This window comes from Podarcis tiliguerta, assembly GCF_965153285.1.
Source record: "Podarcis tiliguerta genome assembly, chromosome: 5".
NCBI classification, from domain to species: Eukaryota; Metazoa; Chordata; class Lepidosauria; order Squamata; family Lacertidae; genus Podarcis; species Podarcis tiliguerta.
The window spans coordinates 8717571-8777381 of record NC_139538.1 but is presented as its reverse complement, the minus strand read 5'-3'; the positions used below and the strand labels follow the sequence as shown (position 1 = coordinate 8777381).

The following is a 59811-nucleotide window of genomic DNA, read 5'->3' as shown; positions in this document are numbered from 1 at the left end:
TCGTGGCTGGACTTAACTGTTAGGGGTCCTTTATCTTTACCTTTAAAATACATAATCAGAGGAATAAAACACCATACAAGTTTAAAAGTTCAAGAGATTTAGCTAAGAACTGTAGCAGTTCGTGACGATTTATGTAGCTGTTCAATCTTTTGCTTTCTTTGACTTATGGCTATTGCACAAAATCTTGCTACATTTCTAGTAACATATGAATTCCAGTCAGACAAGAGGTATTTTAAATAGTATTCTTCCATCCTCACTGGCACTTTTCGTACCAGCGGAGTTATGAGGGAGGCTCTGGAATCTGAATGAAATCTACAATGAAAGAGAACACGGCCCACTGTTTCTGTTTGACTGCTCTGACATGGACAGCTCCGCTCACTGTGAGGAATTTTTCTGTATCTCCCATCCAATAGAGCAGATGGCATGACATTAAATTCGGCTTGCATAAAAATGCCTTTCTAAATTTGTGGATAGTCAAATTTGTTCAATATTTGGGAATTGCCGGCGCCAATCTGTTTGTCCTGTGCACGGGATATGAATCAGCTTGGGCTAAGTGGTTTTGTAATTCGATATCTCTGATTCTCTGTGTAATGTTCATTTTTGCTTTATCGTATCCTTGGGACGCGGGTGGCGCTGTGGGTAAAAGCCTCAGCGCCTAGGGCTTGCCGATCGAAAGGTCGGCGGTTCGAATCCCCGCAGCGGGGTGCGCTCCCGTTGTTCGGTCCCAGCGCCTGCCAACCTAGCAGTTTGAAAGCACTCCCGGGTGCAAGTAGATAAATAGGGACCGCTTACTAGCGGGAAGGTAAACGGCGTTTCCGTGTGCGGCTCTGGCTCGCCAGAGCAGCGATGTCACGCTGGCCACGTGACCCGGAAGTGTCTTCGGACAGCGCTGGCCCCCGGCCTCTTTGAGTGAGATGGGCGCACAACCCTAGAGTCTGTCAAGACTGGCCCGTACGGGCAGGGGTACCTTTACCTTTACCTTTTATCCTTGGGGTGGGATATCGCTGCTGGATGGTTTCCCCCACCCCACTTGGAGAAAAAAGAATCGGTCAATGTGAGGGGAGCCAGTCTCACAGGCATATGCATCACTTTCAACCAAAAGTGGAACCTATGCAACCACATTTGAGATTCTATTGAAATTAGGCCTACTTCCAGTCACATTATTGCAGGAACGTGCTTTAAATGTATGGAGGTCTGTTTTGTTTTGTTTGTTTGTTGTATTTCTGAATCGTCCTCCTGCCCCAAAGGAGCTGAATTCTCCACCGAGGGCTCGTCTACAATTCTGTTTTTCCTTTGCTTAGAAAGCACAGTTCAAGCAGTTTTCTGCTTGCTGTTTGCTCCAATTGAGTGCTAGGAGAAAGCGGCAGCACATGGGGACGTCTGGACAGCGACATAACTAGTTGCTCAGGTGCGCGGGAGGCGCACGTGCCCTGCAGCCAGGGGTGGAGGGAGCTGCCCATGGGGGCAGGGTGAGCCAAGGCAGGGTGCGCTTCCTGGAGCCCCTCCGCAGCCTCCCTCTCAGCTGTAGGGTGGTTGAGGCAGTGGGGAGACTCAAGCTCCACGCTACTCAAAAAAGCAGCTCGGAGCTTGCAGGCAGTCTGCCACCGCCTTCCCCTCAGGAGAGACACGTGGCTCAGGCACGCTGCAGCAGTGGCGTAGCGTGGGTTGTCAGCACCCGGGGCAAGGCAAGTAATCTGCGCCCCCTAACCCGGGGCAAGGCAAGTAATTTGCGCCCCCCCCCCCGCTGCACTGTCCCTCCCCCAGATAGTCCCTCGCTCTCTCTCCGCTCCGCACTGCACCGCAGCCTGGCACCCTCCCCTCTACAGTAGGCGGCGACCCGGCGGCTCGGATCGGATTCGCACAGCCAGCACTGCAGTGAGAGAGAGTGAGTGAGCCAGGTAGGGGCAGAGAGCTGCGAGTGCGAGCGCGCCCCCCCAGATGTTGCGCCTGGTGCGGCCGGCCCCCCTGCACCCCCCACGCTACGCCACTGCGCTGCAGGCCCCGCGGTGTAACACCCAGTGCCCCCCGCCTCACCTAGCTACGCCTCTGCCTTCATGGTCGCCTAAGTGTGGGTCTCCAAACTCTTTCCCCTCAATCCCCCAAGCCCTTACCTCATTGCTCTTGACCCTGCCATAGGAGCCAGCGGCCGAACTTTGGCTGGACGTATGCTGACGGTGGTGAGAGGAATGCAGCTCGCTTATTGAGAGTGGAAGAAATGGGGCCAGACTTTGGGTTTCTGGCTTATTGCAGAGATTCACTGCGAGAAGCCAAGTTACAGGGAACCAGGCAGAGGGCCTTCTCGGTAGTGGCACCTGCCCTGTGGAACACCCTCCCACCAGATGTCAAAGAGAACAACAACTACCAGACTTTTAGAAGACATCTGAAGGCAGCCCTGTTTAGGGAAGCTTTTAATGTTTGATGCATTACTGTATTTTAATATTTTGTTGGGAGCCAGAGTGGCTGGGGAAGCCCAGCCAGATGGGCGGGGTATAAATTATTATTATTATTATTATTATTATTATTATTATTATTTCAAAAGCTACTTTTTAGGGCAACAAGCCTCCCACCAAGGCGGCTCCCACCATGCAGTCATAAAACCCAGAGCAACCCAGACCCAGCAAAAAGTATTAACTCACTCCCACCTGTCCCCGACAAGACCAGAAAGGTAACCCTCATGGAAACCTGTCCCAAGCAGCCCATTTCAACCTAATCAAGTCTTGGAAACCTTCCAGGCAACTGATAGCTGGCAGGAAGATTCCCGCCGCCCCTCCTGGCCTCCAGGGGGGAGCCTCGCTCTCTGCCCGGCTGGCCATGCCAGGACTCTCCCGATTCCTGCAGAGGGAAACGGCTTTCCTCCACGGAGACTTACTATGCCAAAGCGAGCAGGCGAGGGAGACAGAGAGGAGGAGGCAGTTTAGATTCCTGGAGGAGAGGGCTGTCAAAGGCTACTAGCCATAAAGGCTGTGCTCTGCCTGCAAAGTTGGAGGCAGCAATGCTTCTGGTTTCTGGAAATCACTCAAGGGGAAAGTGCTCCTGCAGTGGTGTAGGAAGGGGCGTGCGGTGGGTGCGGGAGTTATTTTTTGTCACCCCCCCCCAGTGATGACACCCGGGACGACCTGCACCCCCTGCACCCCCCCTTCCTACACCACTATGTCTGGATAAGCCCTGCGTGCTGCAAGCGAGATACTAGCCGTCCGTTTTAGACGTGAAAATGCCTTGTATCTTCTCACTGATAATGGGAGCAACCTTGTTTGATAGGCCAAGCCAGCGTCACCTTTTGAGTAAGCTGAGGCGTGGTACGTCATTATCTGCACAAACCCCTTTCTGCAAACTGGCAGGGTCAACAGACAAGGAGATTCCGAGAACAAATTCAGAACGAGCTGCCCTCTAATGGCCAAAGGGAAGGAACAGCAACTTGTTAGAAGCAGCCAAAAGATGATAAAGTCTTGCGGGTGGTGTGGCAGTTAGAGGGTAACAACAATTTGAGATGGCTGCCTGCCTGTTTTCATTTTTGGCAGGGCAGGGATGATGCATGTGTCTCTCAGCCAGTGACCCATCCAAAGAACAGAGAAGGCTGCTGCATAAGATAAATGAAGAATATGACTATGCTGGAAAAATGCATAGCCTCTGAAGGTGGGGCTGGGAGGAAGAAGGCTAAATCAGAAAATGGTATGCGTTTCCGAGCACAATTCAAAGTGTTGGTGCTGACCTTTAAAGCCCTAAACGGCCTTGGTCCAGTATACCTGAAGGAGCATCTCCACCCCATCATTCTGCCCGGACACTGAGGTCCAGCGCTGAGGGCCTTCTGGCGGTTCCCTCCCTGTGAGAAGTGAAGCTACAGGGAACCAGGCAGAGGGCCTTCTTGGTAGTGGCACCTGCCCTGTGGAACACCCTCCCACTGGATGTCAAGGCAATAAACAACTATTTTACTTTTAAAGGACAACTGAAGGCATCCCTGTTTAGGGAAGTTTTTAATGTCTGATGCTGTATTGTTTTTAATTTTCAGTTGGAAGCCGCCCAGAGTGGCTGGGGAAACCCAGCCAGATGGGCGGGGTCTAAATAATAAATTATTATTATGCTAGAGAGAGAGGAATTTGTATTTCAGATCACAGTGAGGGCACAAGTGCCATCTATCAAATCTAGATTTTAAAAATCCCTCCATACAATATGCAGTGGTTCCTCTGGATGCGAACGGGATCCATTCTGGAGTCCCATTCGCTTCCAGAAGCAAGCGCAACCCGCGTCCGTGTATCTGCACGTGCTCAGGTTGCGATTTGCCGCTTCTGTGCATGCGCGTGACGTCATTTTGACCATCTGCGCATGCGCGAGTGGCGAAACCCGGAAGTAATGCGCTCCGTTACTTCTGGGTCGCTGCAGCGCACAACCCGAAAATACTTATCCCGAAGCTACTTCAACCCGAGGTATGACTGTAATCCAAAACAACTGCAAAAACACCCACCACTATCCAGTGTGGCATAATGGTTAGAGTATTGGACTATGACCTGTGAGACCAGAGTTCGAATCCCCACTCAGCCATGAAGCTTACTGGGTGACCTTGGGCCTGTCACCATCAATTAGCTTAATCTTCACCTCACAGGGTTGTGGTGAGGATGAAACGGGGAAGAGGAGAACCTTGAGCTCCTTGCAGTAAATAAATAAATATCCACCCACCCAGCATTCAAAACGTACAATATTTCCATCGCATCCAAGCCTATCCAGCACATTTCCCCCCCAGCAATTTATTCTTGCAGTCTGAATGTTGGGGAAAATGAGATGTTCCTGCAACAAACACTGGGGAACATTGGCTGGATTGCACACACAAGAATATTTAACACTATTTGTGCCTCGTGTGAAATTGAGAGCACAAAGTAGAATTACTGAAAATAAAAGGAGCTCTGTTGCTCAAATCTACCTGTGCTGACCTAGTTACTTACAAACAGGTTTCTGGCCTCCTCAAATGTAACACAGTACATTTTATTTTATTGCTGTGGCTAGTGGCTGATGCAAATAAAGATTAATATTCTCTCTCTCTCATGTAACACAGCATAGGTGGTCAGCTTCAGGTTTGACACCTTTTGAGGAGATAGCTGACACAGAAGATGGTTATCACTGGTATAAATCAGGGGTCAGCAAACTTTTTCAGCAGGGGGCTGGCCCACTGTCCCTCAGACCTTGTGGGGGGCCGGACTATATATTTTTTTTGGGGGGGGGGAATGAATGAATTCCTATGCCCCACAAATAGCCCAGAGATGCATTTTAAATAAAAGGACACATTCTACTCATGTAAAAACACGCTGATTCCCAGACCGAGCTGAATTTAGAAGGCGATTGGGCCGGATCCGGCCCCCAGGTCTTAGTTTTCCTACCCATGGTATAAATTCTCACTGGGATTTCTCAAACATCCTGCCAGACAAGGGCCTTTCTTGGACTTGTAGATTCAGGAGTTGGTGGGTGTATGTGCTGGCCTCCCTTTTGGAAAATTGAGGGGCAGGAGGCCAGGCTTTAAAAAAAATATTGCAGTGATATAAGTAATGTAAATAAATTAATAAATGTACACGTCTGGGTGATTTGCAGTTGATTGGCAAAGGGTTTCTGGCTCCCAAAAGGAAAAAAAGAGGGGGGGGGGAGTCTGCCATGGCTAGGAATGGAGGTGAAATTCGATTTTAGGGTGGAAAAGCTGCCTCCTACTCCACACATCTTGAATGAACGAATGAACTGAAACTTAGCCCTCCTAAATTTCCACTTCTCTGAATTTTGTGATGTGGTCCTCCAGCCAAACCATGTGCGTAAAATGTGTGTGTTTGAAATGTGTTTGTTAGGAGAAATTTGCACTGAGATGCTGATGAGCTTTCATTGGGATTTCATTGAGAGGCACAAATACAAGATGGGTGACACCTGGCTTGAGAGCAGTACATGTGAAAAGGATCTAGGAGTCTTGGTTGACCACAAACTTGACATGAGCCAACAGTGTGACGCGGCAGCTAAAAAAGCCAATGCAATGCTGGGCTGCATCAATAGGAGTATAGCATCTAGATCAAGGGAAGTAATAGTGCCACTGTATTCTGCTCTGGTCAGACCTCACCTGGAGTACTGTGTCCAGTTCTGGGCACCACAGTTCAAGAAGGACACTGAGAAACTGGAATGTGTCCAGAGGAGGGCAACCAAAATGGTCAAAGGCCTGGAAACGATGCCTTATGAGGAACGGCTAAGGGAGCTGGGCATGTCTAGCCTGGAGAAGTGGAGGTTAAGGGGTGATATGATAGCCATGTTCAAATATATAAAAGGATGTCACATAGAGGAGGGAGAAAGGTTGTTTTCTGCTGCTCCAGAGAAGCGGACACGGAGCAATGGATCCAAACTACAAGAAAGAAGATTCCACCTAAACATTAGGAAGAACTTCCTGACAGTAAGAGCTGTTCGACAGTGGAATTTGCTGCCAAGGAGTGTGGTGGAGTCTCCTTCTTTGGAGGTCTTTAAGCAGAGGCTTGACAACCATATGTCAGGAGTGCTCTGATGGTGTTTCCTGCTTGGCAGGGGGTTGGACTCGATGGCCCTTGTGGTCTCTTCCAACTCTATGATTCTAAAAACGAATCAATCGCAAATTGCTGCAGAAATGCGGAGAACTGAATTTAAGACTGCGAAAGAGAAACTGGAAACAACAGTTTTTGTCCATGCCTAGCTGTGGCTGGCTTTGTGCCAGTCTCTTATATCTTGGCTGCAGTGTTCCTCACCTACAAAATACAAGTATTAGTTTATTGCCTTTGACCAGGGACTCGGCTACATTGGCAAAGAAAAGGCGCTTTATATGTGTTGTTTATGCATTCTAACGCAGGGACACCAGATGGCGATGTGGAGTTCTGTTTTTGCCAACACGATTTCTCATACAAAGTTTGCAGGGCATTTAACTGAAAAGCGTCTTTGATGTGTCTAGATCCAGCCAAAGTCAAGCTTCAAATTCCTGCTCTGTAGCAATGGGGAACTCCAGCCCTAAAGGACAAATAAAGTCCTCCATGCCTCTCTATCAGGCCCTGAGACAATCCATGACCCTTACCTCTCCCTAGTCCAACCGAATTTCCTGCTTTCCTTGAGTTTTTTTGCCTGGCTGTGACATCATGATGAACCTTGCTTTCCTGAAAGGGGAGAGGTATGTGTATAAACCTCTGATATTGCAAAGGGTATGAGTCACACCTGTTGCCCCACCCTCTTGCCTCCAACCCCACCCACACCTGGCCTGCGGCCCCCAAAAGGTTATCCACTAGGGAATGTGGCCCTCAAACTAAAAAAAAAAAAAGTTCCTTAGCCCTGATGTATAGTGAAAGAAAGGGAAAGAAAGCAAAGTTTCAAACAGATACTGTTAGAATTCCTGCTCCATGATTGCAGTCATGGGATTGTTTTCTTTCACATGACAGTATATGTTTTGACTCCACAAAGTGGGAAGTGACAGAGACAGGATGTTTGTGTTACTGTGTTCCATGAAGTGGGACTATTGTCCTTTGTTCTCTTTCTCTTTGCTATCTGATGCTAGAGAGAGGGGGGCCCATGTTGCAGTGCTCTGTGTCTGTTTATATGTAAATAAAGTGGATTAGCCAAAATGCTGACGTCTGTTATGCATGATGTGCAAACTCTGCGGATCCCTAAGTGTGCTGGTGTCTGTTGGCATCGGTCACTGTGATGTTCGTGCAGACGAAAGCTTTTGAAGCTCCCGAACGATCGACCAGGAGGGAAGGAATATGCCAGTCGGGCATGTGTCTCTGCCAGGGTCCTACTCAAGTGTAGGCTGAACTCCTGACAGATACAACAGGTGACAGTATCCTATGATGCATTCTGGGCTTCACGGTGCCACATGACTATTGAGTTGTTTTTGTTTTGATTATGCATTCTGTGTTTTTATATTGTGATATTTTTTTCTTGTGAACCACCCTGAGACCTGCGAGTATAGGGCGGTATACAAATTTAATAAATAGTAGTAATAATTTATCATCAGTAGATGATGATGCATACATTGACTGGAATGAGAGTCGTCATGTTGGATTTCATAACCAACCTATTTTTGAAAAATTCAAGATTTCAGCTGCTGTGGTTCATGAAGTAGTGGGTGCCTAAATTTAGCGAGGTTTATCACTTTTTAAATTTTGCTTTAACTCTGAGTTTGAGGCCCAGAGGCATTTGGGAAAACTGAGTTTCTCTGGCCAAGCCTTCAAAGACCTTCCTGGTTCGTTGCCAACAAAGTATATTTAGTACTTGAGTGCTTTTTCAATGCTTGCTTTATTATTTGCAATAGCCAGGGAAGAGAGCGCAGCTCAATCACCAAATGTACTTTGCATTAGAGTAAGTAGGCTACATTGCTTTCATCCTTACTGTTTCAATGCTGGAACATTCTACTGATTTCAACTGAGTCGGGGCGGGAGTGGGAAGTAATCAGGTGCAATACGCTAGATCATACTTGGAATTCATTCAGAAAATTACTGGCTAACAAGGCTGCAGACAAACATAACACTATTGGTGTAGCGAGGTTGCTCGAAAAGCGCAATTAGGACATTCTGTTCAAACAAATGATTCTTTCCAGGGGTTGGTACAGAGGCAACTAGTTCTGGGAGTTTGTTATAGGAGCCATCTATACATTGCAGATTGGAAGGTTGCCTGTGATATACTGAACCTACCACCCCCACGTCCTTGGAACACTTTGGTAACTCTTAAATTTTGCTTTTTCGTCCCAGTGTAAGAAAAGGAGGAAGAGGACAAATGCTGAAATAAATAATTCGGGGGAAAAAAGCATGTGAGAGGCAAGGTTGCTGACTCAAGGTTTAAATTTCGGGGTTGCACACCTGCCAATTGTATTGCAAAAGGGCGAGGCCAGGTTTGCCGTGTGGGGAAACAATTTGCCGCAACTCCTGTTTCAGTGTTATGTTTGCACGCAGCCTTAAAATCCCAGTCACTTTCCCACTTCAACTGCTGTGGGATTTCACGACTTTCTGAAGAAATAATAAACTGGTTACAGAGCGTCTGCGAGATCAAAATCGAGGGAGATTGACGGGTTGGGAGCTGTTGTTGTTTCGATCGGTTCAGTGGTGTCCACAGAGGGAGGTAAAAGATCTTCGAGTGTGAAGTCACGACTAGGTTCCTGAAGGGCTATGATGGGTTTCCACGGTTTCCCTGGACACTTAGGAGCTGGTGGTTCTGGCAGATCCGGTAAAGGCTCAAACAAAGAAGGTGGAGGTCCATTGATGTCTTGTGATGTCTCAACTCCCTCTTGTTGAAGCACGTCTAAAGTAGGTAGCCGTTCTGGGATTTCAGCAGCTGGTGTAAGTGTAGTTTTGTCTTCATCAGATTCTTCAGAAGACTTGTTTTTCGGCTTGCTTTTGGGCTTTTTAAGGACATATTTGTGGCTGTGGCCATGTTTGTGGCTGTGGCCATGATTGCTGCCAAAGCCTAGGTTACAAGCCCCACTTGGTTCACCTCCGCTTGTTCCTGTGATGAGGGCTAGACCAGCGCTTCGGAATGGGGTGTAACCTGGAGGTCTCCTCATAAGCTGAAAAGCCACCACAATGGATTTAATTAGGTGCTTAAAACAGACCAACACATCCCGGAAGTCAAGATTGCGCAATAACAGACGAGAATTAGACTTAACTCTTAAAATATGGTGAAATGTAAATTGGAAACTCGGACCATGCTGAATCCAGGACCCCACCCCCCAAGCCCCAATAATGAACTTTCTGGAAGTTGTTCTGATCTTTGAGGGCATAGCTCCACTTCAGGCTTAAAACTGGTTTAAAAGTCATTCCCTCAGCCCAGACAGGGATCTACTGAGCTGCAGTTCTATGAGGGGAAGTTCAGGATTTCTAATAGAATCCTCACTAAACTGCAAATCCAAGTATTCTATGGGAGAAGTCATGATGACTATTAAAATTATGAGGTTGCAGCAACAGATGTGCCCAGAGTGATAAGACTCTAGGGGCGGCTCCAAAACTGCTAAAGCATAACACCCCCCCCCCCATTATTGTGTTGCCTTTACCTGCATCATGAGCGGTTTCTTCAAGGGCTGGCTTTCTTCTGTTTCCTACAATGGCACACAGAAAAGCAAGTCTCTCAGATACAGCGGTACCTCTGGTTACGTACTTAATTCGTTCCAGAGGTTCATTCTTAACCTGAAACTGTTCTTAACCTGAAGCACCACTTTAGCTAATGGGGCCTCCTGCTGTCGCTGCCACGCGATTTCTATTCTCATCCAGAAGCAAAGTTCTTAACCCGAGGTACTATTTCTGGGTTAGTGGAGTCTTGTAACCTGAAGCGTATGTAACATGAAGTGCCTGTAACCCGAGGTACCACTGTACATTGGGCTAAGAGCATTAAGTCTTATAGGCCAAATGCAATCAACATCTTGACTGGAAGAAGAAGAAGAAAACGAAGAAGAAGAAGAAGAAGAAGAAGAAGAAGAAGAAGAAGAAGAAGAAGAAGAGTTTGGATTTGATATCCCGCTTTATCACTACCTGAAGGAATCTCAAAGAGGCTAACATTCTCCTTTCCCTTCCTCTTCCCCCACAACAAACACTCTGTGAGGTGAGTGGGGCTGAGAGACTTCAGAGAAGTGTGACTGGCCCAAGGTCACCCAGCAGCTGCCTGTGGAGGAGCGGAGACGCGAACCCGGTTCACCAGATTACAAGTCCACCACTCTTAACCACTACACCACACTGGCTCTCACTGGAGCTCTAAAGACTAGAAGAACTAGCATGGGAAGTGGGTCCTTGTCTCTCTCCAGTCTGTACCAAACCACACCAAACCTTCAAGCCAGTTTTCTGCACTTTGATGTCCTTTGGATATTGTTGGACTCCCAACTCCCATCAGCAACATCAGTGGTCTGCAATGACGAGAGTTGTACTCCAACCAGATGCCTTCTAGATATCACTGGACAAGACTGTTCCAAGTTTATCTGGCTCGTTATTATTTCAATTTCGTACCTGCTCTTCCTCTAAGGAGAGGTTACAGCAATTTAAAATTCAATATTAAAAACAGCAGTGCCTCATCTTAAAACTCTTATCACCTGGGATAGAGGTATTCATATGACAAAATGGGTTGATGGCCCATCTAAGAGGAATCTTGGGCCTGGGCAGACAGAAGGCTGCCAGGATAACTAGATGTGAGGTGACAGGAAAAGAGAGTCTCTAGCAAAGTGTACTGGGAAGAAGGGGGAGAAGAAAGACTGGGATCCATCTTGGGCAGGCAGGCTGAAGGCTGGCTGGGACAGATGCCTTAGACTCCAAGGCTGCACTGCTATGGGGAACAAGCCCCTCTTGAAATGACCATGCAGCAAGATCTGGACTCCTTCCGTGCAAACAGAAGCTGTAAATAAGTGAATAAACCATATTTCTTAAAGCTATGACAGTCCCTGCTGTGTCTCAATTTTCCAAAGGAACACAGACCGTGGGTGAGTGTCTGGAACCCCCTGGACTTTTGCTACCGCTTGGCAGAGTGGGGGTGGTTTTGTAACAATATGGATTTTCATACCTCCTGAGGTTCCTCACCACATTTCAATTTGGGCTGGATTTCTGACGTCCAGGGTCTCTCGTAAATAGATGCATAGCAGTATAACAGTTTCTGCAGCCAAAACAAGACAGAGCAATGGCACATCCATAGTCAAAGGTTATCATGAAATACAAACCCTGGCAAATTATTATAGCTGGGAATGCTATTGTGAAAGCTTGTGGCATTTTCTTATCTGTATTTTTTTTTAAAAAAACCCCTTTTTGTTTATAAACAGTTGTGCTGGGTTTTTATGTGAAGAGGAATAAAATAAAATTTATTAAGGCCAAAACCAAACACAAATTAAGGCAACAAATCTTAACTGAATTAAATATTACCTAGCATTCAGGAAACTAAAGAAGTTTAAATCAAAGTGAATCAGGAATGGACTTCTCAAAAGGTAAGAATACAAATAACCACATGGATCTGCAATATTCCCACCCACATCCAAATTTAAGATTTATTTAGTGGATTGAAATAAAATATTCATCTTAGAACCTCTCCCAGTAACTTACACTGTCTTCTGTAGTCTGACAATCATCATTCAATTTCGGGACAATGTCCTTAGAGCAATTTGTCTCCTTAATTTGAAAGTGAACACGGTACATTATTCCAGCGACAACCTGAAATTTAAGGAGAAAGATGACCAGGAAAAGCACGAGTAAAGGGGAATGGATGTTGTAGAGAACACTGTGAATGCTTAGTATTGTTATGTTTAAAAACAGCGTGGATGTTGGCAGGATAGCGTTGAGATGGCACACAGCTCATGTTGGAAGTGAAGCCTTCATGCAGTTCAAGCGCAGCCTCCAAACCCAAGTCAGGGCTTTTGCACAGTAGGGGCATGTCTTGCATGAAAATTACTATCCCATCTGGCTTAATGCATATATTCTCATGTGGTCTAGCAGTTGGGAATCCTGATTTTTGTGGGATGTGAAACACAAGAGCATCAAGTACAACATCCCTAGAGTGTACATAAAAAGGGGTGTCTGGACCAGCCAGTCGGAACTTCCTGTTTCTCCGTGGCTGCGACATACTTCTTTTGTATGTGACTAGAGGTGGGTGTGACCTCACTTGGTCAGCCATCTCTCTCTCTCTCTGACCACATTTGTCGAAGAAGCAACATCTGCTTAGCCTAAGATGCTCTCTTGGCTTGCAGCTGAAGACTTGCAGCTGAAGGCTTGCAGCTTGCATGGAGCAGAAGATCTGGCCTCCAAGGAATGCATTTGCTGCTTGCAGCCAAGAGAGGACAAAGGAGATGTCTCCTTATGGGATAGTTTCCAGATGTATATTACTTTTCTAACTTAAGTCTGCCTTCTGGGATCCAATTGTGAACAGAATGTGTGAGTAAACTCTTTTTATACTTTTATAGAAGACTGCGCCGTGTCTATCTTTTTACGAGGGACTAAATGGGGAATTACCAAAAAGGAAAACGTATTTTAGAGGCTTTAGTGAGCCTGAGCAAACACATCCGCTGTGCAAGTTTAAAAAAGGGGAAAAGTTTCTCTGCTAAATTGTAGAACTTGTTAACACAAGTTGGAAAGGATATAATCAAACAATATATCCTCTCCTGCATCCCTGAACTTTCCCACAGTTTTCACCGAAGTGGCCCAGGTCTGACTCCCAGTATGGGAAAGTCTGAGTTTTGGGGAAGGGCTGCAGCTCAGTGTGATGGGTTGCCTGTTGCATGCAGAAGGTCCCAGTTTTCATCCCTGACATCTCCAGGTAGGACTCAGATTGTCACTTGCCTTAAACCCTGGGGAGCCACTGCCAGCCAGTGTGGACACCACTGAGCTGATGAATCGTAGGCCTGATTCAGTAAAAGGCAGCTTTCTGTGTTCCCATAAGGGACAGGTGGGGCTCATCAACCTGGGAAGGTAGCCCTTCTAGTAGGAAAACTCTGACTCTAAAGCTCCTCTGCCTTGCAGAATATATTTGGGAGAAGAAAACCAGGGGTCAGCAAACTTTTTCAGCAGGGGGCTGGTCCACTGTCCCTCAGACCTTGGGGGGGGGGGGCGCAGGACTATATTTTGGGGGGAAATGAACTAATTCCTATGCCCCACAAATAACCCAGAGATGCATCTTAAATAAAAGGACACATTCTACTCATGTAAAAACACACTGATTCCTGGACCGTCCGTGGACCAGATTTAGAAAGTGATTGGGCCAGATCTGGCCCCCGGGCCTTAGTTTGCCTACCCATGGAGTAAACCCTACACAAATCCAGAGTGGAGTCCCTAAGGTGTTTGGATGGTGTCTTGTATGCCTCCTTCTGGCAACTCCTGCAGCCAAGCTGGTGCCAAATGGATTGCTCTGCTTTCCTTTAGACCACACCAGCGAGGCTGAGAAGGGGGTATTGGGAATTGAGAGGTGGGGTCTTTGGGCAGCCTAGGGCCTCCATAGACACTGCCAATTTGGTGCTGATAACACAGCAGAAACAACACAGGGGGCAGTGGTTACGAGTGACCAGTCTCCGCAGCCGCAGCAGGCGCTGTGATTCCCCAGCAGTTTGACTTCACCCCCTGAGGCACCTCCCATTGTCTCTCGAGACAGACTGAACAGTTCATCCCAATTTGAGTCAATTTTCTTAAAACATTATATTGAAATATAACGGTAGCAACAGAGTTCAGACCTGGCTTGAAGCTTCTGTAATGTTTTCAATTTTGTAATAGAAATTGCCACCACATTGCGAGTTGTATTTCTCCAGGGTAACTGCCAGTGGCTCCTTCAGTTCTGGGCTGTCTGTTGGAATACGTTGAGGGCAACCAGGACAAACCGCGCCAGAAAACTTTTCCTTTTCTGTAAGTAAACGAACAAAACTAATTAAAACCACTTTAGATTTCATCAAAATCAAATAATTTTCAAAATGGAGACCTCGCTGCGGGCACCACGCATGCATTGTGACTGAGCACATGCCACGAGCACATTCTATTGGTTGCAACAGAATGCTTCTTTCAAGCCTAATTTCAGCGGGGTTTGCTGAGGAAGCCCAGAGGAAGCTATAGAAGGCCTATGTGGGTGTCAGGCGCAGGTGGTGGTTGCTCGCAAGTAACCAGTCAGGAATCAGAACTGTCTTTCACAGGTTTTATTTGGTGCAAACTATATACAGTGCAGAAACACAATGTTCATGTCCGTCCTAGTTGCTTGCAGATTCCGGGAGTGGCCCCTTCCAGTTTCTCCCCCAACATAAGAACTTAAACACCCCAAATCGCCGCCTCCCCTGCTTACGTTTCACCCGTCTGCGACGGAAACGGCGTGTCTGTCTGCTGGCCAGCCGGACTAGGTGAGGCGCTGGGGCTCTCAGTAGCATCTTCGAGCCCTCCCCTCGCCTGGCTATCCCCTTCGCCCTCCATTCTACTGGAGGTGTGGCTTTCCCCACCGCTTGACGAGTGGCTGCTCCTCAGAAGCGTCGGAGGCTCCCTGTATTCCCCTGTCTCCCTCTCCAGTCCCGATGGCAGTCCTCTGACAGTGGGCATGGGCGCTGCTGCCATAGCTACATCGAAGAGGCTACGCTTTGATCTCCCATCTCCGCATTGTCCTAAATAAGCGGAGCCTGCGCTCTGTCATCCGGTCTGTTCCTCACTTGTCTCTTTGGCCCATAGGAATTAATGCCAGGTCCCGTGTGACACAGCACTGTGGCCCAAACAGAGCCAAAAAGTGCCCTACCTTTTTTGCCCCCACGTAGAGATGATGAATACTAATTTCACCCCCCCCCCAAATTTTATAATACCGCCGTTACAAACCTCGAAGGATGCACTTCTGATCAGCATGCACAAGCTTCCCTTTCAAGTCCACAACGGCATCAACTACACAACTAGCTATGCGCTGGAGAGGGGGACAGAAAGCAAAAAGACGACAAGGTGGTCATTAAACCCCCAAAATAAAAGCAAATGCTGTATGTTGGCCGCTACATCTCGAGCTTTGCTCTTCTTTTTGATGTCCTGATGTGGTCCTCTTGGTTGAATTGGAAAAGGAGAAAGGGAATCCCCAGATGTTAAGGACATACCACACCTCCCTCCCCATTCCCATTCCTTTTTTAATATTCATAGGGCAGCAGGGATGGAAGAGAAATTCGATTCAGTTCACCCTCCCAAATTTGCAGTGTCTGAAACAGTAAAGGTAAAGGTAAAGAGACCCCTGACCATTAGGTCAAGTTGTGGCTGACTCTGGGGTTGTGGCGCTCATCTTGCTTTATTTGCCGAGGGAGCTGGCGTCCAACTTCCGGGTCATGTGGCCAGCATGACTAAGTCGCTTCTGGCGAACCAGAGCAGCACACGGAAACGCCGTTTACCTTCCCACCGGAGTGGTACCTATGTATCTACTTGCACTTTGACGTGCTTTCAAACTGCTAGGTTGGCAGGAGCAGGGACCGAGCAATGGGAGCTCACCCCGTTGCGGGGATTCGAACCGCCGACCTTTTGATCGGCAAGTCCTAGGCTCTGTGGTTTAACCCACAGCGCCACCCGCGTCCCTTGAGTTCTTGTAGTCAAATAGTAACCCATAGTTTAGAAGCTGAGCAGAGGCACCTCATTTCATTTTTCTGCCAAGGATGGGACTTTAAGATCTGCTCAGTGTATGTTCGACTCACACTGGAGGGATGGATTGCAATTAATATACCCTCTCCTACCCTCTCATGACCTTTTTTCTGTTTCAGGGCTCTTTTTGTGTCCATTGCTTCCCTTGAGGCTTAGGTTCAGCTGGGCGGTTCCTTAAGAAAGTTGGGTAGGCAATAGCCATAGCTGTTGGGGCGAGGGAGCGAGAACAGTACCATGCTTTCGTTATGATAGGGGTTAGGGTTACAATTAGCTCTCATGGCTAACAGCTCTTCCTATCCATTCCCCTTTCTCATCTACCCCAGCAGTGGGGAACCTGGGAACCTCCAGCAGTTGTCAGACTCCAGCTTCCATGAGCTGCAGCCATCCTGGCTGATGGACAGGGATGATGGGGGTTGTAGTCTGGTGAGCTGGAGTTCCCACGCCTCCTTTACAGGGTCTCCAAACAATGTTCCTGATCCACATTCCCCCGATCCCCTGTAATCTGGCCTGGACCACTGATGGGGGAAGTAGGAGGCAGAATCGCAGAGCAAGAACAAGCAAATCAGCTGGTCTTTCTAACTCTGAGACTTCTCTAACAATGCAGTAGCTAGTAAATTCCTGGCTGGAATATATATATATATATATATATATATATATATATATATATATATATATCCACTCGAAACATCCCTCCTCTGAACTGCATTGCAGATATATATATGCTTTAGAGGATCGTTTAACAACTTCCTTTTTATGGAAATATTTGCCTGGAGTTAAATTGGTTGCTGTCTTAATCTTTTTATTTCTTTTGGCAACTCTTCCAGCACAGCTCTCTTGGCCAAGAGGAGAAACAGAATGAATTAGACTGCTGTTTCCTGAAGTGCTTTTGGCTGCCCAGCCAAATATCCCCGGAGGAAGCTACCGTCTAGGAGCTAGACAGGACTTTAGTTCCCACTTTTGCTATGATGTTGTTGCAGCCCCGGGATCCCACCAGACTGGTGTTTTTGCAGGTGCGTTTTGCAGCATGTCATTGACACAATAATAATGCGTTAAAGGTGGATTTATACCGAAGCATCCACACATCATTCTGCTTTATTACTTGTTCAGAGATGCTAGCCTAACGTTAGTGCAATATTGCAGTTTGGAGGGGCAATATTTGCAGCATAGCACAACAAAACCGGAGGACGGGGGACGGGACCAGAACACTTGTGGTCTGAAAAGATACAGGACTTCAGCAAGAAGCTATGGGACATGTATGGATTAGAAACAAAACAGTATGTCCACCCTGAAACTTTTGCAGGTGGAAACAGTATTGAATTATTTTTTTAAAAAAATGTTTACATTCTCATGAAAATTTAAGAGCATCTTACTGCTAATTTCTTCCTGTGTGCACATTTTTGCAAAGAATGTCTCCTAATATACACATTTCTGCAAAGCAATTTCCCCATGTGTAATGTGCTTTTGTATGCTATTTTCACAAATACATCATACATACATTTATATCCCCTAGTATATGCATTTTTGCAGTGCTTTTTTCTGGGGAGGGGAGACGCAAGGGTACGCATACCCTGAAACATTTTGTGAATCTTTGTACTTTTCTCCATTTCCTGTATTGATTTTTCCCGATTTGAACTATAAAAGAATGATTTTCTCGAGTCAAAATGAGACTACCCCTAAACATTTTTTTTTTTAAAGGGAAAAAGCACTGCATTTTTTTTATATATCACTTGACTCTAGAATTGCTTTGCAAAATTCGGAGAAGTGTTAATTTCAGTATACGACTGTGCTTTGGTGCGTGTATTGCTTTGGAAAGTGCTAACTTGGTAAGTTCGCCTTTAAATGTTGTGAACTTCACAGAGATATACAGATAAAGAGCGGTATAAAAATAATAATAAATAAAACAATAAATTAATTAATAAAAGAAATACCAGCTGAATTGAGTTTTTCCTTCGTCCCTAGGTTTGGTTCAAGAAAAGAAAAAGAAACCCTTCCCTGAACTGGTCTGTCTGCTCTGGCTCCCTGGCGATTCTGTTCACAATCTCCATCATACATTATAAAGGTTGAGAGTGAGGTTAGGGATGTAGGGCCAGCCTCAGGTACATCAATTGCCATCACATTTCTATGCACTCTGTATTTTTTCTGCTGGTTACATACAATTCCATCTGTCTTTGTCCTCCTTCAGACTTATTTCCCAAATTCTGTGTAAATCAAATATGCACATTGTATGCAATTTTCAAAAATACTAATTTGTCCAATTTGTATGTTTCATTCATCCATTGGTTCATGTACATTTGGTGATTCTAACATTTTGCGGTGTTTTTTGCACAAAGTTCTGGAACCGTTCTTTATTCCAGAATAAACAGAGATGTTCACTTACGCCTTGAGGAAGAGCTTTGCATTCTGCAGTCAAATCTGTAAATTCAGCCTTGGAACAATTTGTCTCTCTGGCCAAATACTCAAAATTATACTTCCATCCAGCCACCACCTGGAAGAAATGTTTAGGAGAGGTTGTAAATGACTCAGATAAGTTCCCCTACAGCTCAAGGGAGATGGAGGTTCTGCTGAGCTTCTGGGCTGGAGTTCTCAAAGTCACAAGGGGCAATGAAACCTCTTCAGGCTGGGGAAGTGAACGTCTCTTCCCATGCTGGACCTTCTGACGCAGTGAGGACCATTGGGAGTGACTCTGTGGGCAACTCCCACTCCTCCCATTGTTTTTGCTCCAAGTCCACAGTCTTGCTGGAACAAACCTTGGGTTGGGGCAACTAGCTAAAATGTTTTAAAATGTTTTAATTTTGGCTCCTCTGTTTCATTTCTGTCGGGTTGGTGTTGGTTAAATGTTTACCGTATTTTTCGCTCCATAGGGCGCACCGGACCATAGGGCGCACCTAGTTTTTAGGGGGTGAATTAAAGAAAAAAACATTTAGTTCCCCCCCCCCCCAGCCCCAAAGAGCAAAAAAGCCAAGACAGCTAGCGGGATCCATCCCGCTGGCTGTCTTGGCTTCCTCTTTAGCCGCGTGCAACCTCTCCAGCTGGGAGAGGCTGCACGTGGCTTTGGCAGAAGCCAAGACAGCGAGCGGGATGGATCCCACTCGCTGTCATGGCTTCGTTTTTAGCCGCGGGGCTGGGGCGGGGGAAGCCCGAGCTTCCCCCGACCCCAGCCCCCAGAACAGGTCCGGAAACAGACTTGTTTCCGGGAGCTTGCGGGGCTGGGGCACGCTCCGAAGCCCGGGAGCGCAGCGGGAGTTGGTGCTGCACTCCCCAGGCTTCAGGCTGCCATCCACAAGCCTTCGGAGCGCGGTGGGAGTTCCCCCCGCGCTCCGAAGGCTTGTGGATAGCTGCCTGAAGCCCCCGAGCACAGCTCGAACTGCCGCTGCGCTCAGGGGTTTCAGGCAGCCTTGCCTCCGCTCCCGGAGCTTGCGGGGCTGGGGGGCGGGGAAAGCCCGAGCTTCCCCTTCCCCAGCCCCCAGAACAGGTCAGGGAGTGGCGGTCCCTTTTCCCTCCTGGGGAAAAGCCCACAAGAGCCACGCGAAGCTTGTGTGCGGCTCTTGGGGGCTTTTCCTGCCTGCCTCCCCCCTGCATTCGCTCCATAGGATGCACAGACTTTCCCCCTTAGTTTTTAAGAAGGAAAAAGTGCGTCCTATGGAGCGAACAATACGGTAGTTGAGGTTGGTGGTTACTTTAATTTGGCTATAACTGTAAACAGTCTACTATTATTATCACTATTGTTGTTATTATTGTAATTGGTTTCTATTGACTTATTGGACTGTTGCTTGTATAGGATATTGTGTGTTTAATGTTTGATGTTACGTCACACACACAGATATACACAAACACAGTCGTACCTTGGAAGTCAAACGCAATCCATTCTGGAAGTCTGTTCGACTTCCAAGACATTCGGAAACCAAAGCATGGCTTCTGATTGGCTGCAAGAAGCTCCTGCAGCCAATCAGAAGCTGTGGAAGCCCCGTCAGACGTTCGGCTTCCAAATGAACGTTCAAAAACCAGAACGGTCACTTCCGGTTTTGCGGCATTCGGGAGCCAAAACATTAGAGAACTAAGCTGTTCAAAAACCAAGGTACGACTGTATATGTTGTAAGCTGCCCACAGTGGCTGGTGAAACCCAGTCTGATGGGCAGGATATAAATTTAAAAATTTAAAATTTATTATTATTATTATTATCCCCTGAAGAGGGTGAGGCAGACCCTGAGGTCATGACACCAGTGTATGGAGACCCAGATGATGTCAAGGGGCGCATGACATTAGGTTCCCTCCACCCCAGACATATACAAACCTGACGCTGGGCTTTCACTATCTCTCCAGCTTCAAAAAGGTTTGGCATTCCACTCTGGTTGTTATGTAGCTGTATGGCGTGTCTCAAAATGGGCAGCAACTCCAAAATCTTGGTGGATATGGATTGCCAGCAGCCTAGGCATCCGGCATGCGTCCTGGTCACCTTGTCTGGGACTGAAGAACAAGCAAAACAAGAACAGCACTATGCCAGCTTCGCTAAGCTGGTACAAGGCAGAAAGAAAGAAATTTCCTGGGGGAAATAGTGGTTCCGGTAAGACATTCACAGTCGATGAAGAAACATTAAGAAAAATGTTCAACCCTCTTCCCTCAGTGCTGTGGTCCCAGTCTAATTGTGGCTGCTTTTACAGTAATCAAAATTTAAATAGAAGCAAGAGTCCAGTTCTCCAAAATGTAGGGCTCCTCCAAGCCTCCCTTTTATTGCACATTCATGATGATTTGTGCTCATGATGGGATCTCAGTGGTCATACGTCACCCCACTTTTGCACCTGCAAAGCCTTAGGGGTGGGCAAACTGCTTAACATCCAGTCGATGCTTAACTTGCAATTGGTGCACACCCTACGACGTCCTGCTGAAATCGTGTGACATTTCATATTGCAAACTTTCTGCCTTTGCCCTGCGTTTGTTGCGCTATTATAGTGCCTCCCGACAGTAGTAATGTGGTAGCTTTCAGGAAGCATAGCAGAAGAACTAACGATGCAGAATCAACCGACCATTAATGTATTATTATTATTTAGTCAGGAGTTGGAGATGGCGTTTATAAGTGGTACTACTACTACTAATAAATTTATTTATGCCCCACCTTTTTAGCTGACAGGGACCCAAGGCAGCTTACAGATAATAAAAAACACAGGAGGTGAAGGACCAGAGGACTGGAGTCGAAGGCAGAGTAGTTCTGAGCACTGTACACAAATAGTCTATCACTGGGCTTGAACATGGCAATTTTTAATATCATTAATGCTGCAGCATTAATGAAACTGGCAATCTCCCCTTCTCTTGGTCTCCATGGCCATGCGAATTCATCCAGCTATTGACAATAGGGGTGCCAACGTGAATAAAATATTGTGGGGGCCCGTGACACAATGTACCCCCGCTTTGAATGGAAATGTCCCAAAACTTGGGGAGGCGGCCCCCTCAAATATTTTATTGTGGGGGCTGAAGCCCCCACGGTTCCTAGGAATTGGCTCCTGTGATTGACAAGGCACCCTGAACGTAGAAAATCCTATTCAATAGATTTGGAGGGTACTTCTAGTTTTCACATTTCTTCAGATACAACGGGGAACTTCCCAGACTTTGGAATCAGAGCCGTATTTTCCGGCGGTGCACAGCGCATGTTAGATTTCAACTTTCACAAAGGGGCCAGAAAGTGTCCCTGCAGAACGCATACAGCTACCATTTAACAGTGACAACTAGGTGTCACCATTGCCTTATAAATGTGCTTGAGAATGAAGTTAGAAGACTTGCTGGTAGGTATAAATAAAGCCAAACAGCCATTCGCAGAACGTAGCTTAGCTAAGGTGCTTGCAAGCAGTTCAGGTTCTCAGCAATCGGGGATGCATTTGCACAGGCGCTACAACATAACTTGCCACAGCGCTGCCACACGAAGCTGGAGTTGCAGCTCCAAGTTCAGTGCTAAATGGCTTTAACAAACCGTATTGCAAATCCTCAGGCCTCGGACACATCCAATGGGCATCGATTCTTCAGATCTGGGCACTGCCCCCTCACATGTGTCCATCTGAGAATTTGGTAGGCTTCTGGTTCAGTCCTGCCAGCCTGGCCTTCAGTTCCTAGCCTTGTTTCTTAATTACCTCAACAAACCATAAATCTAAATGAAATATGTACATGTTGGGAAATATTAATGGGGGACTTAGCCAGGCTTCCTCTGCCTCAGGGTAAGTACTGGTAGCATATAGGTCTCAAATATATTCATAGACACACAAACCCCTTCAAATACACGGACCTATTGGCTGAATATCTCCATGTGGCCCATTTCTCAATTCCTATCTTGCTCCACACATACTAAAGTAACCCATCATGAAATGGGCTCCTTTTAATTTAAGTAAATAGCATCTTAAAAAGCAGAGACATCACCTTGCCGACAAAGGTCCGTATAGTTAAAGCTATGGTTTTCCCAGTAGTGATGTATGGAAGTGAGAGCTGGACCATGAAGAAGGCTGATGGCCGAAGAATTGATGCTTTTGAATTATGGTGCTGGAGGAGATGCTTGAGAGTCCAATGGACTGCAAGAAGATCAAACCTCTCCATTCTTAAGGAAATCAGCCCTGAGTGCTCACTGGAAGGACAGATCCTGAAGCTGAGACTCCAATACTTTGGCCACCTCATGAGAAGAGAAGACTCCCTGGAAAAGACCCTGATGTTGGGAAAGATGGAGGGCACAAGGAGAAGGGAACGACAGAGGACGAGATGGTTGGACACTGTTCTCGAAGCTACAAACATGAGTCTGACCAAACTGCGGGAGGCAGCGGAAGACAGGAGTGCCTGGCGTGCTCTGGTCCATGGGGTCATGACTAAACGACTTAACAACAACAACATAAAACCAAGCTCTTTTCCTGGGGAGCATTTCTTTGCATTTATCAACATGGACCATTCTTCTGCCCATTCCTGGTCACTGCTTTCCTATTCGGACAGTCTACTGTGTGCTAACTTAAAAATACCACCTACCAGTAATGTTAGTGCATTTCTGCAAAACGTTGGAATGTTCAGCGGAGTCATCAATGTGAACTTCAGCTTTACACTCGCCGGAATCCTACAAGGAGTGAGAAGGACAATGATTAATGTTTACCAGACATAAAATTCCTCTTCCCTGGTAGTTACGCTGTTAGTTACTGCTAGAACTGTGCTTCAAAATTTGAAGACTTGCAAAATTCTGAGAAATGCAGGCCTGGGATTCTTTGGGAAGAAGGGCAGGATAGAACGGGAAGCAGCCCCAACCAAAGAAGATTGGCAAACCAAGTTAATGGACTATGCTAAAATGGCGAAATTAACTGGAAAGCTCAGAAATCAAGACGACAAGAAATTTAAAAAAGAATGGGAAATGTTTATTATATATTTGCAAACGTATTGTAAACAGGTTAATGTATTGGCAGCATTTTAAGAACATTTGTAAGTATAGAGATAGTATAGGAAATTTGAGATAAAAAATAATTTGGAGTAGAAATGATATGCAGCTGAAAAGAAAAAATTAAGGAACCGTGTGTGTGTGTGTGTGTGTGTGTGTGTCACGGGATTCAGAGAATCCCATTTTATGGAATTGATATTGCTTTCGTGTATATTTTTCTTTCTTTGTTGTTGTATTCGTTATTGTTTTTTATTTTTGTTATTTTTGTTGAAAATTTAATTAAAAAATTGTTAAAAAGGAAAGAAACTTGATACATAAAGGAATACCTGAAGAAGAATTAAGGCTTTGCAAGGTCCCCTCAGTCTGGCACTTTGGCTCAGCACTGATCCAGGGCCAAACTGACTCAGATCAAGCTCTCAAATCAATTTGCAGGCCAACCTTAGTGCTAATCAGGGTTTAAAACTCTGATTAAACTTGTGGTCAGGAGTTGGGCAGGGGAAGAAGATGTGGCTTCACTTCCCCCACTCACAACTTTAATTACAATTTACACTGTGGTCTAAACCGCAGAGCCTAGGGCTTGCCGATCAGAAGGTCGGCGGTTCGAATCCCCGCGACGGGGTGAGCTCCCGTTGCTCAGTCCCTGCTCCTGCCAACCTAGCAGTTCAAAAGCACGTCAAAGTGCAAGTAGATAAATAGGTACCACTCCAGTGGGAAGGTAAACGGCATTTCTGTGTGCTGCTCTGGTTTCGCCAGAAGCGGCTTAGTCATGCTGGCCACATGATCCAGAAGCTGTTTACGGACAAAACGTCGGCTCCCTCGGCCAGTAAAGTGAGATGAGCGCCACAATCCTAGAGTCATTCGCGACTGGACTTAACTATCTCAGGTCCCTTTACCTTTACCTTTTAAACATGTGGTTGGGTAGGGTTGCCATATTTCAAAAATTATTGAGCTTCTTTGGGTAATTTTAAGTTTTTGGAGCTGTTTCTGCTTTTCCCACTGTGTTGCCATACACCTGGGTTTCCCCTGACATTTTGCTGATTCAGGAAAATTTCCCCTTGACGCCATTTTTACATCTAAAAACCAGGACATGTCAGGAATTTTCCTGACGTATGGCAAGCCTATGATTGGGAGCTGGGAGGGGAAGATGGAGACACTGTAGATCTCCTTCCTCGCTCCACTGCAGAGAGCAGGATCATACCTTCCAATCACCAGCTGGTGAATAGAGGGTTCAATCCTGCTGGGTGTTGCTTTGCCAGTGCCCTGCAGCAAACACTGCAGAGGTTGTTGGTCTCTCCTTCTCCCCTCCCACCCAACTGTCCTGCCTTTTGGCAACCCCAGGTGACTGATCGAAAGCCATCTCAACTGGATTCAGCTGGAGCCCAGATCAACCTGATCTGGTGTGGGATTAGGGCTTCAGCTCAATCAGGGGCAGAGCCCTAATAATTACGCTCCGATCTGTGCATTAGTTTGGGCTACTAGATGTGATGGCTATTCTCTGCCTCTACGGTTGGAGGCAGTAATGCATCTCAACAGCCATTGCTAGAAGCTGCAAGAAGGGAGAATCTTCTTATGCTTGGCTCCTCCTTGCATGTTTTCAATAGGTTGGCCACTGTAAAAACCGAATGTTGGACTAGATAGGCCACTGGCTTATCCAGCAGAGTCTTCTTCTATTCTTATGGCAGCTAGACTGGTGACTGGGAGCGGCCACTGAGACCATATAACACTGGTCCTGAAAGACCTCCATTAGCTCCCAGTACGTTTCTGAGCACAATCGAAATTGTTGGTGCTGACCTTTAAAACCCTAAACCAGGCTTCCTCAACCTCAGCCCTCCAGATGTTTTGAGACGACAATTTCCATCATCCCTGACCCCTGGTCCTGCTAGCTGGGGATCATGGGAGTTGTAGGCCAAAAATATCTGGAGGGCCGAGGTTGAGGAAGCCTGCCCCAAATGGCCTTGGCCCAGTATATCTGAAGGAGCGTCTCTATGCCCATCGTTCAGCCTGGACACTGAGGTCCAGCACTGAGGGCCTTCTGGCGGTTCCCTCCCTGAGAGAAGCAAAGTTACAGGGAGCCAGGCAGAGGGCCTTCTCGGTAGTGGCGCCTGACCTGTGGAACGCCCTCCCATAAGATGCCAAGGAAATAAAACAACTATCTGACTTTTACAAGACATCTGAAGGCAGCCCTATTTAGGGAAGTTTTTACTGTTTGATGTTTCATTGTGTTTTAATATTCTGTTGGGAGCCACCCAGAGTGTCTTGGGAGACCCACCCAGATGGGCAGGGTATAAATAATAAATTATTATTATTATTATTATTATTATTATTATTATTGTTGTTGTTGTTGTACAATTTAGGTCATTTTTGTTTTAAAAAGTGGACTGAATAAAAATCTTTCCCCATCTCTAGTTGCCGCTGACTTTTAACTAATGTTTCAAAATTATTCTATGGCCCTCTATTTTATTATTGTTTCAGGGTGTGTTCAAACATCGCCTCAGTTGCCTTCAGGCAGACTATGTGTAAATGGAAAACTAGGTGAATAATTTAGGGTTGATATTTGAAGCTGATTTAGCCAACTCCTTCTTTGGAAACTATCATTTGTTAATGTTCTCATCCAGAACTAATCCAAGCAGGCATTCTTTACCCAAAACGATATCCTGAGGTGATATCGTGTGATTTGTTTCCGAAAAGGATTAATCTCACATTGAAAGTCAGTTGAAAGCACGTGATAAAGGAAAATTGATCATATAATGGATCAGTGCTGCAAATGTGGGGTTTTTTTATCCATTGTGGGTGGTTTCATTTATTTATTTATTTATTTATTAAAAAGATTAATGTTTGCTGGATAACTGCTTAACCGTAATTCATGAATGAATGACAAAGTACTTTGAAGCAGGGATAATCTTGCTTAGTTATTTGAAAAAAAAACCCTGTGTGGATGTAGTCTGATGTAGTGCTAATGGCGAATATATTGATCCCTGTAAAGATGGAATTAGCATGGAAATGAATCTCTGGGTTTTTCAGCAGTAAATATATCAATAGTAGCACTACAATATAGCAGTTTGTAGGATTTTTTTTTCTTTGCTCTCGCAGATCAGCTTTCTGATGTACACAAGCCCTTATTCCACACTGAGATTCCCTTAGGCATCTGGTTGGCCAATGCAAGAGCCTCTGGTCGGATTCAGCAAGCGCTTCTCTTCCGTTTCCATCTTGGAAACTGCTGTTATGTCTATTGACATTAGGTATGTGTCCTTCAGACGCTGGTGAGTTGTACATACAAGCAAAGGGTCATACACACTGTAACTTGCATGCTTGGGCAACCAACACAATTTCATCATTGGAATCCCTGCTAAAGATGTCGGTGCGGTTAAAAAACCAGAAGCTCTCTTGTGAAATTATCTTGTGAAAAGATGTGAAATTAGTTTTGTATGCAGTAACAGCAGCCAGAATTTTGCTGGCACAGAAATGGAAACAGGAAGAGACGCCCACGAAAGAAGAATGGAGGGTGAAACTGATGGAATACGCAGAAATGGACAGATTGACGGGGAGAATTAGGAACCAACGTGACCAGAGATTCTCTGAGGACTGGAAGAAATTTACAGAGTATATCAAAAATTTCTGTGATGAGCAAATAACGTCCGTTGGCTTTCAAGAAGCTCTGTGAAATTACTGTTAGAAACATTGTTTTAAAAATATGATGTGATTAAGAGTATTTGAGTGCAATATAATATTGTGAAATGTGAGACGAGGATAAAAAAATAAACGGAAAATTATCAGACAAGCTGAGGGAAGTTCTGGAAAAAAGGGTTTAAGTTAAAAATGGATGTATAATTTTGAAAAAAAATTTTTTAATGGAAAATCTAATAAAAATATTTATTAAAAAAATTAATAAAGATGTCGGTGCGACCTGTACCCAGAGCACAGTTCTCCCATGTTCTGTGTAAAGCATTTCCGCATGGGCGCTCCTGCATGTTGGGATACTGCCAGGGAGACGGGGGCATCAGGCAGGCCCCAGCTGGCTCCGGACGATCACCGGACTCCCGTGGAACAGCATCAGTCAGTCAGCAACACGAGCCTCAGATACGTTCCGAGACCCGTGCACACTCTGTCAGCAGAGTGTATAAATCATCCACAATGGAAGAGGCAGGCAAAGAGAGCTGTGCCAGCATCATTTACAGCATTTATTCAGCATAGTCCAGGAACAAAGGAAAACATGACTGCTTGCCTTTGTATCCAGCAAAAACAGCCGCATAGCAAAAGCAACACGCAACGGAAGTTCCCAGCAGACAGTGCTGGCAGTAAACAGGCATGTGATACACAAATGTCATGCCTGTACCCTTTTAAGGGGGAATGGAACTACCGTATTTTTTGCTCTATAAGACTCACTTTTTCCCTCCTAAAAAGTAAGGGGAAATGTGTGTGCGTCTTATGGAGCGAATGCAGGCTGCGCAGCTATCACAGAAGCCAGAACAGCAAGAGGGATTGCTGTTTTCACTGCGCAGCGATCCCTCTTGCTGTTCTGGCTTCTGAGATTCAGAATATTCTTTTTCTTGTTTTCCTCCTCCAAAAACTAGGTGCGTCTTGTGGTCTGGTGCGTCTTATAGAGCGAAAAATATGGTATATCCTAACACTGAATATCCTCCAACTTCCCGCTGATCAAAATTGGGATGCTTGGTTTTTTGGTCTCCAGTTTTCATGGAAACCAGAGGATTCCCTCAAGAACATGAGACACCCAAAAAACGATAGCCCTTTGGCCCGGCACTCTGGCGCAGATCCGCTGACTTGCACCACAGCATGAGACCAATAAAATAAAATAAAATGGGTGTCTTTTGGTCTGATCCAATCAGAAATCGGGACTGTTTAGCGGTATGTGTCTGTTGCCCTCTCCTGTAGCACCTTCCCACCACGTTTGTGCTAAATCATACATACATTTTAGAGAGAAAATAGAGATACTTACTCCCTCCGATAATAGCATGAACTCGCAGTTTTGCCAGGGAGTCGCATCTCCAGCAACGCAAGAGGTTTTCTTTAGCTGATATGTCACAATGTAATTTTGCCCAGGGCCTGGCTGAAGAAAACATTTATGTAAGTGCTCATCATTTCCACAGCGAGCCAGGAAGATCGTTTTCAGAAGGATTTCTTAATGACTTATTAATATGTGCAGCATTTTAAATGAGGCCTATTCCCCAGGATCATAAATGACCAGGCTCTTCTCTGCTGGAAACCCATTTTCCTAAAAGTGTGCAAGAAATTTTGTTTGGTAGACAGTATATTCTTAGGGACGCGGGTGGCGCTGTGGGTTAAAGCCTCAGCACCTAGGGCTTGCCGATCAAGAGGTCGGCGGTTCGAATCCCTGCGGCGGGGTGCGCTCCCTTTGTTCGGTCCCAGCGCCTGCCAACCTAGCAGTTCGAAAGCACTCTCGGGTGCAAGTAGATAAATAGGGACCGCTTACTAGCGGGAAGGTAAACGGCATTTCTGTGTGCGGCTCTGGCTCGCCAGAGCAGCGATGTCACGCTGGCCACGTGACCCGGAAGTGTCTCAGGACAGCGCTGGCCCCCGGCTTCTTAAGTGAGATGGGCGCACAACCCTAGAGTCTGTCAAGACTGGCCCGTACGGGCAGGGGTACCTTTACCTTTACCTTATATTCTTAGCTTCTTCTTTTTTTAACATTTTAAATGCTTCTGTTCAGAATACTTCAGTGCTTTTGTTCGACCAGTGGTAGACAAATTGAAATCACTACACCTAAATGTCCCAAGAGGGAGTTGCATAGTAAAATGAATATTTAAATCAGCTTTCTACATAGGGCCCTTCAGATGTTTTCGACCACTGATCTCCTCATCCCTGACCATTGGCCATGCTAACTAGGGAAGATGGCCCTAGAGTCTAAAAAAACCACATGGCTTCAGTTTGGAGGAGGTTGATAAAGACTTTCCCAATCAAATATCAAAATAGAATTACCATATATCAAACACATACCCTGTGCCGCTACCCTTGGATCAATATTCATGAAAATTAAGTAAATACCCCAAATTCATCACTGTATTTAGTTTTGAACTGTTTTTGGTACAGTGGTACCTTGGTACTCGAACACCCTGGCTCCTGAACGCCGCAAACCCAGAATTAAGTCTTCCGGTTTTTCAGAAGCTGAACATCTAACGCAGCTTAGGTTATTGTATTTTAGTGTTTTGTTGGAAGCCGTCCAGAGTGGCTGGGGAAACCGAGTCAGATGGGAGGCGTATAAATAATAAATTATTATTATTATTAGCTTCCGCTTGAGTTCAGGAAGCTCCTGCAGCCAATCGGAAGCTGTGCCTTGGTTGCTGAACAGTTTCGGGAGTTGAACGGACTCCTAGAACGGATTAAGTTTGAGAACCAAGTTTAAATTGTTGTAGCCTGCATTGGGACCCTGATGGTGAAGGGTCTCACAAACCACCACCTTTTTCTCCTCCCCTCTATAGCTTCTTTGCAAACACCTGCCCACCATCTGCTCTAGAGGGTTGGGGAGATCCTCCAGAGCAGATTTTGGGTGTGCAAGAGGACTTGGAGGCGGAAGAAGTATCTAAAACCCTTTAATCATTGTTTTCCGCAAGCCTAATCCGGACATACGATTCAGTCACCTATGCTTGTTTTGAAGGTGCTGCCGATTGCATCTGTGTTTTAAGCTTGTGTCCAGCTCGGTTTTACTCAAAGAAAACCCAATGAAAATAATGTGCCCGAGTTGTGCGCCACAGTCAAAACCAGCAGGACATATAGACGATTTCTCTTAGTAAGCTTGAAGTAGAGACTTCCGGAGGCGGCGCGAAACCGTGATGGCGGACCTCTTCGAGCTCTGAAGAGGGGCACCGCAGAAAAGGGTTGTTTCGCTACGGCGCAGCGGCAACCCATCAAGAAAAACCACGGACAGAGAGAGTCCGTGGCCGTGGGACTCGGCGGGCACCTGGAGCGACCCCAAATTCGCGGAAGGGACCCCGTAAGGGGCTCCGGAGTGAAGGAGGGGGAGCGGTGCTGTGAGTTCATCGCTCTTTCTGCGGAGGCGAAGCCGCGCGGCTGTCACGGATGAGCGCTGACCTTTCTTCCAAAAAATACTACTCTGAAACAGCAAACCCGTGAGTAAGGACTTAAGATTTGTTACAATAACTTGAAGAAATTTGGCTGAAACCGGGAGACGAGAAAGAGGAAGTCCGTCTTCCGGCACTGCTTATAAGATCAAAGCAGACTGTTTAAAGAGCGGAAAGCGCTGTGAACAGGGAAGCTTTAAGGCTTTAAAGTGGGACTTTCGTGCACACTTGAAATTCTATTCTTAAAGGAAGAAAAAATACAGTTTAAATTGGACTTGGAGCGGTCCCCCATGGGGCGAGGGAAGACTCTAACCCCAAATCTTCGGGTGGCCGGGTGAAGTTGCTTGACTGCGGAACTGTTACAAACTTCCAGATACTTTTGTGACTGAAGTGCAACTTTTGGGCTTACTTAGTTTGAGTGGATACAATTGCAGGCACCTTGTTGGAACATTGTTAAACGTTTTAAAGTGCTCTGCAGGACTTTTTTCTTAGTGTTTTGGAACTAACTTGCTTTTAAAATTGTTTTTGAAAACGGAAACTTTAATGGCGGAAAAGTTACCTTCTTCTTACTAACTTTTGGTGGCACTCCCCCTAGAGGACATTGGATAACAAAGGCCTGGGAAAAGTTTTTTTGCTTACTTTCTTTCTCCAGACTGTTTATAAATTTGGACTTGTCTTTCCCATGGGATTACAACATCTGACCTTGAACATTGACTGATGAGTGGTACAGGAAAGACAAGAGCAGCCAAAGCTAAGGAAGCTAAGGAAAAAGAAAAAGCAAAAAAGCAGGCACAGCTTTTGCAAACAACTTTAACTCAGGGACGTAGACTATCAGTGCCTGCTGTGCTTGCAACACAAAAAGTAGAAAGTGAAAAGCCTGAAAAATCTGAAGAGGAAGATATGGCATCAGGAGGAGCAGAGGCAGCACTGAAACAAGTTTTGGAACAATTGTCAACATTAAATCAAAAAATTGATAACCAATCAACAAAAATTGACCAAGCTACATCCTCGATCCAGAAATTGACAGATCAGGTTTCCCAACACACCCAAGCAATTGAAAAATTGCAAGGAGCAACGGAAGAGAACCGTAAATTGGCAGGGGAAGCCGTTGAAATTGCAACATCAGCTAAAAAAGAGGTTGAGGAAGTTAAAGCAGAAGTCAAGCCTCTGCATAAACAGATAGGGGACCAACAAACCTATCTCTCTTTGGTGGAACTGAAAAACCGGGAGACTAATCTTAGGCTTAGGGCGGTCCCAGAAATCGAACAAGAAGATTTGATTGGATTTTTGACAATAGAATTTTCAAAGTTCTGGGGCTTAAAAGAAGAAAGTGATTTTAAAATAGTATCGGCTTTTCGACTGGGAAGATTGGTAAGAAAAGATAGATCTAGAGACTGTCTAATAGCTTTGAGATCAAGAGAGGAGAGAGACAAAATATTAGGCCTACACTTCAAAAACTCAATTGAGATACAAGAGAAAAGGGTGGAAATCTACCGAGATATTCCTAAACAGCTATTGGATCTGAGAGCCACCTATTCAGAATTGGCTAAGTTGTTGAGACTTAACTCAATCCCTTATAGGTGGGAGTTCCCACAAGGACTATCATTTACTTACAAACAGAAGAAGGTTAAAATAAGATTACCAGAGGATCTACAAAAGTTCCAGCACGACCACGGAGAAGATCTCCAAAAAGAAGCAGCAGCCCTTTGGCCTATACTTAAACCAGGACCCACTCTGCCAGCAGGCGGAGGGACGCCTAAACCCTCGGAATTAGAGGAAAAAGAAGATACACCGCTCTAGGTGTAACAGAATAGTTCAGGATGTCTCTGCAGCTACTCAGTTGGAATATAAATGGCGGAAATTCCCCGGAGAAAAGAAGGAAACTGTTTCATATATTGAAGAAAGAACAATTGGATATTATTTGTTTACAAGAAACCCATGTGACCAGGCTCCACAGGAAAGTTTTGGTCAACAAAAGACTAGGCCAAGAGTTTATTTCCTCAGACAAGGTAAAGAAAAGAGGAGTGGTGATTTATGCTAAGGAGAGCCTGATACCTAAATTTTTATTTAAAGATGAATATGGAAGAATTCTGGCAATTGAAATCCAGACCCAAGGAGAAAAAATATTGATACTAGGAATTTATGCTCCAAACGACGGGAAATCAGAATTTTTCAAGAAGCTGCATGAGACGCTGCTGGACTATATGGACTATGCTAACATCATAATGATGGGAGACATGAATGGAGTGGTGTCTACACATATGGATAAGTCTTATAACCAAAATCTAACATCAGACGGCAGACTGCCTAAAACTTTTTTTGAAATGACTGACAATCTGGATTTGATTGATATATGGAGGACAAAGAACCCCCTAGGTAAAGAAGGAACTTTCTTCTCTGAGGCCCACCTGTCCTGGTCAAGGATCGACCAAATCTGGACCTCCAGGGGGCTGGCACCTAAGACTAAAAAGGTGGAAATCTGCCCAAAAACATGCTCCGACCACAACGCTCTGAAATTAGATCTCAGACTTACTCAAACCGGTTCCTTCAGATGGAGAATGAATGACACTCTTTTAAGAGATCAAGAGATTGTGAAAAAGGCCCAAAAAACATTAAAGGACTATTTTGAGATAAATTTGAATACTACAGTAGAAAAAAGAACGATCTGGGACGCAAGCAAAGCTGTCATGAGGGGGTTTCTGATACAACAGAATACAATTAAGAAGAAGCTCTGGAATGGAAAGAAAGATAAAATACTGGAGAAAATACATCAAGGAGAGAAAAAATTGAGAACTAAACCAAAGTCAAAGGATCTGTTGAGAGAAATTAAATTCCATCAAGCAGAATATTCAAAATTGATTAATCAGGAGATTGAATGGAAAATAAAACAGATGAAGCAAAGATCCTTTGAATCAGCAAATAAATGTGGAAAGCTGCTAGCTTGGCAGCTGAAAAAAAGACAAAAGTTGAATACAGTTACAAATCTAGAGATTGAAGGAAGAACGGTGCAGAAACCAGAGGAAATTAGGAAGTGCTTCCACAGATATTTTAAAGAACTTTATGTACAGGGGCCTCAGAAAGAATCAGAGATAGATCATTTTTTAAAGACAAATGGACTATCAAAAATAACTCAAGATAAAAGATCAATCTTGAACTCTACAATAACCACCCAGGAAATTGAAAGTGCCATTCAGAACATGCAACTAGGCAAATCTCCAGGCCCGGATGGGCTTACCTCCAAATACTACAAGACTTTGAAAGACTATTTAACACAACCCTTGTTGGAGGTATGCAACCAGATCATGGATGGGAAGAGGGCACCAGAAACGTGGAAAGAAGCGTTCATCACATTGATACCTAAGATAGAATCTGAAAAGACTCAACTCAAGAACTACCGCCCCATCTCACTCCTGAATGTGGATTACAAAATATTTGCAGACATTTTGGCAAGTAGACTTAAAAAAGTTTTAATTGAAGTAATTCACAAAGACCAAGCAGGCTTTCTCCCTGGTAGACATTTATATGAGAATACCAGAAACATCATCGATATTTTGGAACTTTTACAAACTAACAGGAACACAAGGGCGGTGTTAATTTTTGTTGATGCGGAGAAAGCATTTGACAATATATCTTGGATGTTCATGAAGAAAAACTTGGAAGGGATGGGAGTGGGGCGGGGGTTTGAAAATGGGTTACGAGCAATTTATTCAGAGCAAAAGGCCAAATTAATAGTGAACAATGTGGTGACGGAGGAGTTCAAAATTGAAAAAGGGACACGACAAGGGTGCCCTCTATCCCCTCTTTTATTCATTTCAGTCCTGGAGGTGCTATTGAACATGATAAGGGAGGACCGGCTGGTACAAGGGATAGAGGTCGGAGTGAAACAATATAAACTTAAAGCTTTTGCAGATGACCTAGTTTTGACATTGCAGGAGCCAGAATCCAGTACAAAAAGAGTTCTTGAACTTATATCTGAGTTTGGTCAGGTGGCGGGGTTTAAGTTGAACAAACAAAAAACCAAGGTTTTGACCAAGAATTTGACACTTACAGAAACAGAGGGGTTTCAGAGAGAAACAGAATTAAATGTGGTAAAGAAAGTGAAATACCTAGGGATCTATTTGTCTTCCAAAAATTTGAATTTATTTAAGGACAATTATGAAAAATGCTGGTTGGAAGTAAAGAAGGATTTAGAAATTTGGTCAAGATTGAAACTTTCCTTGTTGGGAAGGATTGCAGCAATTAAAATGAATGTATTGCCGAAAATGTTATTCTTGTTTCAAACCCTACAGATCGTGGACAGAGAGGAATGTTTTGGAAAATGGCAGAAGGATATATCTAAGTTTGTCTGGCAGGGCAAAAAGCCCCGAATAAAGTATAAAATATTAACTGATTCAAAAGAAAGAGGGGGGTTTGCCCTGCCGGATTTGAGGTTGTACTATGAAGCTGCAGCCTTCTGCTGGCTGAAAGATTGGTTTTTGCTAGAAAACACCGACGTCCTAGATCTGGAAGGTTTTGATAATGCATTTGGTTGGCATGCATATCTATGGTATGACAAGGTTAAAGTTCACAAATTGTTTAAAAGCCATATTGTCAGAAAAGCGATTTTTGCAGTCTGGATGAAATATAAAGACTTATTAGAGAGTAAAACACCGAGGTGGCTATCACCGGTGGAGGCCAAAGCTCGAAAAAGACCCAATATGGAGGCCTATTGGCCGAAATATTGGGAATTAATTGAAAAAATTGGAGACGGTTGGAAGTTGCAGAGCCAGGACAAATTAAAAAACAAGGTGCGAGATTGGTTACATTATGCTCAAATTCAAGAGGTTTTTAAAATGGATAAAAAGGTTGGTTTCCAGGAGGGGAAATCGAAACTAGAGACAGAATTGTTAGAACCAAAGACCAAGATTTTATCTAGAATGTATAACTTGCTGCTTATGTGGAACACACAGGATGAGACAGTTAAATCTGCTATGATAAAATGGGCACAGGATGTTGGACATAATATTATGTTTGAAGACTGGGAAAGGTTATGGAACACCGGAATGAAATTCACGGCATCTAGTGCCTTGAAGGAAAACATTATGAAAATGATATACCGGTGGTACATGACCCCAGTCAGGCTAGCCAAGATGCATCACCTGTCTGACAACAAATGTTGGAAGTGTAAGGAAGCAGAGGGGACTTTCTTCCATCTCTGGTGGACCTGCCCAAAAGTGAAGGCCTTCTGGGAAATGATTTATAATGAATTGAAAAAGGTATTTAGGTATACCTTTCCTAAGAAACCAGAGGCCTTCCTGTTGGGCATGGTGGACCAGAAAATGTTAAAGAAAGATAGAACTTTGTTTATGTACGCTAGCACAGCAGCAAGAATACTCATTGCAAAGAGTTGGAAGACACAAGATTTGCCCACGCTGGAGGACTGGCAGACGCAGTTGATGGACTACATGGAGATAGCTGAACTGACCGGCAGAATCCGAGATTTGGATAAAGAAACAATTGAGGAGGACTGGGGAAAATTTAAAGATTATCTGAAAAAATATTATAAGCTGTATGAATCCTAAGAAAGTGCATGATTAGGAAACGTTAAGCTTCTGCGAATATGATTAAGTAAATGGTAAAATTAGTGACAAAAGAGAAAAGGAGACAATTTAAATTGAATATGTTATGTTTATTTTAAAGGTATTGAAATTGAGATATAATATATTGTATTTGGATACATAACATTCGAAAGTTACAACAAGGTATGAAATAAGGTAACAAAATGCTGACATTGTTAATGCAAAGAACGCAGAATCGGAAGGGGTGGGGAAGTCCAAGTTTTATTTTGTTTTTGTTGTTAAAAAAGAGAAAATTTGTTTCTTGTAACTACTTTATTTGTTTATAAACCTATAAAATTATGGAAAGAAACGCAATAAAAAAATTTATAAAAAAAAAAAAAAAGAAGTTGTCTGCGGTTAAGCAGGGTGGTGGTGGGAGCACCGATAGCAGCTGCCATTCTGTTCATAGAATCATAGAATGCAGCACTTCATCAAAATTCAAATTCAAAATGTACCCACTGGTCCAAAAAGGTTGGTGCCCCCTGCCGTAAGGCCTAGTTTTTTGAAAACGGCAAATGAAGTGATAAACCTGTGTTTAGGTAGCCCCATTGCATGTGGGGGAATCTCATACCCTGATGCTAAATCACTTTGGAATGCCTTATGGGAAGCAATTTGCAGATGAAATAAATAATATACACTTCTCTTTAAAGAAAAATAAAAAATCCTCTACACATAAGAAAGAAGATGACAGCACATGCCAAATCGTAGCATATATCAGATGTATTCAGATATCTCTTGAAGGTTTTATTGTTTTTCCTGGTAATTCCCTGGCACTTAAGATCAGAGCCCATAATTTCTGAATTCCTGTTTTTAGCTATATCTATCTATCTATCATCTATATCTATCTATCTATCTATCTAATCTATCATCTATCTATCATCTATCTATCTATCTATCTATCTATCTATCTATCATCTATCTCTCTATCTATCATCTTTATCTATCATCTATCTATCTATCTATCTATCTATCATCTATCATCTATCTATCTATATCTATCATCTATCTATCTATCATCTATCTATCTATCTATCTATCTATCTATCTATCTATCTATCATCTATCTATCTATCTATCATCTATCTATCTATCTATCATCTATCTATCTATCTATCTATCTATCATCTATCTATCTATCTGTCATCTATCATCTATCTATCTATCATCTATCTATCATCTATCTATCTATCATCTATCTATCTATCTATCTATCTATCTATCTATCTATCTATCTATCTATCTATCATCTATCATCTATCACCTATCTATCTATCTGATGTTGTTTTTATTATGTGTCATTTTTGTACACCGCTTACAGATTTTAAAAAAACATTAAGCACTTCAAATAAATGCTTCAAATAAATAAATATTTTTGCTTTCACAACAGGACTTTCCCTTCCTCTCCTCTCTCTGTGCCCTCTCCCCCAATCTGCTCCAGAGGGTCCCTCAATCCTCTGGAACAGATTTTGATTGTGCATGGGGGAAATTGTGTGGGAGAGGAATTGCACAAGCAGAAGTGTGTTGCACGTGTGAAACGGCAGAATCAGACACAACACCCAGACTCATTAACTCAACTGCAGTAATTTGTGCCGAGTTAACACAGAAGCAACAGAATGAAACTGGACCCAACACACTGCTGTGTTTCTCTGCTACATGCCGTGAAACAGCCCTTTCAGCTAAGCATTCTTTGAACTGTTGTCCGCAAGTTGCAAAGCAGAGCAAACATTTCATAAATGAAAGGTAACTGATGGGAATATTTAACCTCTGTAAACAAAGCTAGCTCTTCAGCCGACGTGTTGTGAACTTTCCAAGCAGAAGACTTGTTCCAAATTCTGCTGTGGTCGACGCACTGTGTGAGCTACAGCTGCAACATCAATATTTGGCTCCTTTGATAAAGCTACGTGCTGTTTTCTCCTACGATGGCGAGCCCTACCCACTGTGCTTGAAACCAGAGTGACACCAGTCTCTTGTACAAGCAAGCTTTTATGCTTAATTAGTCCATCAATAATAGATGGGTTTGAATGATCCATTTAAGAAATGCCAGCAGAGCAGCAATGCCTATATTCTAGAATAAATTAGGGATGGATGGACAGATAGACGATAGATAGACAATAGACGATAGATAGATAGATGATAGAAAGATGATAGATATAGATAGATAGATGATAGATAGATAGATAGATAGATAGATGATAGATAGATAAATAGATGATAGATATATAGATGATAGATAGATGATAGATAGATAGATAGATAGATAGATAGATAGATAGATAGATGATAGATAGGTAGATAGATGATAGATAGGTAATAGATAGATATGAGCCAAATCTCTCCTATGCTAGCATCAACTTCAGCTCAAAAAATCATATTAATTTCAGTACAGTGGCACCTCGGGTTAAGAACTTAATTCGTTCTGGAGGTCCGTTCTTAACCTGAAATTGTTCTTAACCTGAGGTACAACTTTACCTAATGGGGCCTCCCGCTGCTGCCGCGCGATTTCTGTTCTCATCCTGAAGCAAAGTTCTTAACCTGAGGTAATATTTCTGGGTTAGCGGAGTCTGTAACCTGAAGCATCTGTAACCCTAGGTACCACTGTATTACTGTAGAACCCCAAAGCATGTAATTTCATGGGAAGCAAAGTTCAGCTAGAAGCAGCCGCCTTGGTGTGTCATTCAGAAGTCTCACAAATGAGTGGGGGTTATTGGAGTCCCTTTCACAATACCAAAGAACTTGGGGTCATTCAGAGAAAGTGATCTGCAGCAATTTGGTCTTACAATAAGAAGCAATTCATCACACAGTGCTTGTGGAATTCCATCCCACAACGCTGCAGCGACTATTTCTAATACGGACTCAAATTCCTTACTTATTTACAATATTAATAGAAAGCCACCCAAAGACATGCTCCTTGGGGGCAGCTCCTGGCATGAAATGTCAGAATTCAATTAAAAACGCAGTGCAAAAATACCATAGCATTGCAGCATTGCGGTGCTGAGCAGAGAAAAACGTAAAAGGAGATCAATGCACAGCATGTGAAAACAGTACCTCACGATACTAAAATCACAGATTTGTTAAAATCTCAGGTTTTCTGTTGTTGTTTTTTAAGCTAGGGAATAATTTTGAAAAGTCTTCACCTAGCACCAAAATGACCATAAAGGGTAGTACCAAGCGAGCAAGCCTCTCGGGGAAGGACATTCTGATCTAAAACATATTTAAAGAAGAAGAAGAAGAAGAGTTTGGATTTGATATCCCGCCTTTCACTCCCTTTAAGGAGTCTCAAAGTGGCTAGCATTCTCCTTTTCCGTCCTGCCCCACAACAAACACTCCGTGAGGTGAGTGGGGCTGAGAGACTTCAGAGAAGTGTGACTAGCCCAAGGTCACCCAGCAGCTGCATGGGGAGGAGCCGGGAAGCCAACCCGGTTCCCCAGATTACGAGACTACCGCTCTTAACCACTACACCACACTGGCTCTAAGGTAAGTAAAGTCATTGGAACTTTTTGTCTTGAGAACACTCACTCACATAGGCCTAGAAACATTGATTTTATTCTGTGAGGACCCCCCCCTCGGTATCGGGCAGTATATAAATTCTCCCCCCCCCTTTTAAAACTTTATTGCAAAACAATTTACATATAACAACACAGACAAACCAAGACAACACCTCAATGACAACTAAACATTAATGAACAACATATCATCTAACATCACACACACTTTTGACTTCCGATTCACCTCATTGTGTTTTCTACATATTCTTAAACTTTACGCATTTCCTGTTATATCTGTTACATATCCAGAAATTTTTCTACATTTATAGTTTTCCTTAATATTCAAGATTCCGTCTAGACCTGTCAGGAGATTTGCATTTTCACAATATTGTTTTAGATATTCTTTAAATGTTATCCATTCTTTACACACCTTCTGGTTTGAGTTTCCTCTCATTCTCCCAGTCATCTTTGCAAGTTCCAAGGATTCTGTCATCTTCACCTGCCAGTCAAGCTTTGTAGGAATTGAGCCACATCTCCAGTTTTTTGCTACTAAAATTCTAGTCCCCATAGTTGCATACATAAAGATGGTTCTAATGTTTTTTTGGATTTCAGTGGACATAATGCCTTACAAAAAGGCTTCTGGGTTTTTTTGGAAGGAGAATTTAAAGATCTTTTTACGTTCATTGTATATTATATCCAAAAAATTCTTGTATCCTCACACAGTCCCACCACATGTGCATGAAGGTACCATCCCCATTTTTAAATCTCCAACAAACATTTGAGATTTTTTTATACATTTTGGCCAGTTTGCCAATATAACTTCAATTAATAATAATAATACAGTGGTACCTCCGGTCGCAAATGGGATCCGTTCTGGAGGTCCGGTCAGATCCCGAGTTTTCTGTAATCTGAGGACCGCTTCTGAGCATGCGCATGCGGCGAAACCCGGTCAAATACTTCCGGGTTTACTGCTTTCGCATCCTGAAGTTTACGTAACCAGAGGGTTACGTAACCGGAGGTACTACTGTAATAATAGCAATGTAATCTGGGCCTAGAGCAGAGACAGTAGTGGATGCTGATGCTCACCTGGCCTTTAACTGGTCACACTGGTGCCTTAGAGGAGGAGAGGCAGCAATGAGATTGTCACTGGAGCCAATCTGGCTCTTCTTGCCATTATATGTGGACTATGCCACCCTCCCTGCTACCTTGACCTCCACCCCCCCTCTTGCCACCCTAGGCTCCTTCAGGAGGAAAGATGGAATATAATGCTAAAACTTAAGTACTACCTCCCAGTAAACAGCAACCATGCAACTTAAGGGGGGTTCTTTGAGCACTGCCATCCCACCCCACAATCATCAGCTACCAAGTGGAGGTATTAATCAAATTGTGAGAGGTACTTAAAAAAAGGACTAAAGGTTTAGAAAAAGACAAAACTGGGTAAGCAGCACTCCACCTTGCCAGGGAGCAGGGTTCCCGGGATTTCTGGCTTTACGCATTTTTGTGCACTTGCATGGACCCACGGAACCGGACCCTCACGTACGTTGCAAGTTACCCGCGTAAAACTCTGCGGGTAAACACTTTCTGAAGCTCTATGAGCTCTATGCAGAGATAATTATTAATACAATTGAAATATTCACTAAACGGAGTCATAATTGGTGCTCATTTAATTTTATACTAGTTAGAGTGCTTCAATATTAAGGAGAGAGAGAGAACTATATGAGAGCAACGACGATAGGAGAGAGAAAATTAGCACTCCTGACTCATGAGTAATGTCCCCCTCCTGCAACCGATCCCATTGATTTGTAGGAAATGTCTTCTTGTAGAACAAATTAATAGTCCTTGCATGAGAAGATTAATAATCAGAGATGATTTTTCTGTTGTTCCAGAGTTTACTTACTGTTTTGCTGGCATCCAGGACTACACTGAGTGCATATTTGTTGCCACTAGCTATGCCTCGATTCAGTTCCTTCAGGGCTAGATCCACCGCGTTAAAGACCCCAGGATCATCGCAGTCTACCTTCTGGCCTTGGAGAGGGCTGGCATGGCAGCAGCAGAAGGCGAAGGCTAACAGAATGAAGAGTGCCATGTCCAGGCGAGGAAGAAGGTCCTGAAACCTGGGGAGAGGGAAAGGGAGAAAAAAGACTCTCCAAAAGCCTGACGGGGAAATGCCTTGCCGTGGAAGACTGGAACAGCCTTCTTTTGATTTAAGGTAATCAAGCAAAAGCAGAAAGAGGGCAGGAGGGCTTGATGGACTCTTGTCGCTTCCTGTGTACAGTGCAAACAACCTTTTGGGTTTATCCAAACATCGGTTGTTTTCTTTTTAAAGAGGCAGCCCTGCACTGTGATGACACCCCGTTTGTTCACCTGCCGCTCTGGTTAGAGGGCGAACCTCAGGATGTCAGGGTCAGAACAAAGATTACCAGTTCTAGGTCACGTTTTGTACGCCCTAGAACATTCTGCAGCCTTATGGTGAATATGCCGATTTCAAAACTTAGATGGATACAGAGAAAGCTGAGGTGGAACCTCCGGAAAACAAACCAAGAGGCCCTGTTCCAGCCCCCAAAGGGGACCTTCCCCCCCTCTGTAACACCATCCTTCAGAGAATGCAAGTTTGCCAAGGAGGTGAGAACCAAGAAAATGACTTAGGGGAGAGATGCAGGTCCCTGGCTGCATAGGCAGTCGTTGTGGGATGCTTTCCCTTAGATACGCACCTGGTACCTGTTTACCTTGGCATTTGCTTGTTTATTTCGCTAAAATTTGAAGGCCGCTTGATTGCAACAAAATTCTGAGTGGCTTATAATATTACAATGGTCAATAAAACCAGTTTGTTTAAAATGATTAAAAAGCAAACACCTCTCCACGTAGGCTGACAATGTTTCAAGCAGGTGCCAAAAAGAGTGAAGGGGAAGGAACCTGCCTGTTTTCAATCGGCAGGCAGTTCCAAAGTGTAGATGCAGCTGCAGTAAAGTAAGTAAAGGTAAAGGTACCCCTGCCCGTACGGGCCAGTCTTGACAGACTCTAGGGTTGTGCGCCCATCTCACTCAAAGAGGCCGGGGGCCAGCGCTGTCCGGAGACACTTCCGGGTCACGTGGCCAGCGTGACGTCACTGCTCTGGCGAGCCAGAGCCGCACATGGAAACGCCATTTACCTTCCCGCTAGTAAGCGGTCCCTATTTATCTACTTGCACTTTGACGTGCTTTCGAACTGCTAGGTTGGCAGGCGCCGGGACCGAACAACGGGAGCGCACCCCGCCACGGGGATTCGAACCGCCAACCTTTCGATCAGCAAGCCCTAGGCGCTGAGGCTTTTACCCACAGCGCCACCCGCGTCCCCATGTCCCCCACCCGTGTACTTTGCAGTAAAGTACGGATTACTTAAAACTGCAGAATGAATATTTGCACCTGTAACAGTGCCAATTCTTCAGATCAAAGCAGTTGAACGGGCCTATATGGGTAAGGCAATCTCACAAGTAAACTGATCTCCAAATGTGAAGGGCTGTATATACGAAGAAGCAATAGTAGCAACTTGCTGCAGAAGACAGAATTGGAATTCAAGATAAGCTTAACAGATTGGAGAACTGGGCCCAAACTAACAGAATGAATTTCAATAGGGACAAGTGTAAGGTTCTGCACTTAGGCAAGATAAAACCACCTGCACAAATACAAGAAGGGAGACACCTGGCTTGCCAGCAGTACATGTGAAAAGGATCTAGGGATCTTAGTAGAACACAAACTTAACATGAGTCAACAGTGTGATGCAACGGCAAAAAAAGAGAAAAAAACCTCAGGCTATTCTAGACTGCATCAACAGAAGTATAGTGTCCCAATCAAGGGAAGTCATAGTAATGCTCTTTTCTGCCTTGGTCAGACCCCACCTAGAATACTGTGTCCAGTTGTGGGCACCACAATTTAAGAAGGATATTGATAAGCTGGAATGGGCGCAAAGGAGGGCAACCAAGATGATAAAAGGTCTGGAAACCAAGGCTTATGAGGAACAGTTGAAGTTGCTGGGTATGCTTGGCCTGGATAAGAGGAGACTGAGAGGAGATATGATAGCCATCTTCAAATATCTAAAGGGTTGTCACATGGAAGATGGAGCAAGCCGTCCCGGATTCTGCGCTCATCATCTGCCCCCCTTCTTCATGCCCCTCCTCCACATGAGGTTCAGAGGGTGGCAACACGAGAAAGGGCCTTCTCTGTAGTGGCTCCCCATCTATGGAATGCTCTCCCCAGGGAGGTTCGCCTGGTGCCTTCATTATATATTTTTAGGTGCCAGACGAAAATGTTCCTCTTCAGCCAGACTTTTGGCTGATTAAATGTGTCTGTGGGAAGAGTGTGTGTGTTATTGTTGTGCTGTTTCGTTTTATTTATTCTCACGTTTTCATCCTGTATTTTATTCTGTGAACTGCCCTGAGATCTTATGATGAAGGCTGATATATAAATCAAATAAAACCAACAAACCAAACATAGGTTTTCTGCTTGAGACATACCTCTTTCCATAAATGCTCATTCTCTCTCAGAATAAAAGAAACTGTTTTGTGTATAGAGATGTTTTATTTTTCACTATTGAAGGCCATGGAGCTATGTAGTTACGGAAACACTTCGGCTTAATGGGAATGTGTTTCATTGCGGATACAAAGACAAAAAGCTCGGCCGATCATACTTGGGCTTCCCTGGGCATGATTTCGACTCTGAATCAGCTTCTGGGAATGGCTGCAGTGCTGGTTTCTGGCGAAGGCCTTTTCCGCACCAAGGCGGCCCCCTGTGGCCTCCCTGCTGACTGTCTGGGCTGCCAAAGAAGTCTGCCCCAGGAACTTGGAGGACATTGTCTGGACTCGCAACTGGGATGTAGTAGACCGAGCCGGCTTTGCTGCCGTGGAAAGGGTGGTGGTCTTCAAAGGAACTGTGCTCTTCAGAGGATCCTCCTCCTCTTCTCCCAGATGACCTCATACGACACCTGGGGCCGTGACAGCGCTTGTGGTGGTTGCTATTCCTGCGAACCCGCTGATTTGGGGGAGACGTGGGACGATCGTTGGGGACATCAGGAGGGGGAGGAGGCCCATGGCAAAGAGGCCCATGTGGTGGCCCTGGAGGAGGTGGGGGACCGTTAACAGGTGGGAAATGGTGTGGTCCGCCAGGGGGTGGAGGAGGGTAGCAAGGTCCTGGAGGAGGGGGAAAGTCAGGATATTCTTCAGAGCAATTGTGGTCACCTCTGGGCCCTGCATGCCTGGGATGCCCACGCCCATGATGCCCATGCCTGTGATGCCCATGATGTTTGTGATGCCCATGGTGAGGTCCGCAGCTGTGATGGTGACAAGGACCATGGTGGTGGTGGTCATGGTTGTGATGGTGCCCATGCGGCGAGTGCCTGCTTGTGTGCCCGCACACATGGCAACCTTTTCCTGTATCCTGGAGCGCAGCCACCAGGTGTGCATGCAGCACACATGAGAACGGGAAGCAAAAGGAGAAAAGAAAGAAAGAAAGAAAGAAAGAAAGAAAGAAAGAAAGAAAGAAAGAAAGAAAGAAAGAAAAGGAGTTAGCTTACGAACCTTTCACAATTTTCATTGCACCAGCGAATGCACCCAACTCCTTTGTTTTTTGCCTTGGATGTAGATTGTCAGTCCTTGGACTTTGGGCTGCTATCACGCTCACCATGAAACAGCACCCTACCATTTGTCCTCTCCATGCCTGTAAGCCTGTAAGCTGTGCTCTTTATAAACCTGTGATGGCCTGGGACTCGGGCTCAGACTCGGACTCTGAACCAGAGGAGTCTCAATCTGCACCGGATCCTTTGCCTCAGACATCATCTGAATCAGGTCTAGGGTCTGATCCTGAAGAGTCCCAGTCTGCACAGGTTCCCCTGCAACAAGCACTAGCTGGGCCGAGTCAGGGGCCTGAGCCCACCCTGGCTCCAGATGTGGGAATTACCTCGTTGCCTTCAGCTGGGCCATCACTTACAGCTGCTCCACTGCTGGTTTGGTCAGGGGAGGCTGAGGCGGCCCCTGGGTCTAGTAACCCACCAACGTCTCCCAAGTTGCAGAGACTGAGGTCTGAGAGAAAGAGAGACCTGAGTACTCGCAGGAGGAGTGCTTGCCTTTGGGCGAAACAGGGAGGTGAGTTGCCGGGGGATCAGGACCGGCCGCTACCCCGACAAAGATAAAAGGCTGTTGGACCCCACCCCAGGTTGTGGGAGCAACATTGCTGTATGTTAGATCCTGCCTGAGATTCTGTATCTGTCCTTGTCTGGTTTCCTGCCTTGTGTCCTGCCTTGGCCCTGTCGGACTGACTCCTGCCAGAACCTCCGGATTCTGGTCCGCTCCAGGACTGCATTTCACGGGTTACCCCCGGGCCCAGCACAAAACCCAACCATCTCTGGATGTTGGCCGTGTTGACTAGGGCTGATGGGAGTCCAACAACATCTGTTTGACAGTGGAAGAGATTCCTTTGAGAGGTTGTGGACGCTCCTTCCTTGGAGGTTTTTAAGCAGAGGTTGGATGGCCACCTGTCATGGAGGCTTTAGTTAGATTCCTGCATTGCAGGGGATTGGACCAAATGACTATTGGGGTCCCTTCCAATTCCAGAACTCTATGATCCTGTGAATGGCCACAATTAGGCACCCCTGCCTTAAGCAGTGTGAGATTTCCTTAGAATCTTCTCTTCCACTTGCCTTTTTTTGGCCTTATTTATCTGTCTCATCTGCACTTTTCACTGTGTCCTGCAGGAAAAGGCATCCTTATCAGGAGGTCCTGTCTGCTTGCAATAGGAATTAGGCTTTGGTGTGGTGGCACCTACCCTCATGGATTCTCTCCTGCTAGATATTAGACACATGCAATCCTTTCGGTCTTTTCTGTGCCTATTGAAGACTTTCCTCTTCCCCTCCCTCCTTAGGATCTCTTCCCTCGCAAAGTTACTCCTGCTGTTGCTGATATTGCTTAGATCCCAGAAAACCTTCCCTTCCTGCAGAGAAGCTGGACATAAGCCTAGCCAATCAGGATTGGCGATTTCCCTGCAATGATTGCATTGCAGAGTTGGATTTGATAGATATACTGTGATGTGTTCAACACATGTGTTAGTTTACAGCTGAATGGCTCCGATATAGCAGTCTATGTGCAAAGCTGTGGAGGAAAAACAGAAGCCGCCAGGTAGCGCACAGTTATTGCAAAAAGCACCCAAAAATACTCAGATGCATTGCTGTGAAGGAGCCTGATTTGCACGTTGGGTAGAGCTGCAACATATGCTTAATTGTCACCTTTGTAATAGCCAGCAAACCAGTGCTTGTTGGGACATTTGTGGCACTATCCCAGCCACTCTCGATAAGTAAGACCTGGTGTCACACTAATGAAATGTGAAATTGGGGCTTCTGATGTGCTACAGAAGTCAGGCAAGGAGGCTGAAATGGGCCACTCTTCTCCTGTGGAGTAAAGACTGAAGGGAGCTGAACTGCTGCAGTATTGGATCCTTGAAAAGAGATTTCCTGATTTTAAGGAATGCTGCAGTTCTTCCTGGCTCATGTCGTTATAAGTGGGTTGCATTTTCTTGCAATAAATCACTAGTATACGGTTGCCATGTTTTAAAAAGTGAAATTCCGGGCACAAAAGTTGCTGAACTTTTTTTCACAAACTTGTTGAGTTTTGCTGAGTTTTTTGTTTTTGTTTTGCAAAATCTCCAATTAATGTGAGCCACATTAGCAGCTTGCACTTCCTATTCATTGAAACTCTAGAGACCAAAAGAAAGCACAGTATAGGAACCTCTTTGGTGCTCTCTGCTGGGTGGAATACAAATTTGCTATTGCCACTTGCTAACGGAAGTACAGTGCAACCTTGGTTTTCGAATGTCTGGGCTGCCAAACAATTCAGAAAACCTGGAAGTGAATTCTTCCATTTTCAAACATGCCTCGGAAGTCAAACGGCTTCTGTGGCACATTCTTCCATTTTCACCATTCACTTTGCCAACAGCCCTTTGATTTTCGGTTTTCGAACATTTCGGAAGTCAAACGGACTTCCGGAACGGATTAGGTTCCACTGTAATTGCAGTGCACCTAAATTTTCTGCCGCCACCTGGTGGATTGGTTTATGCTGCACAGATTGTGTCCTTGAATGTTACCCCCTTCAATGCCCTGCCCCCCCAAACCTGCAGCGGCTGTGTGCGCATGCTGTGTAACATGCTTACCTTAATTGCACACCGTCACACAACTGTTCATCGTGCATCCACAGTGCGAGCACGGCACATGGCGCATGACATCAGCACATGCGCTGACATCACTTGCGCATGTTGTGGGCCCCGGCACCCTCAACTATGGAGGCAAGGTGGCGCACTTGTTTCTGTCGATGCTGCCTGCTTCTGTCCTTGCCTTAAAGCAGGCTTCCTCCAGATGTTTTGAGACTACAATTCCCAGCATCCCTGACCACTGGTCCTGCTAGCTAGGCAACATGGGAGTTGTAGGCCAAAAACATCTGGAGGGCTGAGGTTGAGGAAGCCTGACTTAAAGGTAGGTGGTAAGGCCACTCCCTTTAGCCACGGAGCAGCGGGCAGGGGAATAGACTTACTTGAATATCGTAGATTTCACAGGACTCTATTTCAATCACACTGGGATCTTTTGCATCCGACTCCTTAACGGCTTTTCCTCTGCAGAGTCCTTTGTGCTGCGGAGAAGGAGGAAATGTCAATGTGAATCTGTGCCCCTGCGCTGGATGGTGCTGCGGATTCTTTTGTGTGTCAAGGCACCCGAGCCACAAAGTTCCCAGAAGAACAATAAAACACACTGTCACGGAGTAGTTTGGTTTATGGGTTCAAAAAGGCCACAACTTCATTGGTTACAGATGTGAGCAGTTTGGCTTAGGCGCTGGGGTGAAGCTAGGCTATATCTTGACTCCTGCCCATCTGTAGGGAGTCCATGGAAAGGTAAACCACTGATAGGGGGTGTCCTATGACTTACACCTATGATAGAGGTGTCAGGAGCTCGTCCTACACTCGAGTAGGACCCTGGCTGAGAAACATGCCCGACTGGCATGTTCTCTCCCTCCTGGTCGATCGTTCGGGAGCTTCAAAAGCTTTCTTCAGCCCGAACAGTCACAGCGACCGATGCCAACAGATACTGGCACACTTTGGGATCCGCAGAGTCTTCACAGCTTGCGTAACAGACCTCAGCAACTCAGCATTTTGGCTAATCTACTTTATTTACATATAAACACACACGGAGCACTGCACCATGGCTCCTCCTCTCTCTAGCATCAGACAGCAAAGAAAGAGAACAAAGGACAATAGTCCCACTTCACGGAACACAGGAACACAAACATCCTGTCTCCGTCAGTTCCCACTCTGTGGAGTCAAAACACACACCGTCATGTGATAGACAACAATCCCATGACTGCCACCATGGAGGAGGAATTCAAACAAGAGGCACCACCCCAAGGGGTCCCTGTAGGAGCTTCGGACAGTATGTCACACCCCAGATCCCTTTAAGAGGATACCTTTACTGAAGATTTGTAATTGTTTTACTGATGATTTGTTTGTTATTCTGCATGATATACACTGTAATTGTTTTGTTTTGTTTTTTGTTTTTGATTCATTCTTTTATTTATATTTTTATATTTTTATTTACATAGTAATAATCATAAACAAATAAGAATAAAAATGTGCACCCCACCGCTGAGACCATTCCATTGTAACTATCCAGCCTCCCAAAATTTCAACACCTCTTGCGATGGTTTGACCCCTTTCCGTTTTAACAGTACAAATTCTACAGACACCCTCCATATCTCCTCAAAATCATTTCTCCTGCATATTCCCCGTCTTACCTTAATGGCACATGTGAATTAATCATTAATAGCTATATCCCACACCTCTTTATACCATTTTTCCATTTTATATTCTGCTTGCCCCTTCCACTTCCTAGCCATCGTAATTCGTGTAGCTGTTAATAAATTTGTGAGGAAGACTTACGCTGTAATTGTGATGATATTTAAATCAGCCTGGGGGAACTTCAGGCCTGTGGGCTAAATGTGGACCTCAAGACCTCTCCACCAGGCCCTTGGGGCTCTCACTAGGCCACGCCCTCTCCCCAGGCCACACCCCCTGCCTCTGCTCCCTCCTCAAGTGCTGGATTGCATCCTTGAACTCTGATAATGGCTGCTGCTTGCCTGGATAGGCGGCGAAGAGCTGTGAGTGTGTGTCTAGAAACCTCTCACATTTCCCCTCACGATTCAGCTTCTAGCATTAGCTAACCCACAGCCTGTTGAACTGTGGCTGGTGGGAGTTGTAGTTCAAAACACCCAGAAAGCGCCACGTTGCAGAGCTTATGCTAGACTCTTCGCTTACCGCAGTTCTGTCAGGGAGAAATTCACACGCCGAGATATTCTTTGCAAGACTGGCTCTGGGGCACGAGGTTTCTTTGATGGTAAACTCAACAACGTACGCCGTACGATCGGCCACCTGCAGGGGAAAGGCCAGGCAAGAGCCAGAAGAAGAAGAAGAAGAAGAAGAAGAAGAAGAAGAAGAAGAAGAAAAAGAAAAAGAAGAAGTTATTATTTATACCCTGCTCATCTGGCTAGGTTTCCCCAGCCACTCTGGGCAGCTTCCAACGGAACACTAAAATACAATAACCTATTAAACATTAAAAGCTTCCCTAAACAGGGCTGACTTCACGTGTCTTCTAAAAGTCTGGTAGTTGTTTTTCTCTTCGACATCTGGTGGGAGGGCATTCCACAGGGTGGGAGCCACTACCAAGAAGGCCCTCTGCCTGGTTCCCTGTAACTTGGCTTCTTGCAGCGAGGGAACCGCCAGAAGACCCTCGGCGCTGGACCTCAGTGTCCGGGCAGAATGATGAAGGTGGCACAGCCATTTGAAATGCCAAGGCATGCCTTTCCTCTTTGCATTGGGCCCCTGGTAGCTACACGGCAAATTTAAACCAGTTGAATTTCATTAATTACTAAAAATTATATATCACATGATTGTAAAAAAACAATAACAACCCCAAATCACTACCCCTCTAAAAGGTTTACAAATATATAAATTAAAACATTAAAATCATAGATTAAAAACAGTCGGAAGCAGGTATTTAAAAATAGTCAAAATATGATTAAAGCATAAAACAAAACACTTCTAACTTCTTTGTGTCGGGATAGGCTTCCCTAAACAAAAGTGTTTTAAGCAGGCACTGAACAGCGTGCATTTATGGTGCCTTTGTTGTTGGCATCTGACAATGGAGTGTGCTTCCGGGGGTGAAATCAAACTGCTGCAGAATCACAGCGCCTGCTGTGGCTGCAGAGACCCGTAACTTGGAATGGCTGCCTCCTGTGTTGTTTTTGCTGCATTAGCAGCACTGCAACGATCTCTCCAGGCCACAAGCCTGGGAAGTGTGTATGGAGGTCTTGGGCTGCCCAGACAAGAAGACCCCTCTCTCGGACTCACTGATGTGGTCCATAGGAAAGCAGAGCAAGACATTTGGCACCAGCTTGACTACAGGAGTTGCCAGAAGGGGGCGTAAAAGGCGCCATCCAACCGTCTTAGGGACTCCACTCCAGATTTGTGTAGGCTTTACTCATTGTGGTCTTTCCTCCTCCTGAAGATGTCCTGGCAAGGTATGGATTTTTCCTTGGGTTTTGTGATGTAAGGTTTACTTCCAAAGCCTGCCAGATGTCAATAGGCACTGAGCTCCAGACTGCAGGTGCCACCACACTAAAGAAATCCATTTCTTTTGCATGCGGAACAAGCATTACGTGGCACCTTTATAACAGTGCCAGTTCTGCACTGTCAAATTAACTGAATAGACATGGTTTGCCCCAGTGAACTCTGGGAATGTACTTGCCAAGCATTGTGGGCCTTTGACACCATCCTAATAGTACACAAAAGAGCACATGGCCTCTTTCCTAGCAAAGAAATGGGCATAGCTGTCAACTTACAGATTTGAAAATAAGGGGCCAGCAGCCTCGAAAATAAGGGATCAGCAGCCAAAATAAGGGATTTTAGTCAACCAACAGCCAAACGAAGCCTCAAGCGGTGGTTCCCACAGCGCAGCAACCCGGCAAAGGGGATGCAGCAAGGAAAAACACAGGGAAGCGCTGAGCAAAGGCGAGTCCCCAGGCAACGCGGCCGATTTGATCAGCACAGGGCATGCAAGCTCCACCCCCCAGTTGTTCTCAGACTCTTTATTGGGTGAGCAATGTAGCCAAACAACACAGTTGGAGCCTCCCTCCTCCCTGGCCGACAGGGAGGGAGGGAGAGGAGATGCTTCCTTTGAAACCCGGGAAATTTAAGGGACATCATCAATCCAAGACAGCAGCGGGAAATGGTGCTGGGATAAGGGACTTTCCTGACAAATAAGGGACGGTTGCCAGCTATGAATGGGAGATGGGGAAAGCTTCACTTGTATCCAGCAATTTAAGTTCCAGGGCAGACGGATACATACCGCACTGAAAACTTTTTTTATTTCCTCCACCTTGTAATAGTTTGTCTGGTTGCTGTCCTGATTGTATTGCTCCAAGACCCCATTGGCGTACTTCATGTGCTCTTCAGCGGCTTCTATGACTGTTACCCTCACTGGACAATCCTTGCACTCGTATAATTCAGGTGGAACTGAGAAAAGTGAGCAGTTATCAGCATTGTATTATTGTTGCCTGGGATTATAATTAACATGCAGGGTGAAGTCATTGATTTATAGCACGTCCAATGTCCCAGTGTCGTCCTTTAATCCCTGACTTCCCTCGCCCTGTATCTTCCTCCGTATCAAATCCCGAGTGAATTCTCTCTCTTCAGGTGAATTACCTGCCTGTGTTTTTAAAGATATTGCATTTATACCTTTAAAAGTTAAGACGGTGCTTTTTTAAAATTAAACCTGAAAAATGGTCCTGAAAAGTAGGTTTCTGACATCACAAATCCCTACCCAATCACCAAAGTCTGCTGCCAGCACCTGCTGAAAAGTAGGGCGGGGGGAAAGGGATCAGCTTGGGAGAAAAGATAATTCATATGATGACAATTAAGGGCTGTGGTTCAGTGGCAGACCATCTGGATTGCATGGAAAAGGCCCAGGTTCAATCCCTAATAATAATAACAACAATTATTATTATTATTATTATTATTATTATTAATCATTTATACCCCGCCCACTCTGGGCAGCTCCCAACAGAATATTAAAAACAGGATAAAACATCAAACATCAAAAACTTCCCTAAACAGGGCTGCCTTCTAAAAGTCACATAGTTGTTTATTTCCTTGTTATATGATGGGAGGGCATTCCACAAGGCTGGTGCCACTACTGAGAAGGCCCTCTGCCTGGTTCCCTGTAACCTCGCAGTGAGGGAGCTGCCAGAAGGCCCTCGGAGCTGGACCTAAGTGTCCGGTTTGAACGTTGGGGGTGGAGACGCTCCTTCAGGTATACTGGGCCGAGGCCGTTTAGGGCTTTAAAGGTCAGCACCAGCACTTTGAATTGTGCTCGGAAACGTACTGGGAGCCAATGTAGGTCTTTCAGGACTGGTATTATGTGGACTCGGCGGCCACTCCCAGACACCAGTCTAGCTGCCGCATTCTGGATTAGCTGTAGTTTCCGGGTCACCTTCAAAGGTAGCTAGCATCTCTAGGTAGGGCTAGAGGGCCACTGTGAGTCCTTTTAGACCAAACCACCTGCTTTTGTATGTCTGGAATGTAGCCTTGTGCACAAAGGCTAAGACTCACATCTAGCGTTCCATTTCCCTCCCTCTGGCGCCCACCCATCCCTGGCCCCCATGCACCCCTTAGGAGGTTTTCCATGGGCAATGGACTCAAAATGGTTCCCCAGCACTGCTATTCTGAGCAAGATGGACCCAATGATCTGACTCATTATAAGGCTGCTTCCCCTGTAATGCCGTGAGTGAGGTACCAGATTGCAGTGACCCATCTTTTTCTCTGTATCCTGCCTGAGTTCACAGACACTTCATTTGGAAGTTATGAATACCTGGGCTCACAGTGCAGTTGTATCTATGCAGTTTCTCTTCCTCAAGGAACCGGTTTATTTGCACAACAGCTTTACATCGCCCAAAGTCCTGGAGAAGGCAAAAGACAGACATCTGTCGGAAGCTCTGATACAAGCACCCGTCTTTTCCAAAAGCAACAAGAGATGTTTGCCTCCCTGTTTTGACAGTTACTGTACTTTTCTTAAGCTGTGTACACATTAGTGACTTAAAACACTGGAAGGTTGTTTCCGCTGCTGCAATTCAAGTCACACTTTAACCTTTTTGTACACATCGACGAGGGGCTTGGAATGTCTTCACCTGATGCACATTACCTGATTTGTGTCCCTGCACCTGCAACCCCTGTTGTCTGAAGCTCTCCTCTGTGCATGCACAGTCATTTGCGCATATGCGGCAGCTGTCTCAAATGTGCACATCTCAGCTTAACAGTGGCATACATTTTCAAGCTGGATGGAAGCCGGTTTGAGGGAAAATGAACCAAGCAGTAGCATTTCTCAAGGGCCCACAGAATACATAGAGATTGCGGCTAATCACAAGCACTCTCAGCTTCAAACGCCAGTGGTGGGAGTGTGCCAGAGGTGCAGTACACATCCTTAGTCACAAAAACATTGATATCTGTCAGGGAACTGCCATCAGTGCCGGAGGGAGAGAGCAAAATCCAGAGGGATTCCAGAGAGCGTCCCGGGATTGGGAGAGGCAGCCCATCTTCTGGGGAAGAGAATCAGCGTAGCACCAGTGGAGAAGGGGGGCAGATGGGGGAATAGACAAGGCGGTCCCATGACTCCTTGCCGGGGACCAGCGGGGAGAGTAGAGGTCCTCCGCTGCATATGCCCTTCTTGCGCAGAAGGCTTTCGCGCAGAGAGAGTAGGAGAAGACTAGGCGTCAAAGAGCTTCTTTGCTGGAAGAAGTTTAAGAAACGCCCACTGACGGATTCTGCCAGCGATTGAGACAGCCACGGGTGAGTGGCTGTCCAGACAGAAAAGGTTCACTCAGGCAATCCAGCCAGGTGTTTGCACCGGCTTACGCACGAGCAACCCCTAGAGCCATTACAATATCCATAGAGCAGGCATAGGCAAACTCGGCCCTCCAGATGTTTTGGGACTACAACTCCCATCATCCCTGGCCACTGGTCCTGCTAGCTAGGGATCATGGGAATTGTAGACCAAAAACATCTGGAGGGCCGAGTTTGCCTATGCCTGCCACAGAGTATCGGCAGTATCCGTGAGTCTGCCGGAAGGAGTAAAGATGTTGTTACTTACTGTATAGCCGTAGAACGGCCTGTTTTCACAAGATGACCAGTTTTTCCGAGATAATACAGAGCATTCTGTTTCCAGCACATCCAGAGTTAAGTACAAAATGGAATCATTTCCCTGAAAGGGGAGGAAATGCAACAAAATCAAATGCATTTCTGCAGAAGATATTTTGGCAGTATCCAGCTACCCCCCATTTACCCCCCACCCCACCCCCAATTCTGTGCAATCCAACAGGTTTTTTTTAGTAATTCCCCCTGCGATTGGTGTGGCCTAGTTGTTAGTGTTAGACTTGGACCTGGGAGGCCAGAGTTCAAATGCTGCAGCCGTGAAGCTCACCTTGGCCAGTCCTCCTCTCTCTCAGCCTAACCTGCCTTGCCAGTTGCTGTGGGAATTAAATGAAGGCGGGATGTAACCTTGAGCTCCTTGGCAGAAAGGAGGGATATATATGCAGTAATAAATTAGGGAATTATGTATTTCTCAGCAGGCAGGCACCTTTACAGCATGCCTTGAGTTGGTGGCAGGGGAAAAAATAGGTATCAAAGGAGACTTCGCTGGGCTCCAAGATCCAGCTTTGGGGCAAGTAATCTTTGGTGAGAGAACCGCAGCAGAGATTTAAAACAACAAAATATGCAGCAAATTAAAGCGTGGAAGTATAGGTTGTTAGATTTTTAAAATATGCCCTTGTGAGTTCCTTCCAAAGTTTTCCTCTTCCCCTAGCATATAAAAAGACTGCATGTTGGGTAAGTGCTTTTTTAGAGTTAACTTACAAACAATCCAATGATCAGATTCATGTGCTTCCGAATACAGTCATACCTCAGGTTACAGACGCTTCAGGTTGCCTTTTTTTGGGTTACGGGCCGCCAAAACTCAGAAGTACAGGAACGAGTTACTTCTGGGTTTCGGCAGCCGTGCATGTGCAGAAGCGCTAAATCGCGCTTTGCGCATGCACAGAAGCATCAAATCGCAACCCGCAAGTGCGCAGATGCACCACTGCGGGTTGCAAACGCTGCGGGTTGCGAATGTGCATCCAAGCGTTCACTGTCGATTGCACAGACAGTAAAACTTAGCTGTTACAAAGTGGTTAAGCTTCCCAAATTATTTGTATAGTAACTCTATAATGGCTTGTGAGAGTCATGTTTGTTTGTTTGTTTTTAACATATATTTTTATTAGTTTTTACATCTATTTTCCAAACAGAACATCTCATCTCATCTCATCTTATACAACATTTTGGCTGTTTTAGCCTGAGGCTTCCATCAACCACGTCTAATGATTTCCAAACCTCATCTTTTAATCTTACATTTGTTATCCTAACTATTACTTTTAATAATCCGTAACTTAAAATCCATTCTCATAAATCTTTTCTGCAATATTTCATATAGTTCTCCTTACAAAACTTCTCGTGAGAGTCATGTGGTTTGAGCTTGGAGCAACCAGCTATGTCCTCTTTACAAGCTGAGCTTCTCAGGTAGACCGGAGGGGGACAAAGGCTTGATTACCTGGTTCATCCCAAACGGAGCTAAACCTGCAGGACAGCTTATTCTATGACATTAACCTCTTCATGCATCAATTAGATTTAAGCATGTTGGTTATATGAGGTGGGTTATCCCAACAGCCCCCTCTCTGGCAAACATAACAATTGCACGCACAATTAAGGAACCACCCAGAGCCCCATCTTGACTCATTCCCAAAATGGTTTCTTGGTAGTGGCTTGGTCAGAATGTCTGCTATCATTGGTTTGACATTTCTCCAGTTCGCATCAGACGTATAGAGGTATTTCACACCAATGTGTTCTTGCATGAAACGTCTCGCTTTGAGACAATTTCAAACAGCTTTGGTTGTCCTCCATGCAGCCTGCTGGCTAGGGAGGATGGGAGTTGTAGTCCAAAAAACAGCTGAAGACCCAAATTTGGGATACCCTGGTGTAGACAATGGGCCAGAGGACTCGGTATAAGGCAACTCCCTGCACAGTCATACCTTGGGCTGAAGTAGCTTCGGGATAAGTATTTTCAGGTTGTGCGCTGCGGTGACCCAGAAGTAATGGAGCACGTTACTTCCGGGTTTCACCGCTCGCGCATGCGCAGACGGTCAAAATGATGTCACGCGCATGCGCAGAAGCGGCGAATTGTGGCCCGCGCAGACGCGGGTTGCGTTCGCTTCTGGATGTGAACAGGGCTCCGGAACGGATCCCGTTCACATCTAGAGGTACCACTGTATTCCTAAGAGAAAAGTCAGCAAAGGAGCCAGTCAGAGCTGCAGTACTTACCGCATGTTGTATGTGAGCATCGGCAACACGCAAGAGGGTGAAAATATAGCCATCCTTGCGGTGCTTATTGATCAAGTCAAGGGCCACTCCAGCATCCCTTTCTATTCCTGCATCATTGCAGTCTGCAGAAACCACGGCGGCTTGGTTTTCGCCATTAGAGCCCAGCAGCACCGCCATCAGCACAGCAGCTGCCAGAAGCTCCATTTTGGCTGTGGTAGAAACTGGCTTCCTCAGCTCACACCTTCTCTGCTCTCCCTTCGGTGTTTACATGTGAAGTGTCCTTCCAGAGATGCGCACACACGCAGGGGGATGCTTAAAGGCGCACCGTTTTATACCGACACAACCTCTGCAAAGCTAAAGCTGTTGCCTTGATCCACAGTCAAGGGAGGCAAATAGAAAATGAATCATTAATGGAGTGACAGGAAGCCAAACAGAACGAGATTCAAGTTGGCCAAGTAGCCATGTGTGAAGGAACAAAGGTATGTGGGCTTTGGCTGAAATAAAACGTCCGCAAATAGGGAGGCAGCTGTTTTTGCACAGATGTGATGGTCTCATGAAGAGAGTGCATTTTATCTATTGTATTTAATCATAGAATCTTAGAGTTAGAAGAGACCACCAAGCGTCATCTAGTGGAAACCCCTGCAAGGCAGGAATCTCAACTAAACCATCCATGCAAGATGGCCGTCCAACCTCTGCTTGAAAACCTCCAAGGAAGGAGAGTCCACAACCTCCTGAGGGACTCTTGTTCCACTGTCCATCACCTCTTACTGCCAGAAAGTTCTTCCTGACGTTTAGTTGGAATCTCCTTTCTTGTAACTGGAAGCCATTGGTTGGGTCCTAGCCTCCAGGGCAGGAGAAAACAAGCATGCTCCCTCTTCCATGTGACAGCCCTTGAGATGTTTGAAGATGGCTATCATAACTTCAGGATTTATAAACTGCTCTACATTCAAGGGATACCCAAGAGGTGTGCAGAAATGGAAGAACTGGGGGAAGGCGGGGTATAGGCAAACTCGGCCCTCCAGATGGTTTGGGACTACAACTCCCATCATCCCTACCTAACAGGACCAGTGGTTGATGGGAATTGTAGTCTCAAAACATCTGGAGGGCTGAGTTGGCCTAGAGAGCATCTTTGGGGCTTTAAGATTTTGCAGAAAGGGAGGCTGCTAAAGTGGTTGTATCTGCCGCTTTCTGAAGTTAACGGCTCCAATCAAGTCAGTTAAGTATCTCTTTGTAAGACTAATGAGCACAGGTGACTGGAATTGCCATAGAAATGGCTAGCTGGGGATGCTAGAAGCGGAGCAAAAGGGAGCACTGCTTTCCCCTCTTTTGTGGTTGGAGATTATGTTATCACTGAGTATAAGGGAACATCAGGCAGGCACTAAAACATTTTTGTTAAGGCAACCTTATCCAGACACATAGATGTTGACATATTTGAATCTTTGTTACAATTTTTTTTCTAAATTTTATTTTAATAGTAACAAATATTACATTTTTTTCTAAACTTCCTTATTATTTTTTTAAAAACTTATTTTTACTGATAATTGTAATATTTCTTGTATTAGAGGTTCTAATCCCGTCAAGTGGGATATACATTTTGCTAAGTAATGAATAAAATCAAATAAACAACGGAAATAGGCAGTCTTGCATGGAGCTGGGATGAGTTTGACTTGCTCTTTGTGCTGAATCTAAAACTATGGCTTTTTGAGAGCCCCCTAGAAACCCAAGAGGGGAACAAGATCTATTGGAATGTTACTGCTATAATCCTTTCCATCTCATGAATCTCATATATTCATATATTTGTGGGAGGAGGGTTATTGTTTTGTTTTTATTATGCATTCTGTGTTTTTGTCTTGTATTCTTATGCTGTGAACCATCTTCAGATAAAAGGCAGTATACACATTCAATAAATATAATAATAATATATCACAAAGACGCCACCATCTTCAGTGACCTTCATTCTAAGGAAGCCATGCCTGAGCTGCGGACTGGCATTTCTGAGTCTCCCACTGCTTGGAAATTGGGGTGCGCATAACAGAGACCTTTGGGGGCAGTTGCCTATTGGGCAATGCGGCGCTGCAATAGGCTCACGTGTCCAGCGACTGAATTCCTCCCCAGCTTTGCGAAAGGTTCAGTGCTCACACAGCCTGGCTCTGCTTATCTTGTTGTCTTTGAACCTTTGTATATTGAATTTGGCACATGTGTCATTGTTAAAAAACTTACTTGGAAGAATCCGTGACCAGAAAGAAGAGGAGCTTCAAGAGGACTGGAGGAAATTCAAGGACTATTTGAACAAATATTGTAATATAAAAAATTAGAAATTACTTGAAAGAAACAAATAGGCCTAGGACAAATTAAGTTATAATTAAATAAATGGGATTCAGAATGTCAAGAAAAGTGAAAAAGATGACTATAATTGGAAATTGTTTTAGTTTAATAATGATATTGGAAAGCTGTTACTTTTAAATTACAAGGAAACTCAGAAGGGAGGGATTTGAGGAAGTCAATCAAGATGTTTAAAAAGTTGGATTTGTGAAGAATTAAGTTTGTTATTATTGTCTATTTGTTTATTGTTCCCCCCTTTTCCCCTCCCTTTCCCCCCTTCTTCTTCCTCTCTCTCTCTCTCTCTCCCTCTCTCTCTTCTTTTCTCTCTCTCTTCTTCTCTTTTTCCTTTTCTGTTTTTGTGTATTAATCTGCTTTGTGGTTTGTGTTATTATGGCGGAAAAATCTAATAAAAATTTATTTTAAAAAAACAAAAACTTATTTGCATATTAGATTCACA

At 45.0% G+C, this 59811-nt stretch overlaps 2 protein-coding genes across 2 annotated transcripts; both read right to left on the bottom strand.

Moving 5' to 3' along the window:
* Nucleotides 1–8246: 8246 nt before the first annotated feature.
* KNG1 (kininogen 1) lies at nt 8247–41872 on the bottom strand. Its single transcript, XM_083442237.1, has 11 exons — nt 41471–41872; nt 28391–28501; nt 23040–23124; nt 20341–20513; nt 18427–18534; nt 15258–15339; nt 14147–14313; nt 12033–12140; nt 11503–11592; nt 10013–10057; nt 8247–9529 (listed from the first exon to the last, which is right to left on the bottom strand). The coding sequence occupies exons 1-11, from the start codon at nt 41657–41659 to the stop codon at nt 8993–8995; spliced, it is 1695 nt and encodes a 564-aa protein (XP_083298363.1). The 5' UTR covers nt 41660–41872; the 3' UTR covers nt 8247–8992.
* A 2234-nt stretch (nt 41873–44106) lies between these two features.
* HRG (histidine rich glycoprotein) lies at nt 44107–57394 on the bottom strand. The gene is made up of 7 exons (XM_083442246.1): nt 57033–57394; nt 54775–54885; nt 53500–53587; nt 51979–52145; nt 49890–50003; nt 48119–48214; nt 44107–44981 (listed from the first exon to the last, which is right to left on the bottom strand). Exons 1-7 carry the CDS (start codon nt 57234–57236, stop codon nt 44196–44198), a joined length of 1566 nt encoding a protein of 521 aa, XP_083298372.1. The 5' UTR covers nt 57237–57394; the 3' UTR covers nt 44107–44195.
* Nucleotides 57395–59811: the final 2417 nt, after the last annotated feature.

Bases quoted from the DNA above. Each gene is read 5' to 3' on its own strand.
- KNG1 (XM_083442237.1), bottom strand. From the start codon at position 41,659: ATGGCACTCTTCATTCTGTTAGCCTTCGCCTTCTGCTGCTGCCATGCC. The intron at 23,125-28,390 runs GTAAGTATCTCT...CACTCCTTGTAG, and splicing joins TCATGCTATTATCGGAGGGA to GATTCCGGCGAGTGTAAAGC. The intron at 14,314-15,257 runs GTTTGTAACGGC...GTTTACTTACAG, and splicing joins TCAGAAGTGCATCCTTCGAG to AAAAGGAAAAGTTTTCTGGC.
- HRG (XM_083442246.1), bottom strand. From the start codon at position 57,236: ATGGAGCTTCTGGCAGCTGCTGTGCTGATGGCGGTGCTGCTGGGCTCT. The intron at 54,886-57,032 runs GTAAGTACTGCA...CTCCCCTTTCAG, and splicing joins ATGCTCACATACAACATGCG to GGAAATGATTCCATTTTGTA. The intron at 52,146-53,499 runs GTATTCATAACT...CACTTTTCTCAG, and splicing joins CAACTGCACTGTGAGCCCAG to TTCCACCTGAATTATACGAG.